At 35.4% G+C, this 66379-nt stretch overlaps 1 protein-coding gene across 2 annotated transcripts; it reads right to left on the bottom strand.

Moving 5' to 3' along the window:
- Positions 1-20837: 20837 nt before the first annotated feature.
- Positions 20838-24842, bottom strand: LOC120079007 (alpha/beta-Hydrolases superfamily protein). Of its 2 annotated transcripts, XM_039033169.2 has the most exons (6): positions 24198-24842; positions 24022-24058; positions 23263-23499; positions 23125-23172; positions 21451-21893; positions 20838-21286 (listed from the first exon to the last, which is right to left on the bottom strand). In XM_039033169.2, the coding sequence occupies exons 1-6, from the start codon at positions 24500-24502 to the stop codon at positions 21214-21216; spliced, it is 1143 nt and encodes a 380-aa protein (XP_038889097.1). In that variant the 5' UTR covers positions 24503-24842; the 3' UTR covers positions 20838-21213. The 2 variants fall into 2 exon arrangements, with proteins under 2 accessions (XP_038889097.1, XP_038889096.1); XM_039033168.2 differs by lacking the exon at positions 20838-21286 and having other exon boundaries at positions 21293-21893.
- Positions 24843-66379: the final 41537 nt, after the last annotated feature.

Genomic DNA, 66379 nt, shown 5'->3' with positions numbered 1-66379 from the left:
TCAATGCTTATGATGCTTTCTTGATTAGATTTTTGCTAGTTGTCCGCCATTGTAGAGGCTAGCTTAGTCAAGTCAAGTGAATAGTTGTGTGCATAATTCGATTGCATAATCAATTTGTGGGAATCAATGATAGAAATTGCATTGAATGTCTAACTTGTTCTAGAAACTAGATTGGTCAATCTTTGTTTACATTTATCCTCTATCTTTCAATTTAAAGCCTGTTTCTCGTTTTATGAAAACCCAAACCCCCCATTTTTATCGCTTTTATGTCGAGTTTAGCTTAAGAAAAGATTAGACATTAGCCTCCTTGTGGATCGACCCCGTACTTGTCGCTTATGCTACTTGTTAGTATAAGATGTAGGTTTCGGTGATTTATAAATATTATTGTTTCAATTTGGAGTCGAATTAACAACATCGATTCGGAGTCGAACAGTCATGAACCACTTTAGGGCTTGGTCATTCTTCTCACTATCAACAACTGCATATGTCAATGGGTACAGTTGGTTGTTACCGTCCATTACAACACCAACTAGCATTGTTCCCTTGTACTTACCCTTTAGATGAGTACCATCTGTAATGATCGCGAATAGACAACTCTTAAAACCTTTTAAACTCACACCTAGTGCCATGAACATGTATTTGAAATATTTTGATTCTTCAAGCTTGATCTCAATTATAGTTCTAGAATTTTCTTGTTAGGACACTGATCCTTAAAAGGACTTTGTTATCGTAATGGGTTGGCATAATCTTCTGAAACAACAGCTAAACGATGAACGTATTCTTCATTAAATGATATGAGTCAAACAAAGACTAGACGATCACTTACAGTTGTTACTCGATCGCTTACCAAACTATAAACAATCGTTTACAAACTCTATACAATCGCTGAGTAATACTAGACGATCGCTTAACAAAACACTCTACGATCGCTTACAAAATACTACACGATCGCTTACAAGATATTACACGATTGCTTACTGGATACTACCCGATTGGCTACCAAATACTATACGATCGCTGAGCTCTATTACTCGATCGCTTAGAAGAAGAGGTAGACGATGAGCGGCACAATATGATAGAGTCTACGTGATAGAAACTCCCAACTCCCACTTTCGAGAGCTCACCTTCCTCACTCCAGATATGCAAACTTCTGTGCCTTCTCTTTCGGTTTCTTTTTTCTTTTAAACCTCAACTTCTCCCAACAGAATTAAGAGTAGTTTAGTTGTGGTCCCCCAACCTCCATAACCGACTCAACCGCCGTCTTTTCCTTATCTCCTCTATTCTTTCTTTTTTGATATTGCAGCATAATTGGAGGCCTATCATTACCTCCCCCCTCCACCTTTACCTTGTCCTCAAGGTAAATTTCTGGGAATTGATACTGAAAATCATCTAATACCTCCCAAGTTGCCTTACGCTCTGGCAGTCTCCACATTGTTATTAATAAAATAACTCTTATTTTATCTGGCATTTACTCATATCCAATAAACAAAGCTCCATGGTTATTGTATGTAAGCTTAAGCATGTATAAGAGATATACAAGTGGATCATGCCTTAAGTGATAACCTAAATAGGTCTATAGTATAAGGATCAAGGTGGGATACCTGATCCTGGTGACACTATGGATACGACCCGCTTTGTAGAGTTTTGCAAGTGTTGTGAACTACTACAGATGGTAGATTCTGACCATTCATGTAGAGACATATGAGTGGAGGTGTCCTATACAAAGAGTTTGTATAAGATCGGACCACGAGATGACTAGCTTGTATATAACGTCGTTGATACTAGAGACTTACATCTCACCTAAACGACCATAGGTGACATGCCTCAATCCTGAGTGTTTTGGGAACTCCTGCTTTTGAGGGTGGTCTTTTGATTAGTATGGATGAGAGTGGCCAGATTGCCAACTCAACATGCCTACCTTTTTGGGGACTTGTCTGATTTGGGAGCTGGAAACTCAGTTACACAAGGTGGAATTCACTCCTTCCCCAAAGCAGGGGTAAGTAGATAGATTGCTCCCTTAAAGGCTGATTTTGGGGCTTGAACATATTGGGAATGTCCTAGGACTCGCAGTTCATGTTAAAAATTCTATTTATCAATAATAATAAGTTGTTATTTTGCATTCTATTATGAAAATCCAATAAACATATCCATGACTATAGTCTGAATTGTAACTTTATGTAGTGACATAAACAGGATCAAGTTAATAGTATATAGCCTAAATGGTCTAATAAGTATATAGATGAAATTGGGTATCTCATCCTGGTAACACTATTGGATGTGACCCACTTTGTAGTTGTTACAAAGAGTTGTAAAGTGCTACAAACGATGTGATCCATAGATCGTTCATGTTGAGACATGTGAGTGGGGGCATCATATGCAATGAGTTTGCATATGGACTGGACCACGAAAATAGTCACTTTTCTTTATTACGACCGTTTACTGTTAAAATTGACTATTTCATTTATTAAATAACCTAGGTTAACTTGATCTTAATCTTGAACTAGCTACGAACTTCTGTTTGTTTGGGATTATCCTTTGATCTGCAAACAGTGAGAGTAGTCCAATAGCACTGCTCAATAAGCCTCCCATTTTGAGGATAAGACCGGATGAATAGTTGGAGACATAGCCCTGCAAGATGGAATTCACTCCTACCCGATTTAGGGTTAGCAGATAGGTTCTTCTCTTAAGTACTGATTCCAGGACTTGAACAATCGGGGTCCTCGCCTTTTCATGATAGAGAAAGAACTTGATTCATAGGTGTTATGAATCAAAATTGTTCATTAAAGGGTCTGTGGAACTTAAGGAACAAGATTTATTCACAGGGGTAAAATTGTTATATTGACCCAACTGTGATTACGAACAACCTATGAAGGATCAACTTGCTGATTATTGTTATATAAAGCGGACATAATATATCTATATTGAGGGGAGTTCAACTATGGGCTATAATGGAGTAACCCATTAGTTACGAATGAGGGTTAGATCGGTCTAATGAGTTTGGCCGATTAATCTCGGATTGTTGGAGCCCATGATTTGTAGGTCCGCGAGGTCCCCCTACTAGCTCGTAAATGGATAAGCTTTAGAGTAGCTTGAGAAATTAATTGAAACGTTCAAATTAAAATTAAACGAAATAGATGAATATATATTTAAATATATGAAGATGGATTTGTGCAAAAATTAATTTAATATTTGATATTAAATTAATTACTATTATTTAAAAATTAATTTATGAAATTAATTTTATAAATTAAATTTTCAGTTTTAAAATCAAAATAGATTTTGAAATCGGTTTTGATTTTAAGAAAAAATTGAAAAATTGAAAAACATGCACAAAATTGAAAATTAAGTTTTTCCATTACCCATCTTCTAAATGCTCACACAAACACTATTACCTTTCTCTTCACTTACTCCAAGCATGAGCTGCAACTCATGCATTATTCTTTGCATGTTCATCTGCAATACATAAAGAAGATTGGAGTGAATTTGAGGCAGGCATTCAATAAAAAATTTAGAGAAAATTTTGAGCTGAAGAAGAGTTCTTTGAGCGTGTTGGTACAGTGAGCTTTTCTCAGGTTTTCCGTTGCTTCAAGTTGTTCTTGAGTCCCATAACTCATTCTAAATCTCCAAAAGGATAGTTGGGAAGATCTTGAGGTGATTCACAGTGATCTAAGAGGATATTTGTGAGTTTGGAGGAGAAAGATATCGAAGAAGAAGCACTACCGCATAGCAAACTTCTCGATCGTTTAGGCTATCGTATAGCAAAAGTCTTCCAATCGTGTAGACTATCGGATAGCCTCTCTTTTATCGTATAGACAAAGAGCCTATCGTATATGCTCTTCTTTTGTCGTGTAGATTATCGCATAGCCTCTCCTTTGCGATCTTGTTGTTCTCTTTTTGGTGTATTTTTTTTAATCCTCGAAGCAAAATGAAAAACTCTTTTTCATTTTATTCCAATTTCCATAAAATTTCATAACCACTCACTAAGGTAGTTGAGAAAAAGGGATTATTATTCAAAATAATAAACCATATAAATAAATATGACAACCAACTTATCATATTATATTTATAACCTATAGTTTTAATATTGCATCACGTACAATATAAACTATAGTTTTTTTTCCCTCTATTTTATGGCATTTAATATAAATCATTATATTAAATTAATAATTATTTGAATCTCATTCAAATATTTATTCCTCCAAATAATGTATCAAATATATTATACCAATTATATCATATATAATTTAATTAATTTAATTATATCATATATAATTAAATTCTCTCTTATTAATTTGAACAATTCAAATTAACTCAAACACTGATTCTTAACTTAATCCTTTTGAGCTACCAAGGGGACCTTATGGACCGGTAGCTTGAAGCTCCAACAGTACGTGAATAATTAATTAAACTCTTTAATTATATTATCCACCATCCGTTAACTGTTGGACGTTCCACTAAAGACAGACAGTTGCACTTTTCGCACTACAGATATATTTCTGTTTCCATTGGATATAACCAATCAACAGTGTGATGACCCTTCACAAATTACTCGTAAGTACAGCTGGACCAAATTACCATTTTGCCCCTATTTACATCTAACTCCTTAAGTACCACTGATTTCTCTAATGAACAATAAGTGTTGGGTTTTATATCCTAAAAACTCGCAGTTTGTAAAATGATAAACATTTTCTATAATCAATATACTTGTTATTGATCTCATAAATTGTATGAAAGTCTAAATCCAATAAACTAAGACCCGTGACTATTGTATGAGTACTTGAACTTTATGTGGAGACATAAGAGTGGATTGGGTTCGAGTAAATAGTCAAAATGATCTATGGTACATGAATGAGGTTGGGTACCTTATTCTGGTAACACCATTGGATGCGGCCTACTCTGTAGTTATTACAAAGAGTTGTAAAGTGCTATATACGTTGTGATCCTTATTCGTACATGTTATGACATGAAGAGTAGGGGTGTCCTATGCAAAGAGTTTGCATAAGATCAGGACCAAGAAATAAGTCGTTCTTACTATATAACGTTGTTTACTGTTTAAGACTGGCTATTTCACCTAGATGACCTAGGTAACTCGATCTTAATCCTGAGCTAACTATGAACTCCTGTTTATTTGGGATTGCCCTTAGATTTACATAGTTAAGGGTTGGCTCAACAGCACCGGCTCAATAAGACTCCCATTTCAGGGGTAAGACCGGATAGATAGCTGGAGACATAGGGTGCAAGAAGAAGTTCACATCTACCCGATTTAGGGATAGGAGAAAGCTTGTTCTCTCAAGTACTGAATCTAGGTCTTGAACAAGAGGCCTCACCCTCTCACTGGGTTGAGAGTGTTTGGTTTGGTGATTGGATCGCAAAGTAGTTGTTCATTAGAGTATCAGTAGGGACTTGAGAAATAAGACGTAATCTCGGGGGTAAAACAGATGTTAGACTCATCCGTTATTACGAACAACCTGTGAAGGGTCGACTTGCTGATTATGATTAAATCATGTAGACATAATATATCTATAGTGAGGGGAATGTAACTATGGGCTTTAGTGGAGTGACCCATTAGTTAACGAATGAGGATTAATTTGGTCTAATGAGTTTAGTCAATTAATCTCGGATCGTTGGATCCCATGATCTGTAGGTCCACGAGGTCCCCCTACTAGCTCGTGATGGACTAGCTCTAGAATAGCGTGATAAGTTAATTTGAAACGTTCAAATTAGAATTAAGGGAATTAGTAATTATATGAGATATAATTACATGTTTAATTTTAGAATTAAACGAAATAGGATAATTTATATATTTAAATATGATTTAAATATATAAAGATTGATATGTGTTAAAATTAATTTAATATTTGATATTAAATAAATTAAGTTTTATTTAATAATTAATTTATGAAATTAATTAATTTTTCATTTTTAAAATCAAAATAGATTTTATAAAATAAAATTTTGATTTTTAGATAAAATTGGAAAATTGAAAAACAAAAATACAAAATGGAAAATAAAATTTTCCATTATCCATCACATAAGTAGCTCACACATGAAGCATTAACATTACCTTGTCTTCTCCAAGCATGAGCTGCAACTCATGCAACTCTTCACTTTGCATGTTGATTTGCAATATAATGAAGAGATTGGAGTGAAAATCGGGCATGCAATCCATAGAGAATTTTAGAGAATTTTCAGTTTGAAGAAAGGTTCTTCAACAAGGTTGTTGCAGTGAGCATTTCTCCTTCTACCCTTGATTCAAGCTTGTTTTTGTTAGCTTTAGGGCTTCAATCAAACCAAGTATTTTGATGATAACAAACTCAGATTTTTTGTATTAATATTTTAAGTGTTTCAAAGTCACTATCTTGTAGGGCTTGGAAAGACGATTCCAACGCAATTTGAATCGCTCAAATCGAAGTTCAAACGAGAAAGTTATAAGCAAAAGAAGATTGGAGAGGAAATCCAACGTGGCAGTGACACGTGGCACCTTGCTAACGTGGAATCCGACATGGCGGCTGATGTGGCACACAAACGGTCAATATTGATGACGTGGTAGCTGATGTGACGCTCTAATGGATCACTTTTTTGCTGACGTCGCGATGACGTGGCAGTGTCGTGGCGACCAAGGATGAATGAGATAATGACAAGTGGCGGTCACCCAGCGTCACGCGCGGACCTGCGCGTGCACCGCACGTGCCTGCGGTTTCTTCACAGAATGCGGCGCGTGACGCTCAATCTTCTCCCCTGTGCACGTGGTGCTCATATCATCCTGCTATTTTTTATTTTCTTATTTTCCTTTAATTTCCTGGTCCAATTTTCTCTAAATTCTCACCAAATTTCAGCCTTTTCAAATTTGATTTCCTTCCTAAATTTTCATCCTTCAAATCCTTTTTATTCTCCAAATTTCAATAATTTCAATCTTTCAAAATTCCTTTTCAAATCCTTTCCTTTTCTATTTTTATTCAATCTCTACCCATTTGCAATCATATCCAATGGCCAAAATTTATCCCCCTCGCCTATAAATTCGACTTGATTTTACTCTTCATAGACACACCAAAAGCTATCAAATCTTAAGCTCTCAATTTTCTCTACTCTCAAATTATTGTTCTCCTTACTCCTAAATTGGCCTAGAGTTATCTTTGTGATTTTTTTTTTCTGAGTGCTCAACTTGTGTATTTAGCCTTCAAGAGGTAATATTGTGAGGTTTTCTTTTAATTTTTGGGAATTGTATTAAGGTGTAGGTATACCTTGGGTTGTGAGAAAAAGAAATTGGTTTGATCCTGAACCAGTAAAAGGGATTTTGGGTTTCTCTTTAGCCTAGGAAAAAGAAGGTTGTGTATCGGTTTGGTCCTCACCTGCAAGAGGATCATTTAGTGAAATACCCAAGAAGAAGTCTTGGAGAGTGGAGTAGGCAATTTGCCGAACCACTATAATTCCCAGTGTTTTCTTTTCCTCTCTCTTTTATTTCTTGTTTTTAAATTTTTTGCTTCTTGTCTTCGTTATTTTTTTAATCTTTCCAAATTGCATGATTTAATTTTTAGTGTGTTATTTAATCCTTGATTAAATTGTCTTTAAATTTGAAGTTATCATAGCTTGCATGATTTAAGTTTTGTCTTGCATAAATTTTCTTTAATCAAATTAGTAGGTTAACTTTATTAAGCATTGTTTGAAGATAAAATTATTTTTTTAAAAAAAAAAAATTGGTAGTCAACCTTATTCATCCCCCCCCCCCCCCCCCCCCCCCCTAGTGTTGCCTTTAGATCCTACAGTTTTGAGTCCCACAACTCAATCTAGAGCACCAAGAGAAGAGTGGGGAAGATCTTGAGGTGGTCTACAACTAGATTTGGAGAAGATAGCAGCTGGTGAAGGAGCTTTGAGAAGTTCTACAAGAGGTATGTCTTAAAACCTATTTTTTTTTCTGCAAAAGCATGCTTTATATTATGCCAAAATTAGTGAATTTAAGTGCTTAGATGATCCTTGTACTTCCGCTACTGTTGATACAATCCTACAATAAGTCATAGTCCCACTATGACTAACTCTTCTCTTGCCAAGAGAAAGTATGCCCACTATGTTCAAGACTTGGAATCAGCCCTTAAGAGAGCAATTTATCTGCTTACCCCTACGTCGGGGAAGGAGTGAATTTCGTCCTGTGAAGCTGAATTCTCAGCTCCCCAATCAGACTAATCCCCAAAATGGTAAACTTGTTGAGTTGGCAATCTAGCCACTCTCACCCGTACAAATCAAATGACCGCCTTCATGAGTAGGAGTTCACAACTCATTCAAGATTCAGGTCATATCATATATGGTCATCCTAATGAAATGTAAGTCTCTATTATCAACGGTGTATATAAAGAGACTAATCATTTTGTGGTCCGGTCTTATATAAACTCTTTATATAGGATACCCCCGTTCGCATGTCTCCACATGAATGATCAAGATCAGATCATTTGTAGCACTTTACAATATTTGTAACACCTACAAAACGAGTCGTATCCGTAGTGTCACCAGGATATCCATCTAGTACATACCATTTAGGTAATCATTTCAACAAGATCCACCTGTATGTCTCTACATACTTTTTTAAATTTACATAAAATAACCTCGGATCTTAGTTTATTAGATTAAGTATATGCTTATAAAATAATACTTATTTTATTAATAACAATATGTTTATACAGAGTTTACAAACTACGAGATTACAAGGAGATTTAAGACACCATTCCCAACACAACTCTTTTGTTCTCTATGTAGTTTCCTTGGATATTTCATTCAATACTAGTTTACTGCGAGGTTGATGATTTCTTATGGGGTCCTCCTCCAAGAATGTAGCGTTTGTCGATACAAACATTTTATCATCTTGATGATCATAAAATAGACCACCTTTTGTTTCTTTGGGGTATCCTACAAATAGGCATATCTTTTTTTTTTATATAGATTTTAAAGTCTATCTCCTTTTATAATACTTATAAAAACGACAATAAAACTATAACATGTATTTAACATGCTAAATAACAATTATATAATCATCCATTCTATGCAATAATATAACAACTTATATTATAACTCATAAACCCTAAACATGCATACTATACATTATAACACTTATAACATAATTTCAATGTATGCTACATGCTTATCCTATGGTGGAAATTTAAATCTACATGCATATAATATGCACACAGCAGATAAATTATTTAATCCATACATTCACAATGCATAATTAAATAAACCACACTAAAATGGACTGGTTTTGATATCCTCAACAAGTTTAACACTAAATTATTACAATAATAACTTGAGGCTTGACTTGAACCGCTCCGGACTCTTCAAACCGGCCCGAACCAAGTGGAAGTAGCTTGAACTGGACCTCACTCCTTGGACAAGGCTTACTCATTCCTTGATGCTCGAGCACCAGTTCTCTATTTCGGTTTCAGCTTGTACTTTGCTCTGAACGTCTTGAAATTACAGCCTAATTTTAACTCTAATGACTCTTAGCAAATTACAGACTCTTCTTCAGACATTAAAGCCCATAAATCACTAGGCAATTACAATAATTATTACAAACCAGAAGAGAAAGAAATGCCAAATCCTGAAACTATCCATTTTAACACATACATTCATCACATGAATAATTACCCACCAATTCCAAAATTAACAATAATTGAATACTAAAAGCATGCTCTGATACCACTTGATGGAACGTGCACATGTACAGTAGAAGTAAAACGGATCTTTAGTACTCTAATTTTGCTAATTTATAAGGAATAAGTATACAAATAAATGTAAAAAAAAAAAAAATTATAAAATACAACCTTTGTAGCTCCAAATTGACCATCAATTCCACTCCAATCTCCTCATGAACCACTTGTGAACCACCACCACAAGAGTCTTTCCGACTATTCTCCGGCCTTAGAACGAGATGGTAGGATCTAATGAGTGACTAAAATAGGGGTGAATTTAATATAGAAATTGAAAGATAATTGAGGATTTAATTTCTAAAACTCTTTTAGAATCTCTAAGTTGCCAAGAAGAATTTATTTTCAACTAACTTGAAATTCACCAAATGGCCAAGAAGCTTTAATCTATATCAAAGCATCCTATTTATAGAGCAATTACATGCAATTCATGCAAAAATTGAGTTAACCAAATTTTGATACTTCAAAATGCATTCAATTTAGTGGGGTAAGTGGCATTTTGTGGAAGCTTGGTGAAGTCAACATTTGACTTTGACCAACTTTGATTAATTTCATTTAATTAAAATAATATTAAAAAATTAATTAAACAATTTAATTAATTTAATTTGATATTCAATTATTAAATCCAACACTAATCCCGATGAATGCTTATTCATAGTTTTGATATTTAAATCTTATTTAAATATCTCCAACTCTCTCTTTATCATTCAGTTCCTAATTGAATGATACGTTGTTAAATATATCACATGTATTTAATGCTTATTCCCTAATTCGAATATAAACACTTCAAACTCACTCGACACACTGTTCTAAGGTTTAGTCTGATATAAGCTAGCAGGGGACCTAATGGATCTATAGATCATGAGTTCCAACGATTTGAGATTAACCGGGTAAACTTAACCTAATTAACCAACAATTGTTAACTACTAGGACACTTCACTAAAGCCCAATAGCTACACTCTCCTCACTGTAGATATATTTCTATCTACATGATTTAACCATGATTAGTAAGTCAATCCTTGACAGGTTGTTCATAATTACATCTGGATCAAAATCACCATTTTATCTCTATAATACATCTTGCTCCTTAAGTCCATGAGAACTATGAAATTCCATAACGGAAGCGGAGATTGGCCCAATTTCCAATTTTTTTATAGAACATGAAAATTACAAAATTCGAACAATTATGCATAAAAAGGAAAAAATTTACAGCATGCATAAAAAGGGGGAAAGGGATAAGGAATTATACATACCCTTGAAGACCACAAATCTTTACAAAACCTCTTCTCCATGAATGATCACGAACACATCAATGAGGGCACCACTACGAGATATTCCTCTGTATTCTCTGTAGGGGATGAGAATAACAAGTGTGTGGCCTTTGTGTTTCTTTTAGGAAGAGGGAGAGTGATTTTTTAGAAGAAAAAAAACTTATGTGAGAGTTTGGAAAATCCCAAAGAGAAAACTATCAGCCTCAATCTACTAAGAAGAAAGAAGAAGATATTTTGGGAAAAACCACCTCACACCGCTCAAGCACTTTTCTCCACTAGATAGACAAAATTAGGGAGGGAGTTAACTCCCATATTAATTTTTAAGTATATATATATATGCATATAATAATTTAATATATATTTATATGATAACTACCTTATCATATAATATATATTAAATTATACGTTATATCAAATATAACACATAACCTATAATTTTTATATTGTATCAAATATAATATAACCTATAGTTTTTTCTCTCTCATTAATGCATGACATTTAATATAAATCACATTTATACTAAATTTAATCTATGAATCTCATCCATTTAGTATTTGAATCAAATTCAAATGTTTAATTCTTCTTAAAATAATCTTTATATTATAATGTATCAAATACATTATATTAATTATATCACATATATAATTAATTTAATTATATAATGTATAATTAATTCCTTCATTTAATTTAAACAATTCAAATTAATCCAAAATTAATTCTCAATAATCTCTGTTGAGTTACAGAGGGAACTTTATGGACCTGTTGATTGAAGCTCCAATGATACTTAGATAATTAATTAAACTCTTTAATTAAATTACCCTATATCCATTAATTGTCGGTAACTCCACTAAAGACCTACAGTTGCACTCTTCACACTACAAATATATTTATGTGTCTATTAGATATAACTAATTAACGGTGCGATAATCCTTCACAAATTGCTCGTAAGTACAGTTGGGCCAAAATTACCGTTTGCTAGTTACTTCTAACTCTTATGTACCACTGATCTCTCTAATGAATAATAAGTCATAGTCCAACTATGACCAAATCCCTCTCGAGCCAAGAGAGGGTGCGGAGCCACATTGTTCAAGCTCCGGAATCAACTCTTAAGGGAGCAATTTATCTACTTACCCATGTTAGGAATGTCCTAAAACTCATTGTTCATAATCATGGAAACATATTCTATATATCAATAAAAGTATTATTGAAGAATTTATTTAATAAAAGTGTTATTGAAATTGAAATTGCATTATGTTATAAAATCCAATAAACGAATCCATGGCTATAGTATGAATACTGTGACTTTATAGAGAGATATAAAAAAGGATCAAGTTATAGTGTATAGTTAAAAAGGTCTATAAGTATATAGATGAGATTGGGTGCCTCGTCCTGTAGAAACTATAGATGCGGCCTACTTTATAACTAATATAAATGACGTGATCCCGAAATCGTTCATGTGGAGACATGCGAGTGGGGGAATCCTATGCAAAAGAGTTTTGCATAAGACCGGACCATGAAATAAAATTTTTTCTTGATAACGACCGTTTATTGTTCAAACAGACTATTTTAATTCAATGACCTAGGGTAACTCGATTTTAATCTTGAGCTAACTATGAGCTCCGGTTTAATCGGGATTATCCTTTGATCTACATAGGTGAGAGTAGTTCAACAGCACTGCTCAACAAGCCTCCCATTTTGGGGACAAGACTGAATAGATAGTTGGGGATATAGTCCTGCAAGATGGAATTCATTCCTACCCGTTTTAGGGTTAGCAGATAAGTTGTTCCCTTAAGTACTAATTCCTGGTCTTGAATAAAGGGGTCCTGCCCTCTTATGGACGAGAGGGACATGGTTTATTAGTTGGACTATAAACCAATTGTTCAATAAAGGATCAGTGGGAACTTAAGGAGCAAGATGTATTTGCAAGGGTAAAACGGTATTTTTGACCTAGCTGTAAATACGAACGACCTGTGAAGGATCGCCTTCTGATCATGGTTAAATCAAGTGGACAGAAATATATCTATAGTGAGAAGAATGCAACCATCGAGCTATAGTGCTATGTCTCGGTGGTTAACAAATATTGATTAACTCGAGTTAAAGAGTTTAACCGATTAATCTCAAATCATTGGAGTTCATGATATGTAAGTCCATAAGGTCCCTCTACTAGTTCGTAAAACATTATACCTTGAATTAGAATATCGAGCAAATTTGAAGCATTCAAATTCGAAATTAGGATTTTGAATTTGAAAGGTTCAAATTCAATTTAGGGTTTGGATAATTACATATGATATAATAGACGTTTAATTTTATCAAAATTAAATGTAATTGTAGAGTTTAAAATATTTAAATATTGATTACGTGATTGGGATTCATGTTTCAATTAGGTGTTTTATTAGTTTAATGTTTTATATTAAATTATTATTTAATTAATTAAAAAAATTTAATTGATTAAATTAAATTAATAAATCATTTTTTAATATTGAAATTCAATTTTAGAATTGAATTATGATTTTTATTTAATTTGATTTTATTGTAAAATTAAATTAATTAGAAAAATCAAATCAAAAAATGTTTTTTTTTAATGAAAGTGGATTTCTCCAATTTTTGTTTTCAATTAGTGGATTAATCCCATTTTCAACACCTTTCCCACTCACTTAGTAATAATTGAAGTGTTAATTAGCTGATTGTTTGAGTGCTTGCATGTTAGAACTTGTTAAATACTTCATTATTCAGAATTTTGATAGAGATGCATGCTGAATTTTGGAAAATTCTAAGAATTTCAAAAAATCTCAAACTCTCTCCAATCCCAACCTTAATACCTCTCAATTTACAATTTAAACCACTCAATACAAGGCTGATATTAGTAGATAAGCTTCTCTTGGTGGTCTATTAAGGATTTGGAGATCAAATCCGTGGAGTTCAGCAAGGATCAAGAGAGAATCTACAAAGGTATACATTCTAGAAATCTTCTTTTGTGAAAAACTATTTTTAGCATGTTTTATACTCAAATTACGTATAATTAGACTGCTTAATGATCTTATTTACTTCCGTTTTATGCTCGTTTACTCTATCGACCTAGACGTTAGGGAAAGAGTGAATTTCGTCTTGTGTAGCTAGGTTCCCAACTCCCTAATCAGACAAATCCCCAAAATGGTAGGCTTATTGAGTCGGCGATCTGACCGCTCTCACCCATACAAATCAAAGGGTCGCCTTCAGAGGTAGAAGTTCATAACTCATTCAGGATTCAGGTCATGTCACCTATGGTCATCCTGGTGAAATGTAAATCTTTATTAGAAACAGTGTTATCTAATGAGACTAGTCATTTCATGGTCCAGTCTTATACAACCTTCTTTATATAGAATATCCTCGCTCACATGTCTCTATATGAATTATTAGGATCAGATCATTTGTGGCACTTTACAACAATTTTAACATATATAAAGTGGGTCATATTCGTAGTGTCACCAAGATAAGGTATCCAGCCTTATCCATATACTACAGACCATTTGGGTTATCACTTAAACATGATCCACTTTTATGTCTCTACATATATGTTTAAGCTACAGATGATAAATTTAGATGTTAGTTTATTGGTTTGTGGGTTAATGCTACTAAATATTGAATAAAACATCTCATATTTTATTAGTAAATAAAATGTTTGTATATTATAATTACAAACTACAAGACCCACGAGATTTAGAGCATCAACCCCAACAAAGTCTCAACTTATCCACTAATGAATAATTGGTTTGTGGTCCTACATTAAACTGAGTCCCTCTTAGTCATAGAAAGGACGGGGTCCTTTGTTCAAGATAGAAGTCAGTACTTAAGGGAACAACCTATCTACTAACCCTGAAATCAGGTAGGAGTGAATTCCATTTTGCAGGACTAATTGAGCAGCGATGTTGAGCAACTCCCACCCATGCAGATTAAAGGATAATCCTGAATAAACAGGAGTTCATAGTTAGCTCAGGATTAAGATCGAGTTACCTTAGGTCATCGAAATGAAATAGTCAGTTTTAACAGTAAATGATGTTATAAAGAAAAGTGACTATTTTACGGTCCAATCTTATGCAAACATCTTTTACATAGGATGCCGGCACTCGCATGCCTCTATATGAATGATTTTAGGATCACATCGTTTGTATCATATACAAAGTGGGTTGCATCCATAGTGTCCCTAGGATAAGGTGCCCAATCCTATCCGTATACTTATAAACCGTTTTGGCTATATACTCGAACTTGATCTACTTTTATGTCTCTATATAAAATTCAAGTATTCATGTTATAGCCAAGGGTTTGTTAGTTTATTGGATTTAGGAGTTTAACAAGTGCAATTCACACATTCAATAACAACTTTATTAAATAAACCTCAATAACATCTTTATTGCAAATAGAATATGTTTAATGTTTACAAACTGCGACTTTTAGAACATACAACCCAATAGATGTCGATTAGGTCATATAGTAGTAAGTCAATAGGAAGAAAGATATATCAATAAATTGATATCGATTAATTGGTAGTAGTAAAACTGTAATATAATTGGTATTGGTAAATGCAGTAAAGTTTCTAAAATGTGTTATTTGCTAAAAATTTCCAAATAAGCAATGGCACAACTTTGTTACAAGATTCCTCGGGAAGAATGGTTTCCAGCACAGTATACGAGCCTACCCCATATAAAAAATGCAAATGTTGTTATTAAACAGAAGCCAATTCACGCGCAGCTTGAAGCTTTCAGTAAAACAATATCCGGTCTGGGTATTAACCTGAACATCATTTTCAGTAGTTGTGTAGTTCATGAGGACTTATTACGGGAGTTTGTTACCGACCGAGAAGCTACATTACGTTCAACATTAGAGGAGGCATTCTGACTTTTGGGAAGACAAAGTTCCTTTTGATGATAGGGTTATGGCCTTGTGTACATGTAGTACCCTGGCCAACAACTAAGGGAAATCATTTAAAGGATAAGTACTTCCCTGGTCAAAAGACACTTACCATTTTTTATTTGGAAAATGAGTATCTAAAGTTGGAGTTTGAGACCGATGAGGTTGTTGTTAAGATTTCACTGGTATACTACACTGAACTTACGATGATGGAAAAAGAAAAGCATACTTTCGTTGATATAACACTGTTCCTGAAGGAAATCGGATATGAGGATTTCCATGAACAGCAGAATGATCGTTCCAAATTCTATTTGTATTAAAACATACACAATTACAATCAAGAAACAGAAACTAACAGGTCATGTACAAAACGAAATTACAGCATGCTTTACATAATATCAAGGGATAGAATTATACATACCTTTGAAGACTCATCTTTAAACTCCCTCGATCACGAATGCTCGATCAATCTCCAAGACTACAACACACGATCGCTCGAACACAGCGATCACAATACAACATGATCAATCAGCGACCTCCACATGAACACCACGAACTCAACGAACGGCCTCCAAAAACCTATGCCTCAGTCGAGTTGAGTACGATACCACCACAATGGCTACCTTGGTATTCTCGGTGTTAGAATCCAGAAGTGTGTACTCTGTGTGGACTTGGTTAGAGGAAGAGACTGGAGGAGGAACACTCGGGTAAACGATTGAGCAAGTGGAAGATGACAAAGGTCTATCGCATAGACGATGTTCAATCGTTTAACAAATGCTATGCGACCGTTTAGCAAAAGCTCTGCGATCGTTTAGCTAATGGCCAGCTGAGTGAACTGTCGTGTAATGTCACTCCATAATCGTTTGGTCTTCTTCTGCTATCGTTTAGTGAATCTAATCCACTTGACAGCCTTTCCATGAGAACTTGCCAAGAATGGGAACTCTCACAACCACTCCTAAATTTAGGAAAATATTTTTCATTTTATCTCATGGTTACCATGAAACTACCAATAACCTCCCACTCAATTGGTTATTAGAGAAAAAGATATAATTATTCAACAATTAATATTATTATAAATATATATGATAACCAACTTACCATACTATATTTATAACCTATAGTTTTAATATGTCATCTCATGAAACATATAAACCATAGTTCTTTTTCTATTTCATGGTACTTAATGTAAATCTCATTTACATTAATCTTCCATTTGTGTATCTCATACATCACACCGATCATATTATATATAATCGAATTACCTCTTGTCAATTTGAACATTTCAAATTAACACCAAGAATTGATTCTCAACTTGAATCTATTGAGCTACCAAGGGGACCGCTCAAAGCTCCAATGGTACGTGAATAATTGACTAAACTCTTTAGTCACGGGATCCATTATCCGTTAACTGGCAGACACTCCACTAAAGACCGACAGTTGAACTTTCCTTATTACAGATATATTATGTGTCTATATCAACCAATCAACAGTGTGATAACCCTTCACAAATCGCTCGTAAGTACAGCTGGGCCAATAACCGTTATGTCCCTGTAGTTACATCTAACTCCTTAAGTACCACTGATCCCTCTAATGAACATAAGTCATAGTCCTACTATGACTGAGTTTTCTCTTCCAAAGAGAAGTTGTGGCCACTATATTCAAGACCTAGAATCAGCTCTTAAGGGAGCAATCTTTCTACTTACTTCTGCTTCGAAAAAGGAGTGAATTTCATCTTGTGTAACTGAGTTCCCAGCTCCCAGATCAGACAAATCCCCAAAAAGGTAGGCATGTTGAGTTGGCAATCTGGCTACTCTCACCCATACTAATCAAAGGACCATCCTCAAAGGCAGAAGTTTTCAAAACACTCAGGATTGAGTTCATGTCACCTATGGTTGTTTAGGTGAGATGTATGTCTCTAGTATCAACGACGTTATATACAGAGACTAGTCATCTCGTGGTCTGATCTTATACAAACTCTTTATATAGGACACCCCCGCTCGCATAGCTCCACATGAATGGTTAGGATCTACCATCTGTAGTAGTTCACAACACTTGCAAACCTCTATAAAGTGGGTCATATCCGTAGTGTCACAAGGATTAGGTATCCCTTCTTAATCCTTATACTACAGACCCATTTAGGTTATCATTTAAGGCATGATTCACTTGTATATCTCATATACATGCTTAAGTTCACATACAATAACCTTGGAGCTTTTTTTTATTGGATATGAGTAAATGCCAAATAAAATAACTCTTATTTTATTCATAACAATTTATGAACTACGAGACTCCAGGAGAATTAGGACATCAATCCCAACAACTCTTTGATGTTGATGATATCTGTCATTTCAATAGCATGGATTGGGAGACTATCTTATGGAAAAGAACACCAGAAGGTTTGGAGAGAGCAATTGTTGGAAAACTAAGTATGTACCGGAACAATAGTGCAGCTAACTCATCCTATATCGTAAAATTTAGCCTTTTCGGGTTTCCACCTTCCCTACAGGTACGTCTACTACTGTTATGATGCATCTTTAATTGATTGTGTTCATCATTATCATACTCTTAGATACATATCTGCACAGGTTTGGCTATACAAAACATTATCAATAATCGATGGAGTCGTTGGGACGAAAATAAGTAATACCGCAACTCCTCATACTATGAGATGGACCCGTGTCCGATCTACACCACGTAGCACGCTTCAGGAGAAGGTGTTCAAGTGTACATCATTTAGTTCGTTACTCAACATAAATTCATGTCACCATCATATTCTAGTATTTACACTTTAATTTGCATGATGACGAATGTCATACACATGTCCGATCAAGAGCTAGTGTATATAGGCATGCCAATGCACGAGAGACATTTATATGTGTCTGAAGAACCTGTCGAACATACAATGCGGTCACTGCAGTGTGTTGTATCCGAATTTGTCCTCCTGATCCTCTTGTTTATTTGCATAATACAGTTAATGTTGATGCAGACTTGCAAGATCATTCCACAAATGATTCCCTACACAACTTTGCCACTACGCCTTCTTCCATGCCAACAAGTAGTAGTGGCATGGAGCAGCCATCTATAGGGTGGGTATCATCTGCATCTACCTCTGACCATAATAGGTTCACTACTTTAGAGTATTGCCTTTATATTATCAGTGGCAGGCAGGAGATAAATGATAAAATGAATGTTATGATGAGTATGATGTCAAATATGTTTGGTCACAAATGGTCAATATAAGAATTTATTGACTCGATCTCAAAGGTAACCTTAATACCTATATCTTAGGATGTTAAACTATGGATACATTATTTTCTATTAATAAGGTCCTAATTTGTCACATTGTTGTAGCTAGATTGAAGAATTCTTCCACGATAACCAGAATCCTCAACGCATCTTAATTTTCCATCACTAACCCTTCATATTCCATCTTAATTTTTTTCTCTTTTTTTTTACACTCGAAAAAATAGCAAATATGGTTCAGTTATAGCTATGATTTTGACGACGATGACTAGTTTTATTACGTGATGATCTTCCCAATTTTGACCTACCGAGCCCCATCACACCACCAACAATGGAGGAGTCTTCTGAGGAGGATGACGACTCCCCGGAATGCCACTTCTCTGACTACTCGTTCGATCAATGGACTTGGAGTTCGGATGAATCTAGCACTCACATCCGTCTCACCACGTTGGAGCCCGAAAAGACCGATGAAGACGATGAACTAGCGAACACGGTAGAAGGGAATGTAAGCACCACAGAAGGACAACCTCCACAAAATCCTACTTCTTCGACAATGGAAACTGATTCCTTGGTTCACGACCAGGTGTGAACCAATCATCCCTTTACGAAATAAGAAGGAAAGGGGACGTGGAGGAGGTGGCAAGGAAGCGTAGCATTGGAGAAGGACTAAGCGACATAAAGGTTCAAAAGAAGAAACCCAAACGAACATTGGTGGTTATATCCAGTGACTCTGACTTGGATTCTTCTTCTTGTGGTGTGGCTAGGGTTCGAGTTTGTATATTCTTTTTTTTTTTTTTTTTTTTTTTTTTGGTTAATAGAGAACCTTAACCCCATTAACTCTCTTTTGTATGATCATCCACTAATTTTGTGATAACTTTTTTTTTTCTAACAATGGAATGAATATTTCTGTTTTGGTCATCTACTATTTTTCTTTCTTTTGTTCATCAATATCTGGTTTGCGGGATTGCATACTAATATCGTAGCATGAATGTGGTTATAACAAAAATTTAAAAATTCAACATCCAGACCGATGAAACAAAATAAAATTGATAGAAACATCAGGATCTTAATCACTATCAACTTCACCATAATAACTGGTAGATCCGTAAGACCAAGAAAAGGGAGTTATAAAACTATTAAAGCAGTTGAAATTGCTACCGATATTTCCATCTGTAAAGCGGTATCGCCTCATTTCAAATGACAAATGACAAAAATTGACACAAAAATATTCTTACCAAATATGTGAGTCCAACTGCATATTCAAATGCATTTGGATTGAAGACTTTTCCAAACTCAATCAGATTATAAGATTTTATTACGGACCAATTCTCACTCACATGGAAGAATACAACTTTTTTACGAAAAGTTATAATATAAAATTATTACATTTTTTTTTCCACTAAAGCAACTTGGCACAAACTAAAACTATTTTTTTTTATTAATATTAAAATTACCATGAAGATTAAATACATTCACCAATGCCAAGGTTTGTAAATATAAAGTTTTGCCTTAATACAGACTAAAATGAAGCTAACACTAGAGGTAAATTGCAAAGAATACAAAATAACCTAACACCATACAGCTTCAATCTCATTCTTAATGTTTTTAAAAAGCTTCAATCAAGTCTCTACACAACAACAAACTAAAAATTGATTCTACTACTTGAAACAACAAAATAGTAGGATCAAATTTAAATGAAAACAAAATGGCCTGAAATTCTAAAATAAAATAAAATAAAATACTTCTCATATTGCCCCTTTCCAACACAAGTTCAAATTAGATCTTACATTCCCAAATAAAGGGTAAGAACATTCCAAACTTGTTCATTTTCCCAGAAGGGAAAGAAAAAAAATACAACATTTGTGTTAAAAGTTTTGAATGACAAGCTTCTGAAGTAAGAACTCCATTTCTATAAAGAGTGGAAATGTAACAAAGTTAACACATCATACACAATCAAACTAGAAGGGGGTGAAGGGTTAGATTTATTAGTTGTGAGATATATAAGATGCACAATACTCCCTGGTTAAATCAATTTCCTACCTTTACTTTCCATGGTAAACCAAACCAAACAACAAATAGTTAACACTCACGAAGAATTAAGCCTCAACACAAGTAAACCCGCTCTGCTATACATGTGTTGCTGTAGGTTTGAAACAATCAATATTGCATAATCCAACCGATCTCACCATGTCCCCAAACCTGCAAGAGAGTGCAATGCTAAAAAATTATCAGAAAGCATATAAAAAAAAGAATTGTAAACATGATAATCAGTATGCTATGAAGTGAACTTTGGAGAAAAGAAATGAGAGGATAGCATAACGACAGCATGAGTTTCAGCTATATGAGAAGAGCGGTAGGCAGACCGGTCAATACTGTTCCTCGGTTTCTCTGGCTGGTCTGCACAAGTTGCCAACTTCTCCGGTCGATCTAACATCTTTCTTGACCTGTCCCCATTACCATTTGCAACTTTAACTTTATCCCTACAGTCTGTGCTAATCCTTGGCTTTTCTCTCTGATCAACACTCATTCTGGTTTTCTCTCTTTGATCTGTGCTGGATCTAGATTTTTCTCTGAAGTCGGTACTGTTTCTGGGAATATTGAGCTGATTCGTGAGTTGTCCAGGTCCACTCCTAGGCTGTGATTTCTCAATGGCAGAAATGAACTTCTTGAGATGCCTTATGTATTGCGGGTAAAGCTCCAAGTCACAATGGTTTCCTCCTTTTATCCATAAGGGCTCGTACTTCTCTTTACAAAGATCCCAAAGTTGCTTTCCATGGGACCAGTCAACAACGTCATCAGCAGTTCCCTAGCAAGACACAAGAACATATATATAATACCATTTGTAAGGTAGCTTCCAGAAATCAATCATATGTCCAATGGTGTATCATTTAATATGCAAGAGACGGTATGCTAAACAGGTTCAACCAGTTAATTCAAGGCTCATTTGTTTTCACAGATCAGGCATGCATATACATCAAACCAGCTGTCGCCATTTGTGTACATATGAACAACAGCAACAGTTTACGTCCACCTCTAGTCCACAATTGAATCTAAGAAGTCTCTCTTTTCTTTTCATTCTACACTGCAGCATGACGTGCTTCAAACACGAAAATCAAGTCTTTTTTCATTAAGATAGCAGTAATATATATATATATATATATATTTGATAATATGGTGAGGTGGGAGATCGAATCTCAAACCTCGAGGTTGATAGTACAAATTCAAGCGAGTTAAACTGTGTTCTTGTTGGCAAGGTAGCAGTGAGGCAGCAAATTATCACAATCAACCACAACAATATGTCATGAAATGGAAGGTATGCAAGAATTTGGAAGTCCAAACCAAAAGTCATTTCTCGAACTCCGAAGTATTTTTGTTTCAAGATGTCTTATAGGTTCTGCACCAGATCAGCAGGAATACAACTATGACGCAACAAATAACAAAGGGCTTTCAAATTTTCCTTGGGCTTACAATGATTTCTAGTTTCTACCATCGGTCTAAAAAGGCTAAATGCATGGCCAATGGAACTAACATTAACAAATGGACGGTGTCAAACTGTTCAGGGTTTTCAAACTCTGAAGGACAACAGAGAGTATTGTTTCAAATGGAATGATTTTAACTATCACCATTTGCCTGCCTGGTTTTGATTTTGCCTTTCAAATGTTTCAGAAAGTTAAAGAAAGGCTACTGAAAGAGCAAAAAAACAATGCTGCGGTGAGAGAATTTTGAGACTAACAATCAGTGGGGTACAAGATTCGGACATCTACCCTTTTGGTTTAGGATATAATGTCTTAACTGGTTGCTCAAGTTGTTTGCTGCAATGAGATAATTATGCTCCTATAAATTAATTTTTTTAAGAAAATAACCAAGACCTATAAGCCTTTTCTATTGCATTTAAGAATATAATTATTCGGTAATCCACCAAAGAATCGAACAATGTTTGAGGGCTTACTTTGTTACTACTCTATAGTACACCAACTGTCCACATTTTCGAGCATTCAAGATCTTAGTAATCACCAGATGTTCGAAAGGATACTCACATGAATTACAAGAACTGGACAATTGACCAATGGGATTTTGTCAATATTCTGCAATATAGAAAATGGAAGAATGACCATTAAATCCAATTTCATAACACAAGCTGACAAAGTAAAATTTAGGGATTAATGAATGTAGACCTTATAAATGTCGAACCAGAATGTTCGCTTTACTGGATACATGACTCGAACACCTGACAAGATTGGACTGTGAAGAACTATCGCCCTCAAGTTCGGTAAACGAGTAGCCAAATCTAAAGTCGGTCCACTGCCAACTGATTGCCCATATAAGATAACATCTTCCTCCTTTGCCCCATATTTCTCCACTAAGCATCTATAGACAGCTTCAATGTCTGCATAAGTATTCTGCTCGCTTGGCTGAAAAAAGGGAGAATGCCAGAAAGGAAAGTCAGCAACATCCAACTCGTCAGAACAATAAAGCCCAGACTTCAATTTTCCACCAGAAAAGAAACTTCTACTCAAAAGATACTGTGTAAATTTTAGTTAACCAAAAAGATAGCTCAAACTTGTTCATTATGGTATATTTAGTAATTTGTAGTATTCTTGATACTCCCTATCATCCGTAGGTTCAAAAATTAGCAAGAGCCTCGTGCCCATCGATTTTAATTGGAAAGGATATGACATTTACAAAGATTTGGAAACATAAACAGAGAAAATAAAGAGCATTTCTTCCTACTTACCTTCAATTATCCCTATTTTAACCAGCATGACAAGAAACAAATCATAATACTCTTAACATAATTTGCCAGTCACTTCTTTCCTATAATAGAGCAGACACAGCTAAAAACAAAGCCATAGATCCCAAGATTCCAAAGATTTCCATCCTCAAGAAAAGTTACTTACAGAATCTGATCAACACGGAAAAATAAGATTTCATACCTTTCCAGTAGATTGGCCATATCCCGAATAGTCGTACCTAAAAAGGAAAAAATATGTACATAATGACAAAAGCAGCTTTCAAAAAAAAAAAAAAAAAAAAAAAAAAAAAAAAAAAAACAGATTCACATCAGTTAAATACAGAGCATTTCATAACCAAGGCGTTCACAATCACAAACCCCATCAAGTTGACTCGAAGATGAACACTAAGCTCCACAAACAAGTCGTACATCTGCCCCAAATCAGCAGCGTTCCCATGAGAGTAAAGCAACGTTAAAGTAGCCGATACATTCTTTACATACAGAGCCACGACCTGATTCCCTCTCTTGGTACTTAGCTTCAAAACATCAACATTTCCCCTCGCTGCTACCTCCGTCATCACCAGCTTCCCTGTTCCCTCCTCCATCTCTTCCACCTTATACGACGGCGGATTCGGTGGAAAGAACGCAAACTTCGCCGCCATAGACGAGGTCACCGCCCCCATCTCCCCTTAAAAAACAGAGAACCCAATACAAAATAAACCCAAAAAAAAAAAAAAAAAAAACACCCCTCAGATCAAACCAACACTGAACATTACCCTATACCCTTTCAACAATCCCAAATCGCCGTCACGACAAAAAACATCAAAACAACGAACAGAGAAGAAGATGGGGTCGGATTGTTTGAGCTTTGAAGGATGAAGAATGTAAGGAAAATTGGTTTTAGGTTTAGGACATTGGGGATTTGAGGATTTGAGGAAGTCGGAAAATGGGGGAAATGGGGAAAATGGAGGGTTTTCCGGCGGGGAGGGGAAAGGGAAGCACGTGCGGGAATTATTGGGAGAGGAGCCGAAGGAAGGGAGTGCACTTGGTGACACTGATGTGTCACAAAGAAAAAGTACAGTTCATTCAACGAATGACACGTGTCCTTGTAGGGTAGGCAGATGGATTAACGGAGGACAGAGATTGGGTGGTTGTTTTTACTGCGTCACAGACAGCAAACCTTTTTATGTTTCTTTTTCTTTGGTTAAAAATTACTTTTTTTGGATGCAGAAAATACACTTTTTGGTTAATATGCTTCTCTAGATAAAAACAACTCCCAACTTTTTTGAAAGTTTTTGGCCCCGGCTTTCCAACTATTTCTATATTTTTTTGCTGATCATTTCATTTTCCATTTTAGTTTTTGAAAATTAATCATATTTATTTGATGATTTACATCATTTTAGGTATAATAATTAAATTTTTAGATGATTTACACTTGGTTTTTTTTATTTTTATTTTTTAAATTAATTCTATAGACACTACTTCTACATTTAAATTTCTTCCTTTCTTATCTACTTTTTATCAAATGTTTAAAAAAAACTTAGTCAAATTTTAAAAACTAAAAGAACTCACTTTTAAAAACTTGTTACTATTTTTGGAATTTGGCTGATAATTTAATCATTATACTTATGTAAATCATTATAAGAAATGGGAAAGAAATGTACTTAATTTCAAAAATAAAAAATGAAATGATAATCAAATGGTTCTAGTTTCTTCAGCTTTTTGTTTGTAGAGATTTTTATCTATATTACATTTTGAAATTTGTAGGTAGAGATTTAATTTATATTGTGAGAAATATTAGTTAATATTTATTTAATTAAACTTACTACAAATATATATTGATAAAATTATTAGTAGTTGTTTTTTTATGAATTATATGTGAAGGTTAAGTGCTTACATGAAAATGACGATTGATTTTGATGAAAATTTTCAACTACCTCTATGAAAGAATAATTATTAAATTGTTGCAAAAATATAAATATATGGACTAGATTGCTGTAAATTAAACTATATGAACTAAATTATTACTTTCGTGGAAATTTAATATTAGTGTATTTTTCTAGGATCAAAAGTTTTTTTAATCTATGTATTGATACATGATTCGGAGTGATTTTGAAATCGTTAAAATCACTTTTGTCATTTTAAAATTGGTTGTTTTAGAAAAAAAAGAAAAATAAATTGACTTATTTACAAATATAGTAAGATTTCACTATTTATAAGTGATAAATCACAATAGACCATGATAGACATCTATCAGTATATATATCACTAATAGACAGTGACATTTTGTTATACCTAAAAATATTCGAAGTAATTTTACCATTTAAAATAATTATCTAACTTTTTATTATATATTTTGATGTGTATAAAAATATTTTGATAACTAGATTATCGATTCTATGTGAAAGAATATCCAACACTTTTCATGAAAAATCAAAACTTAAAATATAAGAATTAAATTGTTAGAAAGCAAACTAAAGTTTATAAACTGAATTAACCTTTGTAATTTTCTTAATTTATAATGGATTAATTAAAAAGAAAAAAAAGGAGTTGGCGTTTGTTTGGTAGTGTGATTAGATTAGGTGGTGTTTGGATGCTGGGATAGGGCTGGCAAATGGCTGTATTTTCATTGGTATGCCCGCTCCGTTAACAACGATCTTTATGTCTTTTTAATTTTTAATTAAAAAAGTATTTTTTATGTTCTGTTCGTTGTTTCAAAGTTTTTCATTTTTTAATTATTATTATTTAATTGAGTTAAAACAATGAGAAGGAAAAAAAAACACAAAACAAAACTAACGAACGTAATGATCAGAAAAAAAGAACAATATCTTACCCATAGTGTTTGGCCTTTTAGCTATATAGTTGAAAATTGTTATCTAGGAGTATGGAAAGTCGAATCATGAACCGTTAAGGTTCATGTTTACTCCAAACAAAAAAAATGTAATAAATCAATTGTAATCTAAAAAGTAAGTTTCGTTTGATTACATTTGTCTGTTATTTATATGTGTCAGTCATTGTAATAAAATGTAAGGTTTACTTTTAAATTTGTAGTTCAAGAACATAATACAATTGAGGTGCAACGGTGATCAATTTGATTGCGTTTTAAAATTACACGAGATCCACTACTTGATATCATTACAATTATTGTTACGGTTACCGTTATTGTTACATTGCAGTATTAGAAATATAAATCTATCATATTTATTGTTATTGTTACTATTATTGTTATCGTTTGACCCTAAATAGTAACAGTAATGATTAGAATAATAGTAAATGTGACATATTCATAATTCTAAATAAATGTGATAAATAACAATTCAGTTACTTTTGTCATCGTGGCTCATTACAATTGATCTAACAATGAAATTTCATCGTGGTTATACTAATTTTCGTTACAAATTGATACGTGACCCAAGATATATTTACGTTGACAAGAAGAAAGTCGTGTAATGCAACACTATGTCCAAGATTGGGAATGGAGTCAACAAGAGATTGAACTTCATTATGATATCTATCTTTTCCAACTAAAAATATTCAAAATGATGAAATTATTTTTTTTTTTTTTAGTTAGAGAAAAAAGCTCTAAACTTTTAAGGGGTATTTGGCCCACCAACTTTAAATGTTGGTGGAGTTGAGTTGGTATATTTTACCAACTCACCCCAACTCTCATTTCTTCCAATGTTTTCAATGGCTTTACTCATATTGTCACATTCCGGGAACTAACTCCAGGCTCCAGCCACCTCTAATGAAAACTTCGACGACCAACTGCGTATTTGATTTTATGTCCTAAAACTTGTGGTTTGTAAACAATAACACTTATTCTGAAAATTCAATAAGTTGTTATTGAACATATGAATTGTTTATTTCGTTTTAGAAATAAATCCAATAAACTAAAACATCCATGACTATAACATGAGTACTTGAACTTTATGTAGAGACATAAAAGTGGATCAGGTTCGAGTAAATACTCAAAATGATCAATAGTATATGAATAAGGTTGGGTGCCTTATTCTGGTAATACTATTGAATGCGGCTCATTTTGTAGTTGTTACAAGAAGTTGTAAAGTGTTATAAATGATATGATCCTCATTCATACATGTTGTGACATGAGGAATGAGGGTGTCCTGTGCAATGAGTTTGTACAAGATCGGACCACGAAATCAGTCGCTCTTACTTTATAACGTTTTTACTGTTTAAGACTGACTATTTCAAAGCGATGACCAAGGTAACTTGACCTTAGTCCTAAGCTAATTATGAACTCCTGTTTATTCGGGATTATCCTTAGATTTGCATAGGTGAGGGTTGACTCAACAACGCCGACTCAATAAACTTCCATTTTATGGGTAAGAACGGGTAGATAGTTGGGGACATAGGGTGCAAGATGGAATTCACTCCTACCCACTTTTAGGGATAATAGAGAGGTTGTTCCCTTCAGTGTTGACTCTAGGTCTGGAATAAGGGGTCCCATACTCTCATTGGCCCAAGAGGGGCTCAGTTTGTTGATTGGATCACAAATCAATTGTTCATTAGAGAGTGGGACTTAAGGAACAAGAGGTAATCTCGGGGGTAAAACAGACATTTGACCCAGTCATTATTGCGAACAACCTATGAATGGTTAACTTACTAATCATGGTTATATCGAGTGGACATAATATATCTACAGTGAGGAGAGTGCAACTATGGGTTTTAGTGGAGTGACCCATTAGTTAATGAATGGGGGTTAATTCGGTGTAAAGAGTTTAGTCAATTAATCTCGGATCGTTGGAGCCCATGATCTGTAGGTCCACGAGGTCTCCCTACTAGCTCGTAAATGGATTAGCCTTAAAGTAGCGTGATAAGTTAATTTGAAATGTTCAAATTAGAATTAAAGGAATTAGTAATTATATGTGATATAATTACACGATTAAATTAAAAGAGATTGGAGAATCAATTAATATTTAAATATGATTTAAATATTAAATTCATGAATAGGGATTCATGATGGTAGAATTTGTGTAAAATTAATTTAATATTTGATATTAAATTAATTAGAATTAATTAAATTGTTTAATTAATTATTTATTATTAATTTTATTAAAAAATTAATTAATTAATTAATTTTGTAAAATTAATAAAAAAAATTCAATTTTGAAATCAAAATTGATTTTTTTGAAAATCAAATTGAATAAATCAAAAATTGGAAAAATGAAAATTGGAAAAGTGGGAGAACTCCACTTTCTTCTTCAACTAGCTCACTCATTTCTCCACCAAATTGATTGAATCAATCTCCAAGCATGAGCTGCTTCTCATGCAGCTATCTACTTTGCACGATGGTCTTGCAATAAGGAGATTGGGTTAAGAATCAAGCATGCAATCTGAAGCACTTGAGAGGTTTTTGCTGAAAAACTTAAGAGTGAAGAAGGTGCTCTTCCAATGTGTTGCAGTGTACTTCTTCTCCAAATTCCCTTTATTCAAGCTTATTTTGAGCCCCACAACTCAATCTAAAGCTCCACGAGAATAGTAGGGAAGGCCTTGAAGTGATTCACAAGTAGATTTGGAGGAGATTTGCAGCTGAATTTAAGATTCAAATGGTTCTACAAAGATATATTGTGAAACCCTCTTATTAATTTATGAGCATGCTTAAACTATAGCCAAAATTAATGAATTAGAATGCTTATTGATCTTTGTTACTTCCGCTACATACTGGTATATTCCTACAATTGATATCAGAGCATCATTTAAGCATTCAATTTAGTTTAATTTTGGTGTGGTGGGTGTTTTCTTTTATGAGATATATGAAAATGATGTACTGATATGGTTTTCTGAGATCTGACATTTAAATTCTCTTTGATTCCTTGGTTAAATTTGTAATTGGCTCTTGTTTAATGAGCTTATGTGTGCTCAAGAGTCTGTAATTTATTTGGAGTCATTGGAATTGAAATTGAAGAAAGAAGTGAAGAAGGTTGAGTTGTAGAAAATCGAATCGTGAGCTTCTATCTAGGCACCGCTGCAACGTTGCCCTTGAGTGTCGCAATGCTGCTCATAGTCGAGTGAGGATCCAGTCTTGACGAGGAGCAAGCAGCGAGTTTTTGATCGAGTTCAAGTGAGATTTTGATCAAGGAGTGAGATTTTGATCGAGTGAGCGAGATTCCTGTCCAGCAGCGAGATTTTTCAATCGATTTGACGAATTTAAACCGTTGACCGAGAGATGACCATCAAGGATTGACCGATTGATTGGTTTTCTTCAAGCTCGATCTGGTTCAGCTTCAAAAGGGTTTTAGCTGGTCTGGTTCAATCAGTTCACGTCTGGTTTAAACTGTTTAGGTACGATTTGGAGCGGTTCGAGAGGTCCAGAAGAGTTTTGGAGCTGTTTCTTGCTGGTTTTTGTAATATTTAGGCCTTTGTTTGCTTGAAAATGCCAAAACTAAAACCATATCAGTATGTGTTTAATTATTTATACATGTAATGTATATTATAATTAAATAAATTTTGTATGTGCATATAGTATGCCATGTAAAATTAAGATCCCACCATAGGAAGCATGTTACATGCATTGAAAGAATGTTATAAAATGTTATAATATATAGTATGCATGTTTAGGGTTTCTTTTATTTAATATAAGTATTATATTAAATATTGAATGACTTTGATGTATGTTGTGGATGTTTAGCATGTCTAAAATTTTGTAAGTCGTTATAAAATTGGGTTAGACATTTAAAATCTATAAACAAAGAACAATTGCATACTTACATAGGTTAACCACTCGTTTTAATAGTTAAAATAGGTCGTTAAACTTGTAGAACTCGGGTTACAAACTCAACCGGTATATAATTCTGTTGAAGGCTCAGGGTATTTAAGTTGACGATCTACGGAACACCTCCTACCTGGGGATTATGGCCGAATTACTGAGCATTGTTAATTAGTTTTATGAGCAATGCGTGAGCGATATGAGGTTTTAAAACTGGTTTATCACCTCGACATCATAGGTTAAATCCAAATATAAACATTATACTTGGATAAACACCTAGACTTAGATTGTTTAATTAGCCAGAACAAACTAAAGAAATGTATACCCCGTTTAACGTTAGAACACTTCAGTGGGAGTTTAATAACATATATGATATGCTATTAGTACACTTTGGTGAAAATTAAATAATGTATATGATATGTTAGAACGCTTTAGTGGGAGATTAATAAACATATACGATATGATTATTTTTGGCTCTCACGTCCCTAAGAGTTCACGATTGAAATTCATGTGGCACTTCGTGTCACCCTGGGAGTGACCTCCATTTGAAAAGCATTTTCATAAATCCAGATTTTGGTGAATGGGGGAAGTTGTTCACCTTAAAATCAAATGTGATGTTTTGATTTTAAAATTTTTCACGTTCTCAAGATTCACACTGAAAGGTTCATGCGGCACTTTGTGTCACCCTAGGAGTGAACTCCATTCGAAAAGTTTTTGCATGAATTGATCATGGTGAATGAGGGGAAGTTGTCAATGGAAAATCAAATATACGATATATTGATTTCAATTCTCACGTCCCTAGATAATTCCCACCGTGAGATCCATGCAGCACTTCGTGTCACCCTGGGAGTGACCTCCATTCGGAAAATATTCGTCATGAGATCAAGACCAAAGCGAATGGGGGAAGTAGTTCATAGTAAGTGGGTGAAGGATATGTGTCAACATATCCTCCAGTCTCTTCTGTTGGTTTGAACCGTGAGATTCCTATGTTGTGTCTGCTTGTCGTCTTTAAATCGGCCTCGCTAGTCGTTTAACGACAGCTATCCCCTCAGAGTTTTTTAACATAGGATTCGAAACAACTCAAACTCTAGAAATGGATAGGATTTCTAAAGTCGGTTTCAACTTTGACTTTCCAATTTTGGGAGCATCATTGGGGTCGGCTTCTGAGGTCTAAAAACAGAGTGTTACACTTATAAAATCACTAAAGAATTAGTAATTATTGACAAAAAACGGTAGCTAAATGACTATCGGAATATGAGTTACTTTGGAGATAGTATTTAGTCAAGAATGTCTCATTGTAGTATCGTTGCAAAAATAATCTTGGGTATATTATTACTTTGCTAAAACTTGATTGGGTTTAAAAAACAATTCACTGATAAAATTTGTTTATATTTTTTAGAATTACGAGTTCACCAGTACAATTGTTGGCGTCTGATAAACTGATTGAGGATAATTATAGAACTTGGAAATCAAATCTGAATACTATACTGATGATAGACGATTTACTAACAGAGGGTCCTTCCATTCCTGGCTCAAATGCAAACCGAACTGTTCGTGATGCATACGATAGATGGATCAGGGTGAATGACAAAGTCCGTGCCTCTATCCTCGCCAACATATCTGATGTCTTGGTGAAGAAACATGAGACTATAGGTATTGCCAAAGAGATTATGGAATCTCTACGCGGGATGTTCGGATAACCGTCCTTTTCCCTAAGGCATGATGCTATTAAATACGTTTACAACTGTCGTATAATAAAAGGGGCCTCTGTTAGAGAATATGTCCTGGACATGATGGTCCACTTCAATATGGCAGAAGTAAATAGGGTTTTCATTGACGAGAGAAGTCAAGTCAGTTTTATTCTATAATCTCTTCTGAAGAGTTTTCTATAGTTCTGCACAAACGCGCTTGTGAATAAAATAGAATATAGCTTGACTACTCTTCTGAATGAGCTACAGGCTTACTAGACTATGATTGAAGCTAAAGGTCTGAAATTGGAAGTACACGCTACTACCGCTGAGAAGAGAAGAACGTCCTTCAAAAAGCCTGATGTTGCTTCCTTTTCACAGTGTAAGAGTATTCCTGTTAAGAAGAACAAGGGGAGAGGGATGAAGGAAATTGATGATAGAAAAGGCAAGGCTAACATTATAGATAAAAGAAAGTGTTTCCACTGCAACAAGGAAGGGCACTGGAAGAGAAACTACCCTCAGTACCTTGCTGAGAAGAGAGCAGAGAAAGCAAAATAGGCAAACTAGTTCTTGAAGATTACTTGTTGTCCTCAACATGACCAGTGAGAGATGTTGCTGCCTAAAGATAAGCTTATTAGCTTTTGTTATTATAATAAGAGTTAGTTTATCTTATTGTAAAGAACAAATTGTATATATTTTTTTTTATTGTAAATGAAATGTTCATGTTGTTGTCCTTAGTACCTTGCTGGGCTTTTAGGGAAATAGGGCGAATAGTCCGGGAGTTAAGCGAAAAGGCGGAGCGATGATAATAAGTCTCTCTCAGGAGTAGTTTGCTTTGGCACATTTCATGTAACAGGGCGGGTAGAAATGGTATAAAGTGCGTGAACCAGACATACAGATGAAGAAAAGAAGATCATATATGACTTACCGAAAAATGAAAAGAAAGAAGAAAGGCACGGGATAATCCCCAGTAATGTAAGTAACTAAAGACCCTATCGGTTCATATGAATAGAAGGATTGAGAATTTTCTCCATCTCCATGGACTTTGTAAAAACCTGATCCTCTCATTCAACTTTCAAGTCAAGGGCTATCGCTCAAAGAGGCACGCAAGGAGAAGTACGAGAAATGAAAGAAAGGTGTTTCATGTAAAGTGAGATGAGAAAGACCCTGCGAGATCAAACTATGTTCTCCTTCGTTGCTACGCTATTACACTTCCTCTCATCCAACTAGGCGAACGAGGCAGGCGCACATCGAGCTGTACGGAGGTTGCGAGCCAGGCAGACTTGTCGAACTGGAAGCCTGGACCGTAAGGGTAGAGCTGATCCCACAAATTATGCTAAACCATCCCGTTCCTTTCTTTGCAGGATCATGGTTGGGGTTTTCAATGATATACCTTCAGCTGCTGAGAAGTTTGGTGGTTCGGCTCCTTCACTAAACAAATACAGCATGTTCAACAATATGATGAATGCTTGTGGCCTCATGGACCTGGGATTCCAAGGTCCTTTATTCACTTGGAGCAACAAGAGAAAGGGACTTGCTAAAGTCCAAGAACGACTAGATAGAGTTCTAGCAAACTCACAGTGGCGCATGTTATTTCCAAAGGGTAAAGCACTTACCGAGTATTCACTCGGACCATTGTCCAATATTACTTCAGCTTGAGGCAAGTGTCTGATGGTGGATCGTTCGATAAGGCCATTGTAGTGCACTTAAACGAACGTTTGGGGGGTCCCACGATGAATCCCTATGTCCGAGCCGATGCACTTCAAGGCATATTGTCAGCCCTAAGATTTTGGGCAGTGAGTTTCGATGAAGAATCGTAAGTCGAAGAGTCTGAAAGAGATGAGCTTTATTCCCGCGTTAAGTACTGTTACCCTATTCTCATAGCTAATGGTACGTTGTAACTACATAGAAGTATATACACCCATAAGAGGTAGTTCAATCCTGGTGTTCATTCAATCCTCAAACACCTAGCTTTGTTAGCACAACATCACTTCTTTCTATCTTTAGTACTTAAAAGCTGTTCTATGATACCTTATTACCACTGATAGAGGAGAAGCTTCTCGGTCCATCAACTGAAAGGAAGAATCACTCAAGTGAATTCTACTCATATAGAAGAGTAGAATCAAGTATAGATTGCATTCACTAGGGAGAAGGTCGTTAGATCAGCTTTAGTCAATCAATGCGAAGGTACCTTTCAAAGCTTAGTAGCACTATTCTTGCAATTCGGATAATCTAGGCAGCCGTTCCATTTATTGTATCTTTGTTTCAATCGGTTAATAAATATTAGCTCTCGAAAGAGTAGATCACATTCACCTAATAAATGAGATTTTGAGTTAGATATCTCCTGTTCAGTTGTTCATTTTTCATAAAACCCCAAATTAGGTAGTCACTCCATTTCCTTGTTATCCCGTTCATCTATATAAATAAAGTACCTTACCCTCTCCCTATTGGTCGACCTCTACTTAATTACATCGACCCTCTCCTTTCAGTCGACTAAGCGAAACGGCACATTCCAGCCCGTAAGTGTGGCTTACTGATGTGCTGGCTATCTTATCCTTCCTCCCATCTAGGGTGGCTTACTTTATCGTGTCTTTACAGTCGTGTGTAATATAATAGTAATAAGGGCTCTTAGTTTAGTTGTTAGCTAGAACATCGGTCTACCCAATGTTTACAGTTCCAATCCTTGTGAACGTGAAAGTCTGCGAAGTGAGGAGTAGTTCATATTAGTCCACAAAATTTCTTCTATAGAGGTCTCATTCGGTCCAACAATGAGAAGTTGGTGCATTGCAGCAGGTTTGAGCCCTGGGGAAGCACTCTGCAGGGAAGGTCTAGGGAACGAGGAAGGCGGAAAGAGGGGATTGCGCACTTTTCCTTTTCTCTCTATCTTCTTGGTGGAAAGACATACTACTTGCTTACCCAAGCACTTGGGGTCTTTATGGGTTTGGTAAGATGAGTACTTAAAAGCCAGGGCTTTTTGATGTCTACCCTCAAGGTCAATTGTGCTAGCATATCAAAAATCTCAGCTAGTTGACGGATAACTGTTAGAATGTTGCCAATTTGCTCTAAATGGTACCATTCGCTTATGGTTAAGGTTAAATATAGTGGACTTCTCTTTGTCCCCCTCATAAAGAGGGTTCATGCTGCCTCGGAAACTGGCGTTCTTGGCCATTGTTGGGTAAAGCCTCCCAAGCACCTAGTATGGTAAGCTAGGATTGGAAAAAGTAGGTAATGAAGGTGTGGGCACAACTCACCATTTTAGCGTACCGTCCATTCTTCTTACTAAGCCACTTCGTCCCTGCGTTTGAATGAAATTTGATTGAAAGCCTTGCCCGAGAATCTTTGCTTGAGAGCACCTTGGTTTAAACCATACGCGAGCCCTAGAATAAAGAATTTGCCTGACTACATTTGAAAGCTTTTCCTTTCGCTGGATTGAAAAATCATCCTTATTTCTTGGTCCATACCCGTACTCGCAGTCAAAGAACTTACTTAAACTTAGTGCTTGCTCGACCTCGACCTCGACCTACTCCCTTCTCCCTTTGTCTAGGGAAGCAGAGTGAACTACAAGAGCTCCTATCGAGTATGGCAGATAGGCGGATAGAATGATTTTCCTACAAAAAGAACTCCCTAATTAAATAATGGAATATGGATTGTAGCCTGGCTTAGACAAATTACCCAAAACTTTTCCTCTTGTTTTCATCAGCGGAACTAGTGGAGTAAAGTAAGCTTTTTCGTTCAATGAGCTAAGCAAACTCTCTATGGTTATTTTATTCCTTTTATTAGTTCAATGAGCGTTCATTGAGGGAAAATTCAGGTCCATTCTCTTGCTTCGGTGCTAGTGGAGTAAAGTAAGCTTTTTCGTCTATAGAAGTATGAAAAAATATCATTTAATTCGAAAGGAAAATAGAAAAGTCAGATTTGACAGCTATATGAGATGCAAAAAGTGGAATTGGGCTGGGCAAAAAGTGACTTGCAATATTTCACAGCTATATAAAATGCTTCTTTTTCAGTGATCGTATTGTAAAGTAAAGTATTTCGCCTAAAGTTTAAAGTACATAGGCGGTATAGAGTTAAGTATCAATATCTCAAAGAGTTAACTAAAGAAAAGTGTTCTAGGCACTTCTCAAGTTATATGCAGCATTTCTATTGGTTGAGGTGAGGGTAGTTGGCTTGGATTGCTATCTACCCCTTAAAAGTTCACAACCTACCTAGCATTAGTTTGAGCAGCTTGGTTTCGAGTGACAGCATGAGGCGAATTGGGTGGAATATAGAAGTTTATGTGGCCGATGGTTCTCTACGTGGCATTCTCTAAGGGTTTTGGGCCTGAGTTGAGGCTATTGGATCTTGATCTCTCAATTGACTTAGCTTGGGCATAGTTGGTCGAAAGGTTTGAGTTCATTCGTGGGTTGTCAGGGCTAGGGTTATGGAAAGGTTCCTTGCCTAAGTGTTGGTTGTCTGGCTGAATAGGCAACTAGGGAGAGATGTCATCTTCAGCCAACTATTTTTCTTTTCATATTTTGCAAGAGTTCAAGTCGGATGGGGCATCAAAGATTTTTGGTTGTGTTTAGGTATCGTATGGTTTTGGTTATATCTAGGATAATCAACCCAAACGATGTTGGAGGATTGTGTGGTTGGTACATCTCACCATTTACATAAGGTTCCCTATAATTTATGTATAAGTCCTTCGTACTTTGCAAATCATCAAGTCGTGTTTAAGTAGGTTGGGCTAAGTTTGGCTGCTGACGAAACCTAGAAAGTGGAGGTCTAACTATAGGCTGGGTTGGGGGTCTTTGCATGGTCCTTAATCTACGACTAAGGTTGCAAAGATGGCAGGTGTACAATATTCACAATGGCCTCTACCCCCTTAGTTATTCACAATGGCCTCTACCCCCTTAGTTACTTTTGTCATTATGAGGTGGGTTTTGCACATTCTAAGGATTAGGTCTCTTAGGTTCTCTTTGGGTGTTAACAGTAGCAATGTTTAGGTTGATAAGATTCACAAAGCTTTTGGAAGTAGTGTTCTGGCTAGGGTTTGGGAGTTTACAACCCTTAAAAGTCTCCAGTCCAAGCTTGACATTAAGATTTTCCTATTTATGGGTAATAGCAATGACTTGATCCAAAGTGTGCGACTCAGCTCTAAGTACTTCTATTTCGATGGTCATCCCGAATGGCCTTATTGAAAGCTGCAATAGTGGTTTCCTCAGTCACATTATCCTTCATCACCGAATTGGGGCTAATCCCTCTATCTCTTAAAGGTTGGTCAATAATCAATTCCCTTTACTGGAACCTCTTTCAAATCCGTCTTTGAAGATCTTGGAAATACTAATATATTGATGACTTTCTCACAAGGAATGGCTTACGTCTTGAAGAATGAATTCCCTCATTGCACCTAAACGAGTTTCACGGAGAAATCCATTATTTAAAGAGAAGTTGTTCATCACTGGACAATTGAGCCTGGTGGGAAGGCAATGAACATTGTTTATGGAGAAGAAATAGGTAGAAAGCACATGGACTTACTAAGCCATTGAAGGCAATAGATAGAAAAGCCAACATAAGAACAAGTTTAATAGTCTTCAGTGGTTGAAACCACCCCTAAGAGGAGAAGGCACACCAAAAGCCTTGTATGCAGAGTAGCAGTAGGTCTTTTCAAAGAGAGCCTTTTCGTCGTAACCGAAATCATAATACTGGCAACAATGGATATTGCCTTGTTAGCCCAAGAACTAGGCAAACATAAACCAAAGCTTGAACTTCACTCGAGCTAGTCATTGGAATCTTCATGAAAGGCACAACCTTCACCTTAACTGGCGTTGCAATGGAAAACTTTTATACTACAAGAAACTATTCAAAAGAGGTTTACCACCCTTTTTCAAAGCCTCCATCCATATAGTCTTTCTTCCTGTACGGACGAACGATTGCTAATTGTTGGTTGTATTGGTTTTGATTGTTAGGACTAACATCCTTTCCGGTAAATAAGTTTATTAATTCACAGTTAAGACTTTAGATAAGCCAATGGAGTAGCTCGTCTCCTTTCATAGTATGAATAAGAAGCAAAGTCAATATTACAGAAATTGGTATTAAAAAAAATAGGCATATTGGGAAGGAACAGGAGAGGGCTAGAAGTGACTCGTTCGTATTAGAAACCACCACGTCAAGACGACATTCTACCGCTGAGTTATATCCCTTCCCTTGCCCTCCCCTCTTTCTTATTATTAGTAAGATAGGGTTCCAGTACACAAACAAGGTGGGTTGAGGTTTCTTTCTAAATCTTTCTTTGATTCTAGCTGTGTAGTGGATCCGACTTTGTCGGTTAAAAAGAGGTGTGTGTGGCCGGGCTTCTTTCTTTATAGTGTTGCCCGCCCTCTTCTTCATTCATCCATTTAGGCCCGACTAGGAACACGTGGATCCAGGGAACCTGGCTCGGGCACAGTTTCTTAATAGTAGGGCTAATCCTTACTTAATAGTAGGGGAAGAGAGTCCAATCTCTAAAATAGAGCTTAGTCTCTCCAAAGTAGTATACTAGCAGAAGGCGTAGGTTATGACTTAATCCAATAGAGTCAGAACACCTTTCGAGATAAAAGAAAATAGTGCTCGATGAACCGATCTTGATTTCACACTATGCTGCAGGCTGGGGAGAAAGCAGCTCTGCGAAGCTGGGCATTCAGTGTTCTTATAGGGGAACTATACTAGAAAGGGAATACAAAGGGCCTTCAAAAGAGAGCGAATGAGTGATGGGCAACCGTCAGTCTATATGTTGCTCGTGAGCTGCCAAGTACCAGTCTCGCAACAGTACTGGCGCAAAAGGATTGGTCTTTCACTTACTGATCGTTCACGAGTTGAACTCGCTCTCTTGCCATGCTTGAGTCGGACTCAATCACTTTTTTTGTTTGGAGGATCATGCTTTCTTCACTCTCTTATTGCTATTACCCGTAAGGAGCGCAATAACCAAGGTGCATATTATCATATAAAAACAAGCAAAGCGTAGCGATTCGTACTTCCGAAAAAGTTTCGATAACCGACAGCAATAGAGTCAGTTCGTCGATAGGCACAAGCAAGCGTAACGAATCACATAGATAAACCCCTATCTGCCAGCGCGCGGATAGATATGGCAGGCGAAGCGTGAAGGGGATGGATGTCTGAGCGATTGAAAGAGTCGGTCTTGAAAACCGAAGTATTGATAGGAATACCGGGGGTTCAAATCCCTCTCCATCCGTGAAGTCATAAGTTCTCTCTTGCGTTCTCGAGAGATAAGAACGAATCGAATCAACTCGACTGATATGATAGATGGAATGGTTAGCTTGTATTATGATTTAGTTAGGACTTTGTCTTCCTTTTGTTATCTTTCGCTCTCCTTGTATAGGTTGGGGAAGGGCTGGGTGGATTACCTTTGGGAGCTAATTCGAAGATCTCAGTGGTCTTGTGAGTGGTTGATAAACTACGATTGCAGTTTTCTTTAGGAAGTCCCGACTTAAGAAACAAAGAAAACGGTTGATACTTCCCCCTAAAGAGGTAGAAAAAGTGAGAGCGTAGAAGGTGATGACTCTAATGAATCGACTATGAAGGTGGTTGATAGCTACATCAGCGCTCAAATTCCTTCTAAGTTATTGCCTAGCTTCGATGATCAACCCCTGGCACATTTAGGTTTTGATGTCCGGCCATACTGGTCTTCAGAACCCAACACAATCATTATTATTCCTCGATATTTTCTTTAAAAGATGCAAAAGGTGTTGATACGTCCCATCCGCATAGAAAGCTTACCCTCTTCCACACATTATTGGTAGATGCTACAGCCGCTATCACTTTAGCTGTAGGAGGGGAATGAAGAGAGAGGAAGTAGGGAAGAAAAGGTTATTCCCTATTGGCTCACCCTTATATCAGGCCTTGGTAGGCCTATACACGATTGGGCCATGACGGTTTTGGCAAGGTATAGTTTGATTTTGACCTATAATCAGACTCAATCGTTGCAGTACTTTCGAATCAAGATCAAATGATTTTCTTTTTCTTTTAAGGCACGATTCCTTATCAGTTATTCTGACATCCTGTATGATTGCGGGGTTGTTTGAGAATCCCTTTTCAACTTCCTGGACGTTCATACATACTTTTTCTTTAGTCTTTCAATTACAATATAGTTTCTAATAATAAATAAAGGCTATAGGTTACGTCAACCCCTCGGATCTTGTTGTTCTTTCTTGGCCTCTATTCACACTTACAAATCATATGCTTGTGTGGATAGCTGCTGAGAGGGTGTATGGCACGACGAAGCTTTGCGACTATGCCATTCTTGGCGACGGTGATCGCCAACGAGAAGGTGGCGACCGCTTAGCAAAAGTTATGTTTGTTCTATTGCATAGCAACTTCTGTTAAGAACCAACCTAGTTAAAAGCCATTTGCAAATATTCAGATATTTAAAACAGCTAGAAATCAATAAAGGCAAGTAGTTATTTAACCTAAGTGATAAGTTTAGAAATCTTATAAAGTTCAAAATGTACAAAACTTGTTAGGTAAAATAAAACCAAAAAACTTCAATTGGATCAAAATATAAAAAGTTTGAAATTACTAGATGTATTTGATAGAACATGAAATCCAATGAAAACTTTCTAATTGCCTTAAATTGTTTTCCCAACATCATTCTAATTTTAAGGTATTTTTGAAATCCATATGAGATATAGAGAATTCATAAAAGTTGTTTATGATATGCAAAAGTTGTTTACATAAATTCATAAATCTGAAAAGATCGATATAAGTGTTAATATTGAACCCTTAAGTATTGGAATATTGTTCGAGATCACCAAGTATTATTTGTTTCCATATAAACTTGCATAAATCAATAAAGAGTTATTAAACTGATATTGTAAACAAAAGTTATTTAGATAGGTCGAATGCATCTTACTCAAAGAGTTGAGAGTACCTCGGTGTGGTGGGAGGAATGTACCTCGGTGTAGTGGGATGAATGAGAGAAAATAAGATGCATTCCCCATACAGTTTAATAAGAAGTCTATTGTACATTAACATGTTTACACCAATTCTTTCGGCTAAAGTGTATGAGAATCTCCTAGTAAGACTAGGAATACTAGGTATATAACTTAGGGCAAGTGGGAGAAAAACCGTGTATAAGATACCAAATGGTAAACCATGAGTATGTGATGCCTTAATTTATTGTATTTCTCTATAAATCTCAAAAACTCAGTATTATATATTCGGATATATATGTTACCACTGGAGTTTTAGTCCAAGTAGAAGTTTGTTGGGTTTTATGTCCTAAAACTCGTGGTTTGTAAACAATAACACTTATTCTGAAAATTCAATAAGTTGTTATTGGATATATGAATTGCTTATTTCATTTCAGAAATAAATCCAATAAACTAAAATATCCATGATTATTACATGAGTACTTGAACTTTATATAGAGACATAAAAGTAATCAGGTTCGAGTAAATAGTCAAAATGATTTATAGTATATGAATAAGATTGGGTGTCTTATTCTGGTAATACTATTGGATGCGGCCCACTTTATAGTTGTTACAAAGAGTTGTAAAGTGCTACAAACGATGTGATCTTAATTCGTACATATTATGACATGAGGAATGGGGGCGTTCTGTGCAATGAGTTTGTACAAGATCGGACCACAAAATCAGTCACTCTTACTTTATAACGCCGTTTACTGTTTAAGACCGACAATTTCAAAGCGATGACCTACGTAACTTGACCTTAATCCTGAGCTAACTATGAACTCCTATTTATTCGGGGTTATCATTAGATTTGCATAGGTGAGGGTTGGCTCAACAGCGCCGGCTCAATAAACTTCCATTTCCAAGGTAAGAATGGGTATATAGTTGGGGACATAGGGTACAAAATGGAATTCACTCCTACCCTCTTTTAGGGATAGTAGAGAGGTTGTTCCCTTAAGTGTTGACTCCGGGTCTTGAACAAGAGACCCCACCTTTTCATTGGCCCAAGAGGGACTCAGTTTGTTGATTGGATCACAAATCAATTGTTCATTAGAGGATCAGTGGGACTTAAGAAACAAGAGGTAATCTCGGGGGTACAAGATTGGACCACGAAATCAGTTACTCTTACTTTATAATGTTGTTTACTGTTTAAGACCGACAATTTAAAAGCGATGACCTAGGTAACTTGACCTTAATCCTGAGTTAATTATGAACTCCTGTTTATTCAAAGTTATTGTTAGTGAACAATTTAATGAAGTGAAGTGAAGTGAAGTGCTTATGCGCTGATTAGAGTTTTGGTCCCCGACAACTTGTTAAGGTTGCTGACAACGTATGTATTTGTAAGTATATGGTGTGTGTGCACGCTTTATGATAATAAAAATATGCAATACTACATTTTAAATGTATGCGATGATGCTTAAATGCTTTCGTAGTATGCGTTCGTCTAGTGCATGTCACAAGTTTTCTTACGCTGGAACCAAGTATAATTCCAACGCAAGTTTCTCAAAGTGATCTGAGGTCAAACACGGGGATTGTTGTGATTAGTGCGATACCTATGTGGTATATGCGACCGGTTAACATAAAGAATAAAGAATGGGTTTTGAAAAGTAAAATGCGGTAAAGCAGTAAAATGCGATAATAAAAGTAAAGCGATGATAAAATAAATTGCGGTGAGTAAATTGCGGTGATAAATAAAATGCGGTAAAATAAATTGCGGTGATAAAGTAGAATGTGGTAAATAAATGGATAAATAATTAAATATACAAGTTGAGGACTGGCTGTGAAGTTGTGCAAAAGAATCTGATGAATGCGATGACAAATCTTGTGAAATGAGTCAGAAAGAGAATGTGTTGAGGGAAAGGACATCGCAAGTTCGTCAATCTTGTTGAGGGCACAACTAAGGTTCCGCTTTCCCTTGGCTTACACCTTTCAATGATCAGCCGTGTTCCCATATGTCTACGGTGAAACAGGGATGAACTAATGAACGCAAGGTTGTTTCCATCTCTGGAAATACTTATCGCTTTAGTTAACACATTCTTCCTACCTTCTTTCGAGAGGCGGAATAACATCTTCACTTCTGCTCTCACAGGTAAAGATGCCGTTGAGCATGCTTTAGCTAAACTCAGCTGAATCATTCAATAAAGATTAACTTACTCGCTTAATCCTTCCCCTTACCCTGGGGTTTAGTTACACATGATGAAGAAAATGGATGATGAATGTATGGAGAAGAACAGAAAGATGATGATGAATACGATAATGATATTAAAATCTAGAGAAAAGTGTTTGTTACAGATAGTGAAGGAAAGATTAAAGATGAACACAGTAGATTAATAGAAAATGAGAACAAATACGAAAAGAGTGTCAATGTCTTAACACGGATCTCGATCGGAGACGATTTGCTTGCTGGTATGTCGTAGAAATTGAGTGGAAAGCTTCCCTCTCAGGCTTGTTTTTCGGGTAGAAGTGACTTTTTTCACAGAGCTTCTTCTTCGGGAATGGATATAATTGCTTGCACCAGAGACTTACCTCTCGGTCTTGTCTCGTCTTTCTCTCGGATTTTCTCTAAATTGTCTCTTCAGACCAGCCTCCTTTCTCGAATTTGATGAAGCTATTTATAGACCTTGGGTTCTTCTGCATTAGTGGTCCAGCTATGAAAAACTGATAATTCCTGCCATGGCATAGTGGAAACATCTGCTCTGCTCCACGTTCAATTTGTTAGAATCGTACAATAGAAAAACTATACAATGTCAGAAGTCCTTGCGAATGCATTGCTCTTTACATCTTCGATCGATCGCCGCATGCAGTGTAATTGTTTTGATCTTTTATCGATTGTCGCATGCAGTGGAAATGCATTGATCCTTTGAGTCCATGATAGATCGTCGCATGCGTTGCAATTGCATTGTTCTTTTTCGTTATTGATCGATTGCCGCATGCAATGTGGATACGTTGTTCATTTTTGTCTTCGAGCGATTATCGCATGCAGTGACCTGTTTCCATCAAAACAAAGACTTGGACATTTCGCCACCGCAATGGGGTTAGCGGGTATGCTTACGACACTTTACAATTTTCGCATTTCTAAGCCAATTTCTATATGGTTGACGCAACTTTTCCTTCTTTTTACCGCATAATCTAAATAAAGCGTTATAAATAACTTGTATTTCTACAAGTTATCACACCCCCAAATTTAGATATATGCTTGTCCTCAAGCATATCCTCGACTAAGGCAATTCAGCTCAAATCCTATCCTAACTTTGCATCGATCAGCTACTCCGAATGCTCCACCTCTACATAATTTCTCAACCCTACAAGTTCCTTCTATACTTTGACATTTCTTCAACATGCTCTACTTTATTCTTATCTAAGACAAACTCCTGCCCAAAGTTCCCTTCTAGTTTTGAGAAGAATGTTTTACCTCTTCTTGCGAAAACAACAAAGTGCGTCTTTTATGCGGTGACCTGGTTTGCTTCATTCTATAGAGAGCGTTGATCATGGTTACACCCTTCTTTTAGCTTGCTCCCACCGGTGTCATGCAAGCATCCAACTTTGATTGTGTTCCAAGCTCAACTTCAACTCTCGATCCTCAGCCAAGTTTTACTTTTGCTGGTCAGTGGAGTTGTCTCTTTTATTCTTATTTTCTCTCTTATTTTTTTTCTTTTTACATTGCATCGATTCTGGTAACCTACCTTTATTTTGGCTTGCTCCCACGGGTGTCATGCAAACATCCAACTACCAGCAGGTTCCTTTCACGACTTAACTCTTATCTGGTTGGGATTTTCCCTTGCGCTGACAGCAGAGTTTTTTTTTTTTTGACGATGATGAACTCATTTGCCTGATATTTTCGCATCCGCTTGATCGCATCTGCTCAAACCTTCCCCACCCCCAAATTTAGAGATGCGCAAGGTCCTCATTGTGTTGTTTTGGACAAGAAGGACAAAACACTTAGTCAAAATTTTGAAAAGAAGGTTTGAGTAGAGTCTTGTAATAGAGAAGGTAAAGTAGAGCTATTGCGATGAATTGTCTAAGTGTTAGGCAGAAAATGCAATGTATAAAGAAATTTTGCCAAGGATATGCATACTACTCATCATAGCAGCGCAAATAAACAACGCAAAAGAAAAGAAAATAATTACTGCAATAAATTAACAAAAGATGATAAAAGTAAAGAGGACAACGCATAAAGAAAGAATGATTAAGTTATACAAAATTTTTCTAAGTACTTAAGGAATTATAGATATCGCAACACAAAATTGTAAGTATGTACAAAAGAATACAAGGTATAGCTATGAATGGCTGCAAAAAAAAAAAAAAATGCAAAATTGTGGAGAAGGTGGTACACCCCCAAATTTAGAGTTGCGGCGGGGGCTCTTAGTGAGGAGGATATTGTGAAGGAGCTCTTTGTGGCGCTTGTTGAAATTGCAGAGGTTGCTATAGATGTTGAGGCACCATGGAACCATGTAGATATGCAGTTAAGAAATTGAAGTACTCATGGTTGCGCTTGGCCATCTGTCGTTGATTCAGAAGAATGGTAAAAATGTTGCATTGAGTATTGACCATCGACTATCGTAACATTGCGTTGCTATCTCGAAACTCTACATTGCTCTCTTACAACTCCGTTAATGCATGGCAGAAGAAGGTGAGTTCTTGAGATAAGAAGACCCACATATTGTCTAAAGCAGCAGCAAGGGATGCGATGGTGGGTTGCGCCATTGATGTTTCACCAGCATCGGTTTGAGGTTGAGCGGAAGGGCCTACTCCCAAACCGTGTGGGTCATCAACATGCGGCAATGGTCATGAAACGTGGGATGGAGATGGATGGCGGGGAGACGCTGCTGGAGATGCGGGGTTGGAGTCAGGGGCAAGGAGGAGGTTTGTGAATTGTTCGGAAAGAGGGGAAAGGGGTTCGTTTGAAGGGCTTGGTGGGCGAATGACTAAAGGAAAAGGGTCCAAGGGTAATTGGGTTTGCTTCTACGGTGAACTTCCTTGGACGATTTCCTTTCCTTTGTCATTGCGGCGCTGCTTCTTTGGTCTTGGCGGTTGCGGTGCATTCAAATCAATGAGGGGCCTTTTCCTTGAAAGCTCGGAGCAATGCGGTGAATCCTTGAGAAGCATTCTCAGGATCTTCGTGTGAATGATGCCGTGAACTTCAGGCATGGGCTCTTCGTCAATGTCTTCACCCACAGAGAGGCATAGGCTCGAAATTGTCAATGGGAAGAAGTATTGACCTCTCACACAGCGAACAAAACCTCGAATCTGCTTCACAATGAGGTGGCCCACATCGATCGGAATGTCACGCGCTATATAGTATGCGACCATAACTCGATCCCTTGAAATTTTTGTGTCATGCGTTGTTGAAATAAGTCGCTGTTTCACAAAATAGACCCAAAGGCGCCCTTCTGGTAGCAGTCTGTTAAAGGCGAGGGTTCTTATGCCTGTCAGGGACACCGTCCACTTGGTGCCCGGTTGCGTTAATACTTTCAGCGCATCCTCTATATGCTCTTCTTTAGGACCATCAATCAGCTTTTTACCCGATGCTTCCGGGAAAATCTTCAATTGATAGAGCTCATTGATGTCCTTTATGCTGAATAACACTACCCTCCCTTCGATGATCACCGCATCTTCGGTGTCATGGAGCTGGCCGTGGTTGAAGGCCCTCACTACCGCTGGAATTACGATGGATGGACATTGGCAGAAATTTTCCCACCCATGTTTCACCACAACACTGGTGATAAGAATCGATAGTGGCGCCGACGCAGGAAAGAAGCTCATTTCCATCCATAAGTCATCATTTTTTTTCTTGGTTGCTAGGTGCCTCCTGGTCGACGTAAGCTCGCTGCTCTCCATTTTAGCTTTACCCTTTTCTTGAGCGGACGAAAGGTGGGATTTTTTTCTTTGTTTGCGTTCCTTCGCCTTGCGTTGCTCTTCTTTTTCCTTTTCCCATTATTTCACTTCTTTTCTCTTCCTCTCTCTGACGCGCTGAACATTTTCTTTGCGGCGTCTCTCTTTTTCCTCATTCTCCTTCTTTTTTGCTTCTTCTTCTTCTCTTATTTCTCTTTCAAATTGCTCCGAGGCAAGCACAATTCGTTGCTCATCCTCGAGCCTTTTTCTTTCTTCTTCTTCCGCCCTTGCGTTGTCACGAAGAACCTCCTCATCGTGAAGTTTTCTGGCCAAATCGCCTGATGCGATGATTTGGCGCACACATGACATCTTCTCTTTCTTCTCCTCTAATTTTCTTTTTCTTTCCTCCTTCTCATCTGTTATGCGTTGAAAGAATGATGGGTCGCTTGTGGACCCTTGCGGCGCATTCTCCTTGCGACGCCGCATCAGAGGGGAATGTCAGGATCTTCTCTTTCTTCAGACGCAATTAATCTGGTATGCGGCGATGGAACTTGTAGTTGTGTTGATGCTCTAGCTTGCGCTAACGTCCCCTCTTCCACCCTTGCGATGGTTGATTCTCCGTCGAAATCTAAACTTTTCGTCCTCTTCCTCCTTTCTTCATCTTTCTTCAGGCACTTCTCTTCTCGCCTGCATTATTTTCTTTCACTTCTCTTCTTTTCTTTCTTCTTCTTCGGGCTACTTCATCTTCTTCGGCCATTTTTCTTCTTCTTTTCTCTTCTACTTCTCTTCAGACTTTCCGGTCTTCTTCTTCGCCTCCACAACCTTCAGACCGCCCTGATGGGTCCTTCATTAGAGTCTATTGGAGCAATCTCCTTAGGATCCAAAACGTCCAGGGCCATTCTCTACAAAGCCACCGCCAACTCCTCCTCTAATAGTAGGGGCTGGTTCACAACTCCGCCGGTAACCCCCCATCCTTCTCCAAATGGCTCAAAATACTATCAAATACCTACTTGTCGTCCTTTCATTTCAGTTCCTTTCAATCGAAGGTACTGGGAGTGCCACCTCAGGTCTAGTGGCAAGGGCACTCTTCATGCTCGACCCCTCTCGTTTGGTGGGTGGTTTTGCAGCTACAAGGGTTTTTTGCCGGGGTTTTACGGCGATTCTTGGGGATGGCATAGGCTGGGCGATGATGCAGCGACTGGCAGTGAGGAAAGCCGCCTCCCGTGCAGTGACGGGGGCATGAGAAGGAGATGATGGTTGGGGAGAAGAGTGGGAAGATTGTCCGGCCATTTTTTCAAGGAAGTGAAAGAGATTGGAAATTTGTTTACTTTTCAGAAGAAAGTTCGGAAGGGGATGGGTATGCAGAGAGAACTTTGTGCTTAGGGTTTTTTTTTCTTTCGCAAAGAGATACAAATGAGCTCCTCGGTTGAAGAAGGTGTGATTTATAAGTTGGGCCTTGATAGGCCCAACACAATCGCTGCGACGCAGGCTTCAGTATTCCAAAAAGTCTGTCGTGCGCCCCTCCCATTATTACTTAGCAGAAAGGACGTCCTTTCGTCTGCTGTAATAATTCCCTCGGGAGCTAAAGCGATTCAACTACCCTCTCCACAAATATTTTATCATTTTTTATTTCATTTTTTTATTTAATCGGGAGGGCGAAATGTAAAGTATTTAACGCAATGCATCCGTTATCGCAAATGCATATTTGCCGAGAACGGGCACAACGTATGTATTAACGCAACACAACCATCAACGCAACACATTTCTAGAGAAGGAGTGTAGGTATTTATACCAACACAACACAACCATCGACATAGTGCGTATTTGCAGAGGACGGGCACAGTGTACATACGAGCGCACTCATCCATCAACGGAATGCATTTTTGGAAGATGGACGCAAAGTGTATCTATTATAGCAAGATACACCCGTCGTCGCAATGCATACTAGATGTTATTTATGGTATCACCAACATCTCAACGCTTATCCCAAAACCAAATTGATAAGACGTTGCGGTGTTCATTTATAACATTCATTCATAGAATTTAAGATCAACGCAAACTAAGACTGGAATGGAAATAAATTCAACTAGACATGAAATTAACGCAAGCTGGAATTGAAGTAGAAATAAATTCAAGTAAGCAGTAAAACTAATTTACAAAAGTAATAAACTGATTTAAATAATGCAATGACAAAGCAATAAGGAAAGCAGTAAAGAAAATGGTAAAGATAGATAATAGGGATGCTGATTGAAAAAGGTTATTCAGGGTTACCGCAACTGCATCCCCGCAGGCAGTCAGTCTTGCTTGCCCAATGTCACTACTGACATTGTTTCTTCCCATTCGATCTAGGGGCTTCTGAATTGCTGGGCAACGTTCCTGGTGTTCTATTGCTGAGCCCGGCTGCTAGCTGCCCGACCTGGACCTTTAAGTTCCTTATGGAAGATGCTTGCGATAGCATGACCGCATCATTTTTATCTATATACTGCTTGAGCAGAGCTTCCAAGGACGATGAATTTTTTGAGGTGTTGGATGAGGAAGGTTGGTTGTGCGATTGCCTATTTTGGTGGTGATTCTTGTTCAGACCCTGATGATAAGCCGGAGAATTTCCTCGATTCCTGGACTGACTGTTCTGCAGATTTCTTTGGCCTCTCTGGTTGTTGTTGCCTCCTCAACTAAAGTTGGGGTGATTCCACCAACTCGGGTTGTACGTGTTGCTATATGGGTTATTCTGGATCGAGTACACTGCTTGTGGGTTTAATGGGCATATTTCTACTAAATGACCCCCTCCGCATTGTGCACAGCTTATCACTGCCACTTGTGTTAGTGCATTGACTTGTGTTTCACCCTAGGAGAGGGTTACCTGATTAATCGCCATCGTTTGGAGGAGAGAGGTAATTGCGACCATTTGTGTTGCCAATGTGGTCATTATATCAGCAGGTACAATGGCACTTTCTGCTTTTCTTCGTTCTAGGTCTCTTCCCCCATACCTATCATCTACCCACTCATCTGTATTTCGCGAAATGCGATCTAAGATGACCTTGGCTTCGGTGTACGTTTTGTCCATAAATCCTCCTACCGTGGAGGCATCAGCAATAACTTACATCAATCTGTCCATGCCATTGTAAAAGGTTTCCATCAAAATGCAATCGGGAATCCCAATGTGCGGAAAGTTCTTCACCAATCTTCTGAATCGCACCCATACAGTGCTCAGAGTCTCATTTTCCATCTGTTCAAAATTCAACACGTTCCTCCATCTTCTTGCGTTGACTTTGGGCGGGAAGAATTTCTTCATGAATCGCTCGACCAACTGGTCCCAAGAGTTAATTTCATTTGGCTCCAATAAATGAGCCCACCTCTTTGCCTCATCCCAAAGTGTATACGGGAAGAGATATAATCTAATTTCTTCCGGAGTCACGCCAGGAATGGAGAATGTATTGCACATTTCAACAACGCTGGTCAAGTGTGCATGCGGGTCTTTTCCTTGTAGACCTCTAAACTGCCCCGCATTCTGAATCATTTGAAGCATGACCGACTTTATCTCAAATCGTGCATTCTTCTCCATCGTGGCTCTTACAATATCGGGCGAGAAGTCATATAAGTTCGACGCCGCATAGTTCCTCATTCGAATATTGCGGTCGGCAGCCAGAAAAACTGGGTCTTGCGCCGGCCGATTTATCCCTTGATTCCCATCAGACCTATCATTATTGTTAGCCATGGTTCTTCTTTGCCTTATACGGTTCTGGCGTGCTCGTGCATGAAAAGTACGCTCGATCTCTGGGTCGACTTCGAATTCTGGTTCAGTCCCAGTACTCATACATCGTCAGCCTGCTCTCCGCGTTAAACATACAGTACAATAGAGATCTATCATGCAAAATACCACAAAAATATTCAACACTAAAAGTTGCCAATCCCTGGCAACGACGCCAAAAACTTGTGGACGGAAAATTAGATGTCAATTACTCGACAACTAAAATCCCTTGAACATAATATACAATGTATGTTCTTAAGGTATGCGTTGATAGTCATGCGTCGATGGTCATGCGTTGGAATGACTATGCGTTAACGAATGTATGCGATAACCATGCGTCCTGTCATAAGTTTTCTTGCGCTCACGCCAAGTATAACGCAAACTCAAGTTTCTTGGGTGATCTGAGGTCGAACTTAGAGATTGTAGCTGGATGAATGCGGTAATGTACATGCGGTGGTTGAATAAAAGAATGGATGGGGGGTTGCTAAGCTAACGCTACTACTCCTAGCTAACAGACAATGCAATAAGAATATGAATGAGAGGTATAGATACGACAACTCTTGACATGAAACAAATGAATGGCTGAGAAGCCTATGCCAGCCTAAACCCCTATAACCTGCTCACGAGCTCTCGCCGCATGAATGTGATGACCGCATATCATACCATATCCTACTTCCTGGATGCATGCAATATCCTATCCAAAGGGTGCATACATTGTGTGATGGCAAATAGAGCTTATTCCTAAGTCCCCATTCTTGCTTATGCAAATCTAATCTAGCTCTTCCGAGCATCGATTCTAACTTAGCTCTCTCGAGTCTTAGGTTCTTTTTTTTTACTCTCTCCCGAGCAGCTCTAAATGTGTAAAGGACGCGTGCATAAGACAAGGTAACCACATGAACTTGGCTAACGTAAGATTATTCTTATCTCAAGTGAATAATGCATACATTGCTCAATGCGTCCAACCACTTACCCTCCCGAGCAGTTGGTTGTTGCTGACTTTACTCATAGACAAGCATTGCGTTAGCTTATAGACAGGTGTTGCTACAACTTCACACCAAGCAAATAAGGTTTACTCACACACTCATGCAACACACACCTCTCGGTGGTTTGCTACATGCTTCATATCCCTAATCCACATGACTAAGTATGCGATACTCAAGCAGTCTCACTAAGTGATGTAACGAAAGTTAAGGATGCTAAATAAAGAAGATGGAGATGGACTCGAAGGAAACATAGAAATGTATTGAACACAAAATGTATTAATTCCTTAATAAAAAAATGTATACAATACAATATAAGAAAAGAAGAGAAAGTGAAATGACCAGCTGAAAGTAAAGACTTGCTTCCAGTGGATGTGCGTCAAGGCTGTCGGTGGTACCATGGATGGGCGGTGGAGCTGACTCTCCCTGAGATATAGCTCCAGTCGAAGGCTTTAGTCGTCACTCGGAATGGATGAAGGAAATGAAGAACCTCAAGCTTTCTTCTCACGCATTTGTCTAGATTACAGGGAAAACCCTGGGTTACAGGGATAATCCCTAGACTAGTTGGAATTTTGCTCATCGGCTTTTTTATATAGAGCTTGGATCGTCGAAAGCATTAATGGACTGCTCTGGTTCTGACATTCGATGCGTTTAGTCCTTTCTGAACCTCTGCTGCTAACGGCGTGGTAGGTGAAATGTCAACATCAGCTTTTGATTTTTCCAAGGAAGATGCGTTGATGCGTTCATTCCACCAACCTTGCGTTGATCCCATTAGTATGCGTTATCGCGTAGCCATAATCATTCAGTGACTACATTCGCTTAATACTGCAACTCTACACGATGACCGCAATCGCTTGACGAGTGCAACTCCCATACGATGGATGAATGCAGTCGTCTATGCAATAGTCCGGCTTTTACGTTTGCGTCCACTTCCTACTTTATCTACAAAAATAGACAATATAACTCATAATAATGCATAATAATGGGTTAACCGAGATTCATCATGCTGATCAACGCAAACTCAATTTCTCATGAATTCCTAACATAATTGCCGCATATTCTGCTTAACAGCCTTCATAATTCTAAGTAAAAGGCCTAAGATGACATGCATTTCTGCATGTCATCACACCTCCAAACTTAAAATCATGCTTGTCATCAAGCATGCATTAGACTCAAGAAATTCTAACTCACCTTCATGCTTTCCTTTGCGATGACCAGCTTCTCAGAATATAATTTCCTCATACCTCTGACCATCGCCAAAAAGCTCTCCTCCACTTTGGCTGCTTCTTCAAAAAGATCTTTTCTAAGCTTAGATCTGGCAAGCCTTTGCTCAAAAATTTTTTCTCATTCACCGCAACTTTGCATTTAGCTTTTGAGAATGCGTTCATCAAAATAATTCAAAACTTTGCGATGACCTATTCGAATGTGGCATTGAACCTGGTTACGCTCTTCGTTTTGGCTTACCCCCACGTGTGTCATGTGGGCATCCAACTTTGGTTGTGTTCCATATTCAACTCAACTCTTGTCTTGCTTACTTTGGCTTGCGTCGGACAGAGGAGTTGCATTAATGCGTTGATCCTGGCGACTTGCCTTCGTTTTGGCTTACCCCCACGTGTGTCATGTGGACATCCAACTACGAGCAAGTACCTTTCACAACTTAACTCTACTCAACATGGGTTTCCCCATTGTGTTGACAGTGGAGTTATTATTCTCAAAAATTCGCTTCACTTTTTTTTTCTTCAAATGATCGCAATGCAATAAACGCAATTCTTCGAGACCGTTGCCACCCCAAAACTTAGAGGTTGGCAATGTTCTCACCGCAAAGCTAAAAACAAAATTATAAGAATGCGGTAATAAATGTTTGAGCAAAGGTTTACACAAAATAAACTTAAGACTTTCAAAATTTGAATAGGCTATTAAAAGTAAAGAGTCCTTTGTGATGTTAATCAGAAGATGCGGTGAATTATACGTACCATCACAGAAACACCACAAAGCAACGCACTCGGGAAAGAAATAATTTCAAAAGGATAAGGCATACGAGATAACAAGAAAAAACCTTAGGCGGAACAATGCATGCGATTATGCGTTGGAATTCACGCGATCGAAGCCATGCGTTAAAGGATGAAAGGAATTCTTCCGTTGTACTGCGCACCGAGGAGACTTATTGTTTCACTTACAAGAGTAAATACACCACAACCATGGAAGCAACCATATATCCAAAATAACAATAAGAATAAAAATAACCTAAACTAAGAAAGCAAGGATAGAGTAGAAGACATCCCTGGAAAAGTAGAAGTGTTGTCACTGCAAAGAGTCTTCCATGCAGGAGATAGCTCTCAACTGCTTGGGTCAATTTTCCTTGACCATTGGAACTTTTGGCAATTGTTGGGCGCATGTTGGCCACCATGTGCTTAGAATTACCTTCAGCTCTTGCGACTGATTGCTCTTCTACCTTGGGGTCAACATTAGCTTTCAGCGCATCGCCTACACTTCAATATTGTTTGCAGCCTGGTCGCACAAGCTACAATACTCCCAAGAACAAAAGGTTTCCTGCAAAGACACAAAACTCAACAAACAATTAGCTGCCAAGTCCCCGACAATGGCGCCAAAAACTTGTTAGTGAAAATTTTAATGAATTGAAGTGAAGTGCTTATGCGCTGATTCAAGTTTTCGTCCCTAGGTTGCTGACGACGTATGTATTTGTAAGTATATGTATGTATGTGTGAGCTTTGCGATAATAAAAATATGTGATACTACGTTCTAAATGTACGCGATGATGCTTAAATGCTTTCGTAGTATGCGTTCGTGTAGTGCATGTCATAAGTTTTCTTACACTGGAACCAAGTATAATTCCAATGAAAGTTTCTCAAAGTGATCTGAGGTCGAACACAGGGATTGTTGTGATTAATGCGATACTAATGCGGTATATGCGACCGGTTAGAATAAGAATTGGATTTGAAAAGTAAAATGCGGGAAAGCAGTAAAATGCGATAATAAAAGTAAGGCAATGATAAAATAAATTGCGTAAGTAAATTGTGGTGATAAATAAAGTGCGTAAAATAAATTGCAGTGATAAAGTAGAATACGGTAAATAAATGGATAAACAATTAAATATACAAGTTGAGGACTGACTGTGAAGTTGTGCAAAAGAATCTGATGAATGCGGTGGTAAGTCTTGTGAAATGAGTCAGAAAGAGAATGGGTTGAGAGAAAGGACATCGCAAGTTCGTCAATCTTGTTGAGGATGTAACTAAGGTTCCGCTTTCCCTTGGCTTACACCTTTCAGTGATCGACCGTGTTCCTATATGTCTACGGTGAAACAGGGATGAACGTGGTGAACGCAAGGTTGTTTCCATCTCTAAAAATACTTCTCGCTTTAGTTAACGCATTCTTCCAACCTTCTTTTAAGAGGCGTAATAACATCTTCACTTTTGCTCTCATAGGTGAAGATACTATTGAGCATGCTTTAGCTAACCTCAGTCGAATCATTCAACAAAGATTAACTTACTCGCTTAATCCTTCCCCTTACCCTGGGGTTTAGTTACACATGATGAAGAAAATGGATGATGAATGTATGGAGAAGAACAGAGATATGATGATGAATACAATAATGATATTAAAATCTAGAGAAAAGCGTTTGTTACAGATAGTAAACGAAAGATTATAGATGAACACAGTAGATGAATAGAAAATGAGAACAAATACGGAAAGGGTGTCAATTTCTTGACACGGATCCCGATCGGAGACGATTTGCTTGCTAGCGTGTGGTAGAAATGGAGTGGAAAGCTTCCCTCTCAGGCTTGTTTTCCAGGTAGAAGTGACCTTTTACACAAAGCTTCTTCTTCGGGAATGGAAATAATTGTTTGCTCCAGAGACATACATCTCGGTCTTGTCTCGTCTTTCTCCCGGATTTTCTCTAAATTATCTCTTCAGACCAGCCTCCTTTCTTCGAATTTGATGAAGCTATTTATAGACCTTGGCTTCTTCTGCTTTAGTGGTCCCGCTCTGAAAAATTGATAATTCCTGCCATGGCATAGTGGAAACGCCCGTTTGCTCCACGTTCAATTTGTCAGAATCATACAACAGAAAAGCTGTACAATGTCAGAAGTCCTTGCGAATGCGTTGCTCTTTACATCTTTGATCGATCGCCGCATGCGGTGTAATTGTTTTGATCTTTTATCGATTTCCGCATGCGGTGGAAATGCGTTGATCGTTTGAGTTCATGATCGATCGTTGCATGCGTTGCAATTGCATTATTCTTTTTCATTCTTGATCAATTGCCGCATGCAATGTAGATGCGTTGTTCATTTTTTTCTTCGAGCGATTATCGCATGCGGTGACCTGTTTCCATCAAAACAAAGACTTGGACATTCCATTTTGCCATCGCAATGGGGTTAGCGGGTGTGCTTACGACACTTTACAATTTTCGTGTTTCTAAGCCAATTTCTATACAGTTGACGCAACTTTTCCTTCTTTTTACCGCATAATCTAAATAAAACGTTATAAATAACTTGTATTTCTACAAGTTATCAGTTATCCTTAGTTTTACATAGGTGATGGTTGGCTCAACAACGCTGACTCAATAAACCTCTATTTCAGGGGTAAGAACGGGTAGCTAGCTAGGGACATAAGGTGCAAGATGAAATTCACTCCTACCCGCTTTTAGGGATAGTATAGAGGTTGTTCCCTTAAGTGCTGACTCCGGGTCTGGAACAAGGGGCCTCACCCTCTCATTGACCCGAGAGGGACTCGGTTTGTTGATCGGATCACAAATCAATTGTTCATTAGAAGATCAGTGGGAGTTAAGGAACATGAGGTAATCTCGAGGGTAAGACAAACATTTGACCGAGTTGTTATTGTGAACACCTGTGAAGGGTTAACTTACTAATCAAGGTTATATCGAGTGGACATAATATATCTACAATGAGAGGAGTGCAACTATGGGCTTTACTAAAGTGACTCATTAGTTAACGAAAGGGGGTTAATAATCTCGGATCGTTGGAGTCCATGATTTGTAGGTCCACAAGGTCCCCCTACTAGCTCGTAAATGGATTAGCCTTAGAGTAGCGTGATAAGTTAATTTGAAACGTTCAAATTAGAATTAAGGGAATTAGTAATTATATGTGATATAATTACGCTTTTAATTTTGGAATTAAATGGGATTGGAGAATCAATTAATATTTAAATATGATTTAAATTTTAAATTCATGAATAGGTATTCATGATGGTGGAATTTGTATAAAATTAATTTAATATTTGATATTAAATTAATTAGAATTAATTAAATTATTTAATTAATTATTTATTACTAATTTTATTAGAAAAATAAATAATTAATTGATTTTGTAAATTAATAAAGTTTTTTCAATTTTGAAATCAAAATTTATTTTTTTTGAAAATCAAATTGAATAAATCAAAATTTGAAAAAGTGGGAGAACTCCATTTTTTTCTTCAACTAGCTCACTCAATTTCTCCACCAAATTGATTGAATCAATCTCCAAGCATAAGTTGCTCCTCATGCAGCTATCTACTTTGCATGATGGTCTTGCAATAAATAGAGGAGATTGGGCTGAGAATCGAGCATGCAATCTGAAGCATTTGAGAGGTTTTTACTGAAAAACTTAAGAGTGAAGGTGTTCTTCCAAGGTGTTGTAGTGTGCTTCTTCTCTAAATTCCCTTTATTCATGCTTATTTTGAGTCCCATAACTCAATCTAAGGCTCCAAGAGAATAGTAGGGAAGGCCTTAAGGTGGTTCACAAGTAGATTTGGAGGAGGTTTGCAGCTGAATTTGAGATTTAAGTGGTTTACAAAGGTATGTTGTGAAATCCTCATTAATTTATGAGCATGCTTAAATTATAGCCAAAATTAATGAATTAGAATGCTTATTGATCTTTGTTGCTTCCGCTGTCTGCTGGTATATTCCTACACTCCGGGCTCCGAAAACCACCTATGATGACAACTCCGATGATGAAATCCGGATTTCGACAACGATGACAGTTCTGACGACCAACTTTGGGCTTCGACAACCTTCGCATGACCAACTCCAACAACCAATTTCGAGCCCCGTCAACCACCTCCGTTGACTCAACTCTTATGACCACCTTTGTGCTGCCAACTCTGATGACCAATTTCAAGCTCTGACAACCACCTCCGACTACAAACTCCAATGAAAAACACCTTCAATGGCCACCTTTGAACGAGCAACTTCAACGACTCACTCAGGGCTTTGACAACCACCTCCAACGACAAACTCTGACAACCAACCCTAATACCACCTTCATGCGATTAACATTTGGCTCCAACAGCCACCTCCAATTACAATCTCCGACAAAAATCATCGATTATCAACTTTGACGACCACCTTTGCTCGACCAACACCGGGATTTCAAAACCACCTCCGATGACGAACTTTGACAACCAACTCCAATACTTCATGTGACCGACTTAAGGCTCCGACAACCACGTCCACTACAAACTCCAATGAAAGCATCTTCAATAATCAACTTCATCAACCACCTTCGACTATTATAAGCTTGTGACTGTTAAAGTATGTTGCAGGGTTGTTAATTATATAAAAAAAAATGTTATTTTGTCTATATTAAGTGCAATATTTATACGTAAAAAATTGTAAAAAAATATTTTTATTTAATTAAATTCACATATCAAATGAGTGTTAAGAATATTTAAACGAAAAGTAAGCATGTAGTTGAAAAGAATGTAACGTATAAAAAAAAACATAAAATGAAAAAAAACTTGGAATATTTTCTAGTAAGAATTAGTGAAAAATAGAGATTTATTCTTTGATGATCCTCTAAATTTAGAGGAATTGAAAATGAAATTGTTGAAGAAATGTGGTGACATTTCATTGGCGGCTAAGATGATGAGAGGGATTTAATTAAAAAAATTTATTACATAGTAAAAATATAGAGCAACAACGGAAAAAGAAGAAGAAAAAGAAAAAGATAATAATGAAATTCATAGAGAAAAATTAGGAATAAAAAGTTTTAATTTCTCTTTGGTTCTCATTTTATTTAACCATATTTCTATGAGAAATGTAATGGGTTAATTGTTATTCGTTACCCAAAAAAGAAGAAAAGAAATAAAGAAAGAAAGAAAAGAAAGAAAGAAAGAAAGAAAAGTTTTAACAACTAGAAAAATGCATTCTATATTTTATTCAAACAAAGATAGGTAAAATTACTGAATAAAAAATATATAAAACAAAAATAGTAAAAGTATATTATTTAGAGTTAAGAAAACAAAAATAGTCTATTAAATTTTAAAATGTGTCAAATATATCATAGTAGATATAAACTTAAAATTTCACAGGCTTTATTTAGACATAATCTACAAAGTTTGGAGGCCAAACTTACAATTTAACTAATATATTTTTAATTTTAGTCTCACTCCTTTTAAGAAGTTTAAACTCTCATGCTTTAATTTGTAAGGATTTAGTCACCATACTAAAAAAAAAAAAAAAAAAAAAAAAAAAGTCTTATTATTATTATTTCTATACTACAATGGAAACATGAAAGTTTATACTCATGGTCTCGGGAAAAGCCGTATATGTCAATTATCTTCCCTACTATATTGACAATGACATAATAATTCACTCATTGAGTTTTTTTTTTTTTTTTTTTTGATATAGAGGGGAGATCGAGCCTTTTACGTCAAAACATTATTTTCTTAATTTAATAAGGATTCAAGAGATTCAAACCAAATTCAAGTCACAAACTTCTTAGTTGATCGTTATTACATACTTATATCAGTTGAACTAAATTTATTTCCTTGTTCAAAGTTCAAATTGTGTATATATGGGTGTTTGAGGCTAAGAGTTGGTTATTATAGTCTTAAATTATTATAGTTGGGTTATAATAATTTGTGTTTGGGACATATATTATTTTAGTTTAGGTTATAATAGTAGTGTAAACTGTTTTAGTTTGAAAACGAAATAATAAACACTGTAGCAGAGAATTAAAAAAAAGATGAAAGTAAAATAGTAAAAAGTGTAACAAATAGAGGTTTTGAAATAGTGTTGACTGTAATTAATTGAAAACTACAAAATAGTTTTTACTATAATAAAAAATTGTTATTATAGTATAATTTTTTTGTCTCAAATGCCGACATAACCGTTAGAAGTTAATTTTTAAAAACTTAAAACACTACAAAAGTCAAAGGGTAAATGATTAAGAATGATTTTTAACATGTAAACAAAATGAATTTAACCCATTTTTGAAAAATTCTTATAAATAAAAAAATCTAAAAAATATTTAGATTTTATAGTAAAAAATATACTTTTGAACTTTTTACAATAAAGTTTAAATATTTATTTTTATTTCTTTATTATTATTATTATTATTATATTTAAACGGTCACCTTTTTTTTCTTTACATTCAGTGGAGAATGTAGACATCAATGCGTGTGAAAAGATGCCGCGTATCATTATTACTTCAATTATTTTGCACATTAAATGGAATATTATATTTTTAAAAATATTTATATTTCAATCAATTTTAAAATTGTCCACAGTCATAGAATTCAATCATTTTTGTGTTATAATATTCTTTTAGTTTATGTATTTTAAAATTTATTTGATTTTATTTTGCATATTTTTAAATGCCCGAATTTAGTAGGTGCATTTTCTATAAATCTTAAATTAGTCCATTAAAGTTACTTTTTATTCAATTAGGTTAAATAATAATAACAAATTTAGTTAATAAAAATAAAAATATATAACTATATTTATATAAAATTTGCAGTAAAACTAGTAATAGGGAAATATAAGATTTATTTATGGATAATTGCAATAGATAACATTTCTAGAGATGACCTTTTTAAATATAAAAAAAATATTTACACTTTAAGACACTTTTTTGTAACTTGTTGCTATAAATTGTAAATATTTTTGAGATTTTTCTATTTATAAGAAACCTTTTTAGAGATAATAACCAAGTGTATAACAATATTTTTTAAAAAATTGCAAATATAGCAAAGTCTAACAGCGATAACTTCTATTACTAATAGACTCTTACCAACGATATAATCTATCGCTACTAGCAATATGGGTTGTCACTGATAGACTTAAATTTTGTCATATTTATATATATTTTTTACATTATAATATATCTGCTAATACTTTGGACCTTATGCTTATATTTGTAACTGTCTCTTTATTTAAAAGACATTAATTAAAATTAAACAAATTTCAAAATATAAAAACTAAAACAATACTTTAACCATTTTTTCCTTCAGGCGTGGAATACGACATTTTTCAGAAAAACAATATTTTCTAAAATTTACAACATATTCCCCTTTCAAATACCTCATAATTTTCAAAGCCAGCACCCATGCATTTACTTAGAAAATTACAATTGGGATTTCTTTTGTAAGGCATCGAAGAAATGGGGTCAAACAAAGGGAAGAGCACATTTTTTTTTAATGGAACTAAACCCTATCTCCAATAATTGAAGCAATTCAATTGCCTTAAAGAAGTTTGACAATTAATTGGGGCAAAGCTAAAGAGTACATTTAGAACCTATGAAGCACAGATACAGATACAGCTACACGATATGAATATGGTCGGATACGGCGATTCGTCAATTTTTAAAAAACTAAGATATAGATACGTCTAATGATGTACCATTTTTTTTTATATTTTTTTTAATATATATATTTCTAAAAAATGAGGAGACTGATACATTAGAGATATATTTTCTTTTTCTTTAAAAAAAATCTGTATATAGATAAATTTAGCATACAAGTTAATAATAATAACACAAAATAGAATACAAACGTTGAAATACAATACAAAAAAAGCAACATCTAAGATGTTGAAGTACAATAGTTAATAAAATGCAATAGAAAAGTGACTCATATTGCAAATAAGAAGAAGAAGAAGATTGGAAAAGATAAACGAGAACTTTTTCATTGAATTGTTGAAGATATCCAAATGGTTTATATTTTTTTGGATTTTGTGGGGACTCAAATGTGAAGATGGAGATGAGATGATTCTAGTTTAGGGTTTGGTCCGTTATTTATTTATTTTTTCCTTTTAGTTTTGGACTCGAGTAGTGAGTTTTTTTTAAATAGGTTGTATAGTTTTAGATTGGAAAAGATTAGATGAGTTGCTTACTTTTTTTCTTTAAAAAAAGTACGCGTAGAAATAGATATGTCAAATCGCGTGTCAGATACGTATCTGGGAAGTGTCTGGAAGTATCGGTATCCGATACGTGTCTGATACAGATTCTTTGCCTTACATAAAGTATCTGTGCTTTATAGTTTAGAACCATTTGATAACATTTCCATTTCTTATTTCCTAGGTTATGTTCTTGTTCCCTATTTCTTGTTTCTTGTTTTCCTCTTTTTTGAGAATAAGAAACATGGATATGTTTAATAACCATTTCTATTTCATGTTTCTTGAAAAAAAAGAAACAAAACCAGAAACTTGTTTGATAGCTATATATTGTTTTTCGTTTCTTATATATTTTTTTTTTCCATATTTTATAGTTTAAATACAATCTAATTATGTAAAATATAAAAATATATGACATGCATTAAAATATAAAAAATAATTATCAAATATTTAATCTATCGAATACACATAAGTCCCCATGCAAAATTAATATGAATAATACAATTGTTTTTATCATTCATATGCTGTTAAAATTTGATTTACAATATTATTTCTCACTCAAGTCATTTGTTTTAAATTTTAAATGATGTAGACTCAAATCTAACTTAATTATATTATTATGTAAATGTCGTGATTGTAAAATGATTAAAATGAACCTAAATGAATATATTAGTAAACAAAATTTATATTATTGTAATATTATAATTGGTTTCGTATATAAGAAAAATAAAAAAAATATAAAATGCATATCACAAAATTTAAATTTCAAAATTCAAAAAGTATTTATATATACATATTGAAAAGGAAAACCATTTTAAATGACAAAACTACTGAAAATATTGACAATTAATAGTAAAATATCACAGTCTATCTGCGATAGAGTGTGATTGATAGTGAAACTTGGCTATATTTATAAATATTTTGGTTCATTTTCCTATATTTGAAACAACCCTATTGAAAAATTTGAAATTTGAAAATCAAAATAATATATAAATCAAAATATTTGAAAATTCAAAACTCAAAATCAAATTTTCTATATTTGTAAATATTTTGGTTAATTTTCCTATATTTAAAAACAACCCTATTGAAGATTTGAAATTTGAAAATCAAAATAATATATAAATCTAAATATTTAAAAATTCAAAATTAAATTGACATACAGATGTAAAAAAAATAATAAAGAAAATAAATATAAATAAAAGAAAGAAATAATTATGAAAAAATATTTAAAAAAAACATAGAGAAAAAGAAAATATAAAAGAAAGAAAGAAGAAAATAAATATAAAAAATATAGAGAAAAAGAAATATAAAAAGAAAGAAGTAAAAATAAAATAAGAAAAATCACAAGCTAGATTTGATCTTAAGATCATAAAGATCAGGAGTGATATGGACTTGCTTCCTCACCATACAAGTCTCCACTTTTCCTATATTTTAGGAACAACTTTAAATAAAATATAAAATATAAAATATAAACATAATAGGAGAAATTACTTTTTGTAATTCCTCAATTTGGCCTCATTTTTAAGAACATTTCTCAAATTTAAGAACAAAAAACGGGAATGGTTCTCAAACATGTTAGTTTCTTAAAAAATGAGAAACAAAAACAGAAAACAAGAAATGAGAATGTTATCAAACGGATCCTTGATTGGTGTATGACTCTATTTCAAATAGTAAAAATTAATATTAAAAATAAAGTTCAACAATATATGTTATACTATATATATATATATATAAAAGTGGCTATATATAAGGGGAGAATTTTTTTTTTAATTCCTACAATATTAGTAAATGTATATTTTTGTTATTTGTTGATGAGGCGCGACTATTTGAATTTAGGTGTCTTTTAAACTATTTTGCACTTCATTGATAGATCATAGCTGTTCGAATGTAAATATATTTTAAATCCAATAGGTGCAACTGATGTTGGTGAGACATGCTTATTCAGGTAGAGATGGTTACACATCGAACCGATACATTCATTCATGTATGGGTAAGATCCATGTATAAACTTGTAAATGTTATATGAAAATTTGAAAGACCATCAAATTGGAAAAAAAACTACCAGAAGTGTCTACATAAAAATAAAAAAATAAAAAAAAACTACCGAAAGTGTCTATAAAAAATACAAACTAAATCACTTGATTGATACATTTATGCATTTTCACATATTGCTTTCAAGAACTTCTTCCCTTTTGATGTTTGTCTTCATTTTCGTCTCATTGCTTGTAACATAAGAATTATAACACGCATGTGCTTTTTCTATGAAGTATCGAAGTTCTGTGGTGGTATTATGTAATGACTCATTAATGTTACATCCTTTCAAATAGTTTGTAGGCTCTTTGAAGTTCAATGGAATGCAAAGAAAATTCAATAAGTTATTCACAAGTACGTTTGTTAACTTCCCTCCAAAATTCTATGGTTTTCATCAATTTCTTTAACTCAATATGGTTATATAGCATGTGATAGAAATTTATTTACTATCTGCAATTCCTATTTATTGAATCTCATCTTGATCTTCTTAAATATATTTTGAGACTAATATTGGATTGAAATGTTTGTTAGAATGTAGTAAACCAGTCATAGTTTTGATGTTATCTTTTTGATGTTATCTTTGAATGATATAAAAAAGAAGTTAATAAAAGGAAAAGACACAAAGAAACCAAAATTTTATAGAGACAAATATTTAGTAAAAGAAAAGGAGAAAATATTTAGAGGAAGAAATAAAATTAGAGATCAACGACAACCATTTTAGAGAGAAAATAAATTAGAATGGTAAAAAAAATTAATGGAAAAATGTTAGGTGAGTGACATAAAAATTTGAAATAGTAAAAAATTTTATAAAGAAAAGTTAGCGATAGGAAGCACAAACTTTATGATTGACGAAAAGTTGGTGACATGTTTAATCAATTTTAATTTTAAAGTTATTTTTATAATAAAATTTGTTGATATATACCTTCTATATAATTAAAAAAACAATGATTTTTTTTCTACCATTAAAAGTTTTATGATCATATAAAATAGGGTAATTTTTTAAATGATAAAATTATTGAAAATATTTTAAGTATAATAAAATGTTACCTTCTATTAGTGATAAATCGAGATAGATCGTGATCGCGATAAACTTCTACCACTGATTCTAGATTTATAAATAAGTTGATTCGTTTTCCTTTATTTGAAGACAACCCTAAAAACTAAGTTTAGATATTATTTTTATTAAGAGAAATTATTTTAAAGGAATTGTTGAAAATATTTACAAATAATAGCAAAATATCACAGTATATCTATAAGTGAAATTTTACTATATTTATAAATATTTTGATTTATTTTTTTATATTTATAAATTAAAACGTGTGCAACACTCTCTACAAGTCATATGTAAAAGTGAGATTTAAAATATGGTTTTTTTCCTGCCTTTTCTTTTCTTTTTTTTTTTTTTTTGGGTCCAAGTTACAATAATGACCGACAAGAGTTTTAAAATCTTAAAATTGTAGTTGTTTGTGAATTTAAAAATATAGTATATGAAATATATTTAATTTCCTTACCTTTTTTTAAGATAATAATTCCTTACCTAATTGAGATAAAATTTAAAATTTTATAGTGCTATCTTTTGACTCACATTATCGATTAAAGTAAACCTAGATCGTATGTTAAATAAAATATTAAATACTATTTTTGTTGATATACTTTTTGCTTAGTTCGGATTTGTTCCTATATATTTTTAGAAGGTCCATTTTGGACCTTATATTATTAACTTTTATTATAGGACTATTTTTAAATATAAAAAAATGAACTAAAATATGTATAAAATATAGCAAAATATTAAAACTATCAATGATAGAGGTTGATAGACAAGATAGACTTCTATCACTGTCTATCAATGTCACTGATAGACATTGATAGAAGTCTATCAGTGTCTATTACTGATAGTTCTAAACTTTTGTTATATCTTGTAAATATTTTCAACAGTTTTACCATTTGAAATAATTTCCCTTCATTATAATATAAGCATTTTCCAAAACGTTTTATTTTAGGTTTTGTACTTTAAAAAAATGACCATCTTGATCTATATTTGCAAAATTTTTACATATATTATATATATAATGGATATTGTTAAACATAAATAATTTATACCACATTTTAAGAAATTTAATGAATAAAATGTCATGTTAAAATTTGATTAGAGAAATTGAGATATAAATGGAAATTAAGGGATCTATATGAATAGCAACCAAAATAGACATATTAAAAATATGGTGATTAAAATAATTATTTAAAAAATAATTTTTAATAGAATATCAAATTGATATCATATAGTTTTAATGTAAATGAAAAACATTTAATATTACTCTAAAAACTTTTAATGTTGTTATGATTTTTTTTCTTTGGTAAGAATCAAAGTTTTTATCTCAAAATTGATAATATAAATTTATACCAATTGAGATATATTCATGTTGATATGTCAATATAGACTCAACAAATATTACAAACTCATATCAATTGAGTTATATTCATAT

This window comes from Benincasa hispida, chromosome 6 (assembly GCF_027475165.1).
Source record: "Benincasa hispida cultivar pf3 chromosome 6, pf3_genome.v1.1, whole genome shotgun sequence".
In the NCBI taxonomy this organism is placed as follows: Eukaryota; Viridiplantae; Streptophyta; class Magnoliopsida; order Cucurbitales; family Cucurbitaceae; genus Benincasa; species Benincasa hispida.
The sequence above is the reverse complement of the archived record's forward strand: the minus strand, read 5'-3'. Positions and strand labels throughout refer to the sequence as shown.

What these genes read in the sequence shown, in the direction of transcription:
- LOC120079007 (XM_039033168.2), bottom strand. Translation starts at nt 24,502, where the DNA reads ATGGGGGCGGTGACCTCGTCTATGGCGGCGAAGTTTGCGTTCTTTCCA. An exon ending in ATGGCCAATCTACTGGAAAG is followed by an intron (nt 23,500 to 24,021) that starts GTATGAAATCTT and finishes CCCTTTTTTCAG; the next exon opens with CCAAGCGAGCAGAATACTTA. An exon ending in GTCCAGTTCTTGTAATTCAT is followed by an intron (nt 21,894 to 23,124) that starts GTGAGTATCCTT and finishes GTGTCTTGCTAG; the next exon opens with GGAACTGCTGATGACGTTGT.